This window comes from Pongo pygmaeus, chromosome 16 (genome assembly GCF_028885625.2).
Source record: "Pongo pygmaeus isolate AG05252 chromosome 16, NHGRI_mPonPyg2-v2.0_pri, whole genome shotgun sequence".
Lineage (NCBI taxonomy): Eukaryota > Metazoa > Chordata > Mammalia > Primates > Hominidae > Pongo > Pongo pygmaeus.
The window spans coordinates 36,578,147-36,649,501 of record NC_072389.2 but is presented as its reverse complement, the minus strand read 5'-3'; the positions used below and the strand labels follow the sequence as shown (position 1 = coordinate 36,649,501).

The window sequence follows — 71,355 nt, the reverse complement described above, 5'->3', positions numbered from 1 at the left end:
ACTGCAACCTCTGCCTCTTGGGTTCAAGCGATTTTCTTGCCTCAGCCTCCCCAGTAGCTGGGATTACAGGTGCGTACCAACATGCCTGGCTAATTTTTGTGTTTTTAGTAGAGACAGGATTTCACCATGTTGGCCAGGCTGGTCTCAAACTCCCGACCTGAGGTGATCCACCTGCCTCAGCCTCCCAAAGAGTTGGGATTACAGGCTGAGCCACTGCACCCGGCCTTAAGTGCATTTTCGGCTTAGATTTTCAACTGATGATGAGCTATGACTCCTTTGTGAGTTGAGGATCATCTGTCTTGAATTTGGTTTTACAGGCATAACTAAAGGTGAAAGGATAGAATCACAGTGTGTTACTGGCACAGGTGCATCGGCTAGTGAAGAAAGAAGACATTCAAAATGTAAGTTGCATTCATGTGGGAAGCACAAAGAATTAAATTCAAAACAATGAAACATTAGAGAAAAGCGTGGAGTTAAAAGACAACAGAATCAGATGTTTACTATTTCTCATTTTAACACTAGTGCTTTACTGGCTTCTAATAAAGTTGTACTCCAGGAGGCTAAGACTGAAAAGTGACACTAGTGAAAAATAGCGTTGAAATACTTCCTTAGAAAAGTTGGGTGAATGTGGGGCAAAGATGCCACTAAACTTTAATTTTCCATCGACACACAAATTCAAAGTTTTCCAGAGCTGGTAAGTGAAATGGAAGATCCACTCACAGGACACATGCAGCATCCGAGGGGAATGCTTTTCAGCACTTCTTGATGGATGCACAAATAATGCCAATGTGATAAATGTCTTTCGTAAATGTGTAATGGAATGTAGTGGTTCTGTGAAGGAAGAATTTTGTTTTCAGCTTCATTTTTGATAAACACAAGCAGCTCTGGACTGTGTGAAACCATGGAGCATTGCATAGTTAACAGAGGTGGTTTGGAGTCTTTTAGCTTTGCATAAGAGGATGTTCTGATGCAGAATCTACAGTGACAGGGAACCATTCTGGACAAGTTACAGAATTAAGGAGCTTGTGCCATGATGGAAATAAATCAATGACTTCTTTCCTTCAGAAGGTTTTTCTCTGCCCCTCTGTGATGGTTAATTTTTTTTTTTTTTTTTTTTTTTGAGATGGAGTCTTGCTCTGTGGCCCATGCTGGAGTGCAGTGGTGCCATCTCAGCTCACTGCAAGCTCTGCCTCCCGGGTTCATGCCATTCTCCTGCCTCAGCCTCCCAAGTAGCTGGGACTACAGGCACCTGCGGCTAATTTTTTGTATTTTTAGTAGAGCCGGGGTTTCACCATGTTAGCCAGGATGGTCTCGATCTCCTGACCTCGTGATCCATCCGCCTCGGCCTCCCAAAGTGCTGGGATTACAGGCATGAGCCACCGTGCCCCACCTTTTTTTTTTCTTTTCTTTTCTTTTTTTTTGTTAGTCCTTCCCTCCAGTGTCATGGAGATAATCAGAAAATGTTTTAGAGCAAAAAAATTTATTTCTCCTTCTTGTTGTTAGCAAAGAAATTTATTTTTCCTTCTTGTTATTATTTATTGGCCTTGGAGACATACACCAAATAGCTCATTCTACTTCTGAAATTTTGTTTTGATTTCCCTGGCCCCTCCCCACAAAGTATTTCAGATTAGCAGGGAGTCAAGCATCAACTATCTGTGAATAAAATATTTCAGGCTGCTTTTGCATAATATACATGCTCTTGCCTTTACGAGTCACACCTACATCTTCTGGTGTTGTAAAACACCAGGTAAAGAAGAAAACAATGTTTCTGAGTTCTGCTTTATCAGCCCAGTAGAGAACTCCTTCCTTCCCTGAACTGAAGGCCACGTCTAAGGGGTTGAAACACGGCCAGTTACATTCTATGTTCCCAACATAATTGTCCATGCACAGATCCAATCAAGTTAAATGAGAAATAGGATATTTATTCTAAAAACAAGTTATTGCTACAATAAAAACAATACTATAGTAATATTCTAATAATAAGATATTAGAATAAAAACTGGTTATTAAAGTACTAAACAGTTGAAAATCTAAATGTCTCACAAGGTCAACTGTATAGCAAGTATATAAGATTTAGTATTAGTCTCACGTTAAAAATTATATGCATAAAAGTAATGACATAGGAAAACAGTTTATTGACACAGATATAACAAATATAACTAAACTATGCTAAAATGCATTTTAAAATAAAATATGCCAAAATATTATTGATGACTTTGGATGATGGTATTAATACTAAGGTTTCAAATTTAATTTGCTTCTTACATTTTAGTACTTTTATAAATTTTTAAATAATAAAATTAGTGTCTTACAAATATCAAGTAATATCTAGAAATCAGAAAAAGGCATATTGCCAAAGGAGGACCGAGTTAGGAGATTTGGGGCTCCATTAAGTTTTGTTTATCATCAAAAAACAAACAAAAACCAGGCAAAAGTGGCAAAAAATATCTCATTCCCTTCCTGGAAAAGTAAATGAAACTATAAAGAATTTCCAAATTTAAAAACTATATGTCTCAAGTCTGTTCATAACTAGTGAAGTCACAGTTTCTAAAAACAATGATAAAGTTTTAATCGATATTTAATTCATATTTTTTGTTTAAAAAACTATCAGTATTGAAAGATAAATTTCATGGGAAAAGCATTGAATCATTAAGTTTTGCAGTCACAAAGGTAAATATAATTTGCTTAATGCTGTCCTCAGTTTACAATGAGTCTTTAGTATTTTCTAAGCTATGAGTTCACCAAAATATAGGATTGTTTTGCTACATATAATTTGCTCAGTGATAAAACACAAAGGAGTTACCTATATTAAGATGTGAATAATAAATTTATGCAAAATTTATGAAAGTGTACATTGTAAAGACAATAAAACTTTCCCTTAAATTGGTGGGAAAGGAGCTCAAAAGCTAGCCGGGTAATTCATTATTTTAATGACTTCCTGCTTTACTGCAAAACCTCTCTGTTCATTCGGTGTTGGCAGTTTGAGCCCGTGTTAAGGATTTAGGCTCACACTGAAGCTTCTATAAATTTCTGGATATCTGTCATGCTGGCATGTAGGTCATTCTCCTTTAGGAATGATGAGGAGGCTGGCAAGCGGTTGTTCCAAGGGAAGGGGTAATTTTTCAAACCTGAGCTGTCCAAGCTCAGCATGAATTGGAGTGGGCTGCTGACTCAGGCTAGCAGAGGCAGCCAGGAAACGTGCAAATCTGCAATTCGTTCTGCCAGGTCTGTCCCAGCAGGTGTCACTAAAAGGCAGCCCTGTGTGCTTCTGTCACTGTGGGGCAGCCTTGACAAGGAAGGTGGAAAGGAAAAAGAGACCCAGTGCTGAACTCCAAGCAGAGATGGGGATTTTCTCTCTGCATATTTTCCCTCCCCTCCCAGCCTGCATTTCCAATAACATATTGATTTATATTTGTATTATGAAACAAAAATGGTTGTAAGCAGATGTTCTTTCCTTTTACACACGTTAGCTCCTATTTACATTCCTAACTGAACAATGTCTAAAGAGGTACTTAAACTGATATAAAACGCAGATAATCTTATGACCAAATGCTTAGCACAAGAAAAAACTTCAATTTGCAAGAGAAGTCTCTCCAAATACAGAAAGGGCCAGTATTGTACGAGGTACCTTAACTAAAATGTGGCAATGTAAGGAGCAGAGCAGGAAGAACCTTTAAGTCCAAAACTTACAACAAGTCAATTCCATAGTCAGTTTCCCTGGCCCTTCCACAGCAACCTGGACATCTGTTTTCTCAACAATGGAGGTAACAATAGTAGCTATTTCAGAGTAGGAAATGGCTTAGAGCAGTGCTAGAATATGGTCGTGGCTATATAAACTTTAGCTATTTCTATATTGTAAGAAACCTACAATGTATTCTTTTATCGGTAGTCAGTAATGGATTTCTTGTGGGAAAGTAGCAGCCTCCTATGGGGGGAACACCGGCAGATCCCACTAAGTGAACACTGGTGTCTGCTAACCTTTGCCTCTATTTATCTCAATAATACACTGTCAAGCTGTCCCTTGAGTTAGCAATTTTATTTACATTCTTTTTCTTTTTTTTTTTTCCTTTCCCTTTTCCTTCCACAGAGTCCCTCTCTGTCACCCAGTCTGGAGGGCAGCAGTGCCATCATAGCTCACTGCCACCTAGACGCCTGAGTTGAAGCAATCCTCCCATATCAGCCTTCAGAGTAGCTGGGACTACCTGCGCAGCCCACCACCCCCGGCTAATCTTTGTGGGCTTTGTTTTGTTTTTCCATTCTGGGTTTCCGCCGGGCGCAGTGGCTCACCCCTGCAATCCCAGCACTTTGGAAGGCAGAGGCGGGCGGATCACCCGAGGTGGGAGACCAGCCTGACCAACCTGAAGAAACTCCATCTCTACTGGAAAAAAAAAAAAAATTAGCCGGACATGGTGGCTCATGCCTGTAATCCCAGCTACTAGGGAGGCCTAGGCAGGAGAATCACCTAAACCCAGGAGGCGGAGGTTGCGGTGAGCGAGATCGCACCATTGCACTCCAGCCTGGACAACAAGAGTGAAACTCCATCTCAAAACATAGACCGGTTTCACCATGTTGCCCGGGCGGTCTGGAACTCCTAGGCTGGAGCGATCTGCCACTCTCAGCCGTCCAAAGTCCTGGGATCACAAGGGGCAGGCACTACACCAGGCCAATCTATTCCTTTGTGATTAATAAATTGGACCGGGTGTGGTGGCTCACGCCTGCAATCCCAGCACCCCGGGGGGCGAGGCGGGCGGATCACCTGAGGTCCGGAGTTTGAGACCAGCCTGACTAACAGAGAGAAACTCAGTCTCTACCAAAAAAAAAAAAAAAAAGCTGGGCATGGTGGCTCACGCCTGCAATCCCAGCACCCAGGGAGGTGGAGGCAGGTGGATCACCCGAGATCAGGAGCTCGAGATCAGCCCGACCAACACGGAGAAACCCCATCTGTACCAAAAAAAATAAAACCAAAATTAGCTGGCATGGTGGCTCATGCCTGCAATCCCAGCCACTCAGGAGGCTGAGGCAGGAGAACCACCTAAACCTGGGAGGCGGAGGCCATGGTGAGCTGAGACCGAGCCACTGCCCTCCAGCCTGGAAAACAAGAGCGAAACTCCACTCAAAAAAAAAATATATATATAAAAGACCATGTTTCACCACGTTGCCCAGGCCGGTCTGGAAGTCCTAGGCTCAATCGATCTGCCGCGCTCGGCCGTCCAAAGTACTGGGATCACAAGCGTGAGCTACCACGCCAGGTTGATCTATTCCTTTCTGATTAATAAATTGGACCGGGCGTGGTGGCTCATGCCTGCAATCCCAGCACCCCGGCAGGCGAGGCGGGTGGATCACCTGAGGTCCGGAGTTTGAGACCAGCCTGACCAACAGTGAGAAACCCTGTCTCTACCAAAAAAAAAAAGCCGGGCATGGTGGCTCACGCATGCAATCCCAGCACCCAGGGAGGTGGAGGCAGGTGGATCACCCGAGGTCAGGAGCTCGAGATCAGCCCGACCAACACGGAGAAACCCCATCTGTACCAAAAAAATAAAACCAAAATTAGCTGGCATGGTGGCTCATGCCTGCAATCCCAGCCACTCAGGAGGCTGAGGCAGGAGAACCACCTAAACCTGGGAGGTGGAGGCCGCAGTGAGTCGAGACCGCGCCACTGCACTCCAGCCTGGAAAACAAGAGTGAAACTCCACTCAAAAAAAAAAAAAAAAGACTGTGTTTCACCATGTTGCCCAGGCCGGTCTAGAACTCCTAGGTTCAAGTGATCTGCTGCGCTCGGCCGTCCAAAGTCCTAGGATCACAAGGGTGAGCCACCACGCCAGGCCGATCTATTCCTTTCTGATTAATAAATTGGGCCAGGCATGGTGGCTCATGCCTGCAATCCCAGCACCCCCGGGAGGCTGAGGTGGGTGGATAACCTGAGGTTGGGAGTTTGAGACCAGCCTGACCAATATGGAGAAACCTGTCTCCACCAAAAAAAAAAAAAAAAAAAAAAAAAAAATCAGCCAGGCATGGTGGCTCACTCCTGCAATCCCAGCCACTTGGGAGGCTGAGGTGGGAAGATCACTTAAAACTGGGAGGTGGAGGTTGTGGTGAGCCGTCATTTACTCCAGCCTGGGCAACAAGAGTGAAACTCCATCTGAAAAACAAACAACAACAAAAAAACAGGTTTCACCATGTTGCCCAGGTGGGTCTGGAACTCCCAGGCTCAAGCGATCTGCCTCGCTCCTGGGATTACACTGTGAGGGTTAATTTTATGTGCCAACTTGACTGGGCCACAGGGTGCTCAGATTAAACATTGTTTCTGGGTGTGTTTGTGAGTGTTTCCAGATGACATTAGCTTTTGAGTCAGTGAATTCAGTAACATAGATGGCCCCATGGAGATGGACATCGTCCAACCTGGTGAGGGCTTGAGTAGAACAAAGGGAGGAAGGGGAAATTTGCCCCCTTTCTTTCTGCCTCTTTGCTTGTGCTGGGACATCTCATCTTCTGCCCTGGGACTGGGATGTACACCATCAGCTCTCCTGGTTCTCAGGCCTTCTGACTTGGACAGAATTAAATCACCAATTTTCCTGAGTGTTCCAGCTTCCATAATAAATCTCTTTTTAAGAAAATGTGGGACATATACAACATGGAATACTATGAAGCTATAAAAAGGAACAAAATCATGTCCTTTTCAGCAACATGGATGCAGTTGGAGGCCATAATCCTCAGGAAACTAACACAGAGACAGAAAACCAAATACTGCATGTTCTCACTTATAAGTGGGAGCTAATAATTAAGTCCTAATTCCTAGAACCTGTAAATGTTACCTCATTTGGAAAAAGCATATTTTCAGGTATGATTAAGTTAAGGATCTTGAGGAGAGATTATCCTGGATTGTCTCTGTGGGCATTAAATCCTGGCACATATATCCTTATAAGAGGGAGATAAAGGAGATTTAACTTCAGACAGAAGAGAAGGAGGCCCTGTGACCAAGGAGGCAGAGCCAGGAGTGGTGCAGCTGCAAGCCAATGAATGCCAGCAGCCACCAGAAGCTGGGAAAGTCAGAGAATGGATTTTCCCCTCAGCCTCTGAGAGCACTGGCTCTGCTGATACCTAGACTTCAGCCCAGTGATACTGACTTTGGACTTCTGATATCCAAAACTGTGAGAAGATAAATTTCTGTTGTTTTGATTCACCAACTTTTTGGTAATTTGCTCTAATAGCCACAGGAAACTAATGTACATGCCTACTGGGGTCCAGTTGTGTCCTGTGACTCCTGCTTTCCTGGGACAGGCAGGCTGCTCCGTGCCTCCTGGCCATCCTACTGGGTGCTTGACACTGCAGGCTGCTCCATGCGTGCTGACCATCCTCCTGGGTGCTGGATGCTGCAGGCTGCTCCTCCATGCCTGTTGGCCATTCCCTTTGGTGCTGGACAGCACTCACATTGTGAAATCCACTGGCCCTGTGAAAAACACCTGCAAATGTTACCAGGAGAGTGGTTAGTTCTCTTTTTGGCAATTCTTGTTATTGCTTATGGCTTAACATCTGTGCCTCCAAGATCCCTTCTCTCTGCCTTCATCGATGCCAGGAAAGCAATCACCTTTTGCCTTTCTTTGCCTCTCAGCAAGTGGCATGTCTCCATGTCACTTTAAGCGTCAAGCACACGGAGCCCAATAAGATGCTGAAAAGTGTCTGCCTACAAGGTTACAAGGTGGTGGAGACATTCTGAGCTGGTAATTCCAGGGCTCAGTAAAACAGCTACAGGAAATCTGAAGTTCAAAATGCTGAAGTGAAAAATGAGTGATCACAACGAAGGGAAACACAAGCCCCTTCTTTTAAAAACATTATGATAATAACACACAACATAAAATTTACCATATTAACCATTTGTATGTATACGGTGCAGTAGTGTTAAGTATATACATGTTGTTGAGTAACAAGTTTCTAGAACTTGCTTCTCTTGGAGAACTGAAACTATAGCCACTATACAAAAACTCCCCATTTCTCTATCCCCTGGCTTCTGGAAACAACCATTCTATTTTCTGTTTCTATGAGTTTGACTAATATCGAACCTAAGGTAAGAGAAATCATACACTATTTGTCTTTGTGTGACTGGCTGATTTCTATTAGTATAATGTTTTCAAGGTTCACCTATATTGTAGCATGTGACAGGGCTTCTTTCTTTTTTAAGGCTGATAATTTTATAATATTCTGTTGCATGGATAGACCACATTTATTTATTTATTTATTTATCTGTTTATTTATTTATTGAGACAATCTCACTGTGTTGCCCAGGCTGGAGTGCGGTGGCATGATCATGTCTCACTGCAGTCTGAATCTCACATTCTCAAGCGCTCCTGCCACCTCAGCCTCCTGAGTAGCTGGGACCACAGGCACATGACACCATGTCTGGATAGTCATCTTTCTGTGTAACTGGTGGAGAAACAGGGGAGTAACAGTAAAGAACTGTCTTAGAATAGATCTGGTGACAGCAGAAGAGAATATGAGTCCCATTGTCCTCACAGAGCCTTGAAGAGTGTGACAGTGTTTGAGGCACACTGTCGTCTTAGAGTGAAGTGAGGAGAACCTACATTGGTTTGGTAGTCATGGGGATGGAAGGAGGAAAGAAATGTGAAAGCTCATTGGCGGCAGAATCAAAATGGCTTGGTCTTTGTAGTCAACTATTAAGTGAGAAGGAGGAATTACTGGCTGACTTAGAAGAAGTAAAAAATGTGAAATATCGATAAAACACAAAGCTCGTGATTTTAGTCAGGGTAAAGACTAAGCATTGTGTAATTCTAGATAGATTATTAAGCAGTTTTGTTCCCATATTTTATATCCCATATGTTCTAGCTATGACCCTATTTCTTTGTTTCTTGACATAGACAAACATTTTTTAAACTAAGAGCTTTATTGTGATACAGTTTTTATATAATAAGCCTCACCCTTCAAGTGTACAGTTCAGTGGTTTTTAGTATATTCAGAGTTCTGCAGACATTACCACTCCCTAATTTCAGAACATTTTCATCTCCCCAAAAAGAAACCCTGTACCCACTAGCAGTCACTCCCTGTACCCGTCTTCCCCACTGTTGATCCTGGCAACCTCTGATCTAATTTCTATCTCTGTAGGTTTGCCTATCCTGGGCATTTCATATAAATAGAATCATACCAAATGTGGCATTCTGTGACTGGTTTTTCTTTACAGAGATTATAAATCAAATGCCTGAAGATGCTAAGCTTAGGAGAGTGTTTGATGTACAACTTTGACAACTGAACTTTTTTAAAGTTGAAAATATGGCTGTGTCTGTATATGTGGCATATTATCCTTAGATGACCCTAACTTCAATTATTAAGAATTTTTTCCCCTAGTAATCTTCAACTGTCTCAATATTCAGCAGGAACCCCTTGGAGACAAAGATCAGTACGAATTTGGAACACATGATGACAAAATGAATGTAATTTAATTTAGTACAGTAGTAAATTCAACCACTTTTAGGTGTTGATGCTGCTGAAAGTGTATATTAAGGAAAAGTTTACCTACCTTACTTTTTGTGGAGGTGCTAGAACTACTTCTGTCTTGTGTTTAGATTTCAACAGACCTTTGCATGGGCATTATGTGGTTGCACAAATGTACTTTGTTTTGACCCGAAAATGCAAAAACTTCCTTTCTTCCCACTTTCTGAGACTCTGCAACCTTAAAGGAAGAGTGGGGTACTTTAAAGGAAAGGTGGTGGTGGTTGGGTCATGGGTAACAATGTCTACTGTGTACTTCCTTTCCCAAAACAAGTCCCTGTCTACCGTCAGCATTTCCAAAATTTGAAGATCAGGTGTGGTGTTAACTCATTAACTAATGACTAGATTTTGAGCGGTTGTGGAAGCAAAATCTCACTGAGTGCCTGGATGTTCTAATTCTGTTAAGTCAGTGAGTGCATATTCCATACAACACTCTCTTAGCCCGGTGGCAGATTTAAGGAGTGGGAGATAGATTTCTATGTTTCAGAAATCAAATACACAAAGAATAAAAATTTTTAATCCCATGATTCTTTGCCCAAGTTTAATTTTTTGGAGAGTTTTTCTTTTAGATTTTCTTTCCCTTCCATTAAACTTCTACTTTGAAAGGTCCCAGGGTTTGGGCAAAGCAAGTGGGAAAGACACTTGCTTAGATTCTCCAGGATAAGGGATTGAAGAGGACTTCTTTCCCTCATTTTATTATTGAATAATGTCACAATAACAGTTATTAAGGTGAGTAGTCTACAGTAGAAGTTTTTAGATGCCTTCTCTGCAAAATAATTTGGTTTAGTCAACCCGAGGATGCCTTTGGTTAGCTGGAATGGAAGATGTGCAGGCTAGAGTGGTCTTGGTAAGTCTTCCAGGGGGAAATACAGCATTTGGAAGGGTAGGAAGCAGAAGGAATCTCAGGCAAGGGAAAGGTGTGGGCAGAGCCCCGGAGGACAGAACAGGTTGTGGTGGACTTGGTGTCCACATAGACCTAATTAGTGGTCTTAGCTTTTGTGTTTTCAAAATTACCACAGTTTGTGTTCTACAACTGTCATTCCCTTGATTTTATTTTAGACATACTATCTGTGTATTTTGAAATTTAAAATAACAGTAAAGGAGAAATGAAATTATTTTGTTTGAGAAAGAGTTAAAAAGTTAAAACGTATGGATCTAAATAATTTTCTAATGGGAGATTTGGTACACCCCCAGAAGTTGTTTTTGGTTCAGAGAATAGTCTTTCAGATCTAGAAAGGACTTGAGGAGTCCCAGAGAGGTGCTGCCTGGTCTGAACCATTTGATGCTCACGACAGAATGGATAAAAACAATTTGAACCAGGAAACCATGCAGATGTTCATATTTTGGATAGGGTAAGGTCAGTGCCATTGTCAGAGGAAAAACTCTTGGCCATCACAGGATGGGAGAGAAAGTTTGAGTTGTAAAGAATACTCAAATGCCATTTAAGGAAACGGGTTCTTCTGCCCCTATTCTTTGGAATATTTAGAGCTAAGTTCTTAGTTTTTGACATCATAAAAATGTCAAAGTATTCTGTTCTAAGAGCCATTTCAAACAACTGACTAGAATTTCAGAGCAATTACATGAGAGTAATACCATGAAAATTTTTAAATTACCCATAGTCCTATATCCCTAACAAGTATGTTCATGTTTGCATGTTCTCTTCTCATCTTTACTGTGTGTCTACTTTCTTAGTAATGGCACATAGAAATTGTTTAAGCAGGAATAATTCTCGAGATAATTTTGTATGTTTCCTTTTTTCTTTTTAAGGTATGTATTGGGTGGAGGAGCATTATGTATTGAACTTCTCACAGAACAGGTGATTATTTTCTTATAATACTCAATTTTCAACCTCCATAGAGTGTTTTGATTATGTAAGTTAGATAGAAAGTAGAAGGTTCTCTTGGAGAAATTTTAGTGTTTTTTTTTTCATAGCTCCTACTTTCAAGAATGAAAAAGGTAAACCAGTAAAATGACGCTGTTCTTGGTACTGAATCTATGCTGGGATAGGCATTAAGAGTGACCTTTATTTAAGGTTCTAATTTGCTCACGTTGGGCACTTAGAACGTCAGTTTGTTGCTTTTTGTGCGATTCTGGAAATGGTCCAATTTTACTTTTTCCCCTTGACTCCAGACTTTTTAGCACTGATGTGCTGCTGTTGAGGCATATGCCATTTTGTTAGGCCTTCTCAAGTGGGAATCAGGAATGCTGCTGTGTTCCAGAGATGTTTTGTTCTTCCTGTAGGGCTGAAGCAGTGCCTACTCGACAGAACCAGTCATCATGCAAAGAAAAGCCACCTGACTCAAAGGCAAAGCCAGAGTGCAGGTTGGAGGAAAGAAGGTATTTTATTAAGAATTTTACATAAACCATAAGATATATTTTATATTACTTTGTCAGCCTTCTTCGTGTCTTGACTTAATTCTTTTTGAGAGAATTCATTTCATTTTCATTTGGTTTGTTTTCTTCTTGTTACAAAGATGATCTATAGAAAATATAGAAGTATAAGAAAATTAAAGATACTAACTCATAACTGCTTAATGATTTAGTATCTGCTTGTTTAGTCTTTGTTGTATTTCCAGTAGGCAAACATGTCTACCGTTGTAAATTTATTATTGGTATGTATACCCTAGTAAGTTAAAAGTTATATGTACTTTGAAGTTTTGCAAAATTGAGTTCATATTATAGAATTAATTCGTGATGAACTTTTATGTGCTAGGCACTGGTCTTTTTATTTAATTATTTATTTTTACTTTTTTTTTCCTCTGTGCCTATGCTTACCAAGTCTTTTTATTTTTTACTTTTTATTAACTCTTTTAATCCTCTGAATAAATTAAAAAGAGGGTATTATTAATATCTGCATCTTGTAGATGAGGTAACTGAAGGTAGGTAACTTGTCCAAGGTCATAGGTGGCAGAGCAAGGATTAAAACCAGACAGTCTGGCTGCCCAAGGCCCAACCAAGAGGAGCTGAGAGCAAGCCACTTGGCAGAAGGATGTTGGTCAGGCTGGTTTCCTGTTCAGTTACCATGAAACGTAGGCTTAACCTTAATTCTAGGACATTACCGAGAAAGCCTTCCAAAGCCATAGGTTTTTTTACCATGACCATGACTTTTTTTTTTTTTTTGAGACAGAGTCTCACTGTGTAACCCAGGCTGGAGTGCAGTGGTGCGATCTCAGTTCACTGCAGCCTACCTCTCTTGACAGTCCACTGGTTAAAGCAATTCTCCTGCCTCAGCCTCCTAAGTAGCTGAAATTACAGGTGCCCACCACCACACCTGGCTAACTTTTGTGTTTTTAGTAGAGACGGGGTTTCACCGTGTTGGCCAGACTAGTCTTGAACTCCTGACCTCAAATGACCCACCTCTGCCTCCCAAAGTGCTGGGATTCCAGGCATGAGCCACCGCACCAGGACCCAAGGCCCTTAAGTTTTAATGTCTCATTCTTCAGTCAGATTTTCCTTGTTCCCGTGTGTTCAGCCAATTGTTTTTATGTTTGTGTTGAAGGAGAAACTAACAATGAAAATGGACTTGTTGACAGAAGAAAAGTAGGAATGCAGCCTCTGGTGCTGTTTGAGTGATCCCTCTGCCCCAGGCCTGGCTGTGTGCTGCTGTGTTCTGGTAAGGTGCATTGTAACCTTTCTGCGGCAGGTAAGAGTCCTGTACAGGTGCTCTGCCCACTTTACCTTTCAGGCTTCTGTATCAGCTGTTTTTCCCTTGTAGAATGTGCCTCTGACCTGTGCCCCTGACTTCCACCCCTTAACCCTACCCAAAACATCTTTACATGTCTGACCATCAAGCCTCTTCTGGGTCATATTCAGTTCATGCTGATATTTTCCCTTCCTCCCTTCTTTAGTCCTTACTGTTTTTGCTTTGGTCATGTTATGCTATATTCCGTAAGCCTTTAAAAATTTTGTTGTATCGTGGCAAGGGAGAATATTTTATAATTATGCTTTGTGCATTTTATCTTCCACTCAATGAATGCTTGGTAAATATTTGTTTTATTGAGTATATGACCCTGTTCTAGCTATACTGTGTTTGAACAAAAATGTTAACTGCCTTGTAAATTAACTGCTAAGAATTTGTCAAAAGTGCAGAGATAACATCCAGAACTTGTCATGAACATTACAAAAAGCTATCTAAGTGCTTGATGGAAGTCTGCAAATTGACTTCATGTGAAAGAGTGTAAGAAGTGAAAATATGAAGCATGACTGGAGCGCCGGAGTGATAAAGCAAGGGTCCCTTTCTCCAGATCCTTTGTAACAGTGTCATGTGACCTCTTCTAGATCATTCTGAAAGACAATGCCAGCTCGGAACCTAGGAAAGCATCCAGTTGGTTTCCGCAGGTTAGGTGGTTCAAACCCTCATTAGCACCTTTGTTTTCTCTGCCTCAGTTTGCTTACAATGATGTTCTCAGTAGCTGTAATTGCTGTCTGTCTTTGAAAACTTAAGCATTTTTTTTTTAGGTCACAGGGTATATGTGCATTTTTATTTTACCAAGTGTTAGAATTTTTACTCTGCCTTTGTGGGCTCTGGGTTAGCTACTTGGTTGTTTCATTGTAAAGTGATTAGCAGGAAGAACTGTGTGTGTGTGTGTGTGTGTGTGTGTGTGTGGTGTGTGTACTTTAAGTTTCTTAATTGGGTTGGTACATGTAAACCATTTAGAACAGTGCCTGCTGCATACCACATCCCCATCAGTATTCACGTCTCTCATATTCTATCCTCACACTTGATTGATAGTTTGCTTGATTATGTATTTCTAGGTTGAGGATAATTTTACCTTAGAATTTCAAAGTCTGTGCTTTTGTCTTCTAACCAGTCGTGGTGGTGAAACCTCATGCCATCCTGAGTTTCACTTGTTTATGCATGACTTTCTCCCTGGAAGCTTTTAGGAATTTGTCCTTTCCTTGGTGAGCTGAAATAGCACAACAATGTACTTAGTGTGGGTCTTTTTTCATTCATTGTGCTGGGTACACCAAATGAACAGGCCTATGGATAGGCTCTTTCAAAGTTGGAGTCTTGAATCTTGTCATATTTTTGGTGTTAACTTTCTCTTTTCCATTTTATTTGTTCATTTTGAAGTGTCTATTAATTGGATTTTGGACCTCATGTCTTGAGTCTTGTATTTCAAGTTATTTCTAATTTTTTTTTAAATTTAAAGTTCTGGAATATTTTCTTATCTTTTGACTTTCAGGAAATTTTATTTGGACTGTAATAACTTTAAGTTTTGTTTTGGTTATTTATTGTTGCTTAACCAATTTTCTCAAAACTTAATGGCATAAAACTACACATCTGTCTATCTGTCACTACTGTATGGATTAACTGGGGTTAGCTGGACAGTTTTTCTTCTGGTCTCATTTGGCAGCTCTCACTGTGCAGTTAGACAGTGTCAGGGACTGGTCATCTGGATGCTCAGCTGTAGTCGAATGTCTGAGATGGCTTCTTCACCCACAGGTCTGCTGCCTTGGTGTTTCTTGATGTGGCCTTTCTCTCTGCATAACATCTCATCGTCTCGGGTCTCTTCATGTGGCTTTTCTTTCTCCAAGAGGGTAGTCAATTCTTATGTTTGGCTTCCAGAAGCACAGAAATGAAGCTGCCAGAGGTTCTTAAGGCTTAGACCTGGAACAGCTCCAGTGTCATTTCTACGACATGCTATAGGTTAAAGTGAGTGTTGGGGCCAACCCAGATTGACTATGGATGGGCCTGTCTAAGGACATGATGACAGGAGGTATGGCTCATTGGCGACCAACTCCCAAGATGAAGCATGAGTTCTAAGAACTTTTTCTTCTCTGATTATTTCTTATTCATATTCTGTTTTGTTTTATACATGTAATATATTCACAAGTGTCCTTATGAAGTGATTTTGATACTCTGTCTTCTCCCTGGCATCTCTTTGTTCTTTAATAATTTTTTTCTTAGTTTATTCTGGTCTTATTTTTCTTTTTAAAGCCTTTCCTTAAATATCTATTCTATGTTGCTTATCATTTGCAGTCTTTTTTTTTTTTTTTGAGACCCAGTTTTGTTCTTGTTGCGTAGGCTGGAGTACAATGATGTGATCTCGGCTCACCACAACCTCTGCCTCCCAGGTTCAAGCAGTTCTCCTGCCTCAGCCTCCCAAGTAGCTGAGATTACAGGCATGTGCTACCATGCCCAGCTAATTTGTGTATTTTTAGTAGAGATGGGATTTCTCCATGTTGGTCAGTCTGGTCTGGAACTCCCAACCTCAGGTGATCCACCCACCTCAGCCTCCCAAAGTGCTGGGATTACAGACATGAGCCACCGTGCCTGACCTGTAGTCTTTTTTTCATTCTTTATTTGTTCATTCATATTTGAGAGAGCTACTAAAAGACTGGGAGGTGGGGTGTGGTGACTCACACCTATAATCTCAGTGCTTTGGGAGACCGAAGTGGGAGGATCTCTTGAGCCCAGGAGCTCAATACTAGTTTGGGCAACATAGTGAGACCCCATCTTTACCAAAAAAAAAAATAGCTAAGTGTGGTGACACCCATCTGCAGTCTCAGCTACTTGGGAGGCTGAGGCAGGAGGATTGCTTGAGCCCAGGAGATTGAGGCTGCAGTGAGCTGTGATCATGCCACTGCATTCCTGCATTCCAGCCTGGGTGAAAGAGCAAGACCCTGTCTCAAAAAAATAAATAAATAAAAATAAAAGTAAAAATAAATAAAAATTGATTGGGAGTTCTTTGTGGCAAAGACTTGTCAACTGATAGCTTTTAGGAGGAATGTATGCTGATTCCTAATTGTTATCCTCCATCCCTCTATCTTATCTCCTGGTGCAATCATAAATGATGGCTGGAACTACTCCATTCCTCTGGATGTAAAATCTACATTCTCTTGCCTGAGGTAGATATGTTTGCTTGGGTTCTGTTTAAGGAGATGGGGCCAGCAGTGTGTTTCAGGGCCTGGAAAACGTGTTCTCTGTCCGGGCTTTTGGTTAATCTCTGTTTTCAGTCTTGCCTATCAGTCCCACTCTCGGGGGTACCTCGTGTCTGAGTCTAGATCATTTCCAGGTTGCTGTGGGACAAATTAGCCTCGTTGTTCTCAGTATCCTCCTGACCTCCACCTTTGTTTGCTTTGCTCCATTAATTAACCATTTTCCATTTACTGTCATTGTCTAATGAAGATGAATTCTCTTCTGTTGGTAACCCCATTCCTTTTTTGTAATTGTGTGCTCATACAATGTTTATTCTTCACTGTATTTCTATTGGAGCCTCAGGACAAAGAGTAAATGGTGAAAATATGTGTTCAGTGTTAAGTTTTCCTTCTGTAAGACATCTGCAACTTGTGTTTTTCACTGAATAGATCATGGACCTAATGCATATAGAGCTACTTTGTTTGTCATGATTGTGCCTTCAATTATATGTAGAAATATAATTTGTGAATTGCCTGATGAAGTTTTCCTAATTTTGAATTATCTTTGCATTCCTATAGTAAACACTGTTAGAATGGCTATGGTAATATTTTATTTTTACATTTTTACTTCTGTATTAAATAAGATTATAGTTTTGTTTGCTTCCTTTAAGGCTGTTATTTCATTTCAGTATCAAGGGTATGCAGGGCTGAGTTGGGAAGCTTTACATCTTTTTTCTAAGATCTAGGATGTAGATCTGGTTTACACAGTAATTTTCAATGGCAGGAGTATTTTGCCTCCTATGGGACGTTTGGAAATATCTGGAGACATTTTTGTGGTCACAACTGGTCATGGTCGGGAGGTCTTATTGGCATTCTGTGGGTAGAGGGAATGTTACTAAATGTCCGACAACACACCAGGGGAACCCTCCACAAAGAATTATCTGGCCCAATATATCAATATTGCTGAGGCTGACAAATTCTGGTTTAAATAAGTATCCAATATGGAGGATGAGTCTTTGTCTTTTTCCTTCTTCTGCGTATTGGTCCCCAGATTTTCCACTACTTCAGTTAGTTTTCATAACTGCAGATTCTTAAAAAAAAAAAAATGAACACTTTGGCCGGGTGCGATGGCTCATGCCTGTAATCCCAGCACTTTGGGAGGCCGAGGCTGGTGGATCACGAGGGCAGGAGATCGAGACCATCCTGGCTAACATGGTGATGCCCCATCTCTACTAAGCCAAAATACAAAAAATTAGCCAGGCATGGTGGCGGGCACCTGTAGCCCCAGCTACTTGGGAGGTTGAGGCAGGAGAATGGCGTGAACCCGGGAGGTGGAGCTTGTCGTGCCACTGCACTCCAGCGTGGGTGACAGAGCGAGACTCTGTCTGAGAAAAAAAAAAAAATGAACATGTCATCCATACTTCTAAGGTGTTGTAAAGATGTGCAAAGTTTTCACTTTTTGCATCATATTCACATGTGGCTATATGCCTTTTTCTCTTCAAAGTTTTCTTTATCTTGATTACTTATCAGAGGCTTGACTGTTTTAATCTCAGTCTTTTGAAAGAATTCTCCTTTAGTTTTATTTTTTAAATCTAGTGGTTTTTCTTTTTTACTTTTTCCTTATGTCTTAATTATTTCCCCCTTTTTGTTTGTTTTGCTTTTCCTAGTTTAGTGGATCAATGTAATTTAAATTGCTTTTTAAACAAACATGTAAGGGTATACGTTTTCGTTGGGTGCTGTTTGACTTCATTGCACAAGTTTTAAAATCTACTTTTTAATAGTTTGTACTTTCTAAATTATTTCATTGCATCTTTTGTTCACATTGCTCTTACTATTAATTTTTTATTTTAATTAATTAATGAATTTATTTATTTATTTATTGAGATAGAGTCTTGCTCTGTAGCCCAGGCTGGAGTGCAGTGGCATGATCTTGGCTCACTGCAAGCTCCACCTCGGGGGTTCATGTCATTCTCCTGCCTTAGCCTCCCAAGTAGCTGAGACTACAGGTGTCTGCCACCATGTCCGGACATTTTTGTATTTTTAGTACAGATGGGGTTTCACTGCGTTAGCCAGGATGGTCTCGATCTCCTGACCTCATGATCCACCCACCTTGGGCTCTCAAAGTCCCAGAATTACAGGCATGAGCCACTGCGCCCAGCCCAAAAGCTTTGTGTTTTTACAGATATTAGACATGTTTAAGAAAAAAAATCTTAACAAAAACATAGGAGAATAAGAGAAACATTTTTCCAAAAAAGAGAAATCATTGTGATTATTTTATCTTATTAGAATGTTGGATAATATAGTCTGCCTCATTAATCATCAAGCATGCTATGGGTTTTCCATTTTTATAGGATCTGTATCTCAGTTAAGGTAATACTGGTAATTTTTGTACTGTAATCAAAGATGAAAACTGTAGGCCAAAATCATAGACCTTGCATAGAAGCTGGATAATGAAGACAGCTATGGAGAAAAACATAGATACACACACACGGACACACATATATATAAAGTATACACACATATATTTTTTAAAGTTTGAAAGCTTTTAAAGCAAAAGCCGGCCCCTCTTCTCTTCCAGAGTGGGAGGCCTCTCCCCTCTCTTAGAGTGGGTGGGGACAGCGGTTGCATGGGCAGCTTTCCTTGTGAGCCACAGTTCCCTCTGGACACACTGCTGTCTGGCCACACCCCCTTTCCCTTTCATCTTTCTCATTGACCAATGGGCTTGGAGCATTAAGGCCACACCCCTATTCCACATTCTACTGGGGCCCTGGTTACGCCTCCTCTGGCTCAGTCACACAGCTGCCTGGTAGGTGACTGGAGGTGTTGATTAGTGCTCACTGGGATTTCGCTGACGTGGCCCCAACCCTGCCTCCCTACCCACCCTGCGATGGCAGAAGAAACTCAACAGAACAAATTGGCGGCAGCCAAGAAAAAGGTAAAAACGCACTAGGTCATAGCCCCTCAAACCAGCCACAGATCCCCTCTGATGACAAGACCCCTGCCAGAGTCCATACAACTCCTGAAGCACACTGGACTGGGCCCCCCAACCCCGGTGCCTCTGGGCTACCCCCACCAAAGTTTTATCAGTCAGCCCCACCCCTTCGGCCAACAGCCCAGTCCTTGCCCTCACCGATCACCCCAGGGTGAATTGGGTGGGTGACTCTTGGGGCTTCCCACTCCATTACTGGGCCTTCATCTCCTGCTGCCCCAAGCTTGATCTCCCTGGGCTCTTTGGACTCTCATCTCCAAGGATCCAGGCCCCACCCCCTTTGGTCTGGTGACTGCTGGGACTCCCTGCTGCAGACTCTGCCCTCCCCTCCTGTTGCCTCAAGGTCGACCTCCCTGGGTTCTTTGTGCTGGCATCTCCAAGGAGCTGGGTCCCAACCCTGTACTTCCCTCCCCCATCATGGAGCGGCGACTTGGACATGGTGCTGACATGGTCCCTCCCCCCACCAGGAGGAGTGGAATGTAGTGATGTCACAGTCCACCTGTAACTGTCATTACTGCAAGACTGGCCTTTGATCTTATGACCCAGTCCCCTAAGCATTCTCACCCCATTTCTGGTTCCTCTGGTCACAGCACAAATTTCCAGCTGGAAGGGGAATGGAGACTGGGACCTAGGAGCAAGCGGTTTCAGGCTGCCTCACTCCCTTACAGATGTTGATGGTGGGAAAATCCTACACTTCCCCCGTGAACTCAAAACGTTGACAGTATCTCTGGGTGGCAATGAGAGAATGGGTTTGGTTTGGTTTTCTCCCAGGCTTCTACTTTCCAGAGAGATTTTAACATTTTTTTCTGAGTTCTCCACCTCATATTCTCATTCTCCATGGTTCTGGGACCAGACTGCCCTTCAGTCAGTGGTCTCTGAAGTGAGATTCGCTCATCTTCTGTGGAATAGATCTTGGGAAACTGAACTTGACACCTTGAATCTTCCTCATATTATCTCAACCTTGGGTACTTTGAGTGCCACAGGATAAATGTGGGACATCTTTCTGAAGCATCAGTTTCCCTTGATTCTCTTGAGATCAAGAGAAAAAACATGAATGTACTTAGGGATGACAGTCACTTAGGTTTCTAAGAGCATACCAGACTTCTCTCTGAAATGAGGCTTGGGTTGTCCTCTTTCTGATAAATTCTGATTTAAGAGAAAGGCTGCCTTCTGCCATGAGGACACATTGATATAAAAGTTTGAGGGGTACTGGTGCACTTCTTCACACTAACAGATGTGTGAGGATGTATGACTCTAAACCACATGGCATACAGTTCCTGCCTACTTAACGTTTACTTTTCTACCTCTGCCTCTGGGTTTGGTCCCTGGCAGCTGCTGATTCTTGGCAAAACCTCAGAGCTTGGAGTCAGAAGACTGAGTTTCAAAGTTCCAGTATTGCCTTTTTCTTTTTTTTTTCTAGCCATGATATCAATCCCTCTCAGTCACTAAGTGAGTGTGACAACACCTTGTACTGTTGTTGGCGTCATTAAATCAGATGGTGTGTAAGTGTATTTTGTAAAAACTGTAAAGGAGGATGTGGCTGTAGGGGCTGACAGTTCTCATGAGTATTACTGCTCTTCTTTCCAACAGTTAAAAGAATATTGGCAGAAAAACAGCCCTAGAGTTCCAGCAGGAGTGAACAGGAACAGGAAAACAAATGGCAGTATCCCTGAGACAGCCACTTCTGGTGGTTGCCAGTCACCTGGGGATGTGAGTCTTGGCTGGCCAGGCTTCTGGGGACAGGGGGGCCAAGGGGCAATAGAGGGTAATTGTTAAGATTGTAGATGGACTGCTGGGTACTGGTTAAGAATTCTGGCTTTAGCTGGGTGTGGTGGCCCATGCCTGTAATCCTAGAAATTTGGGAGGCCAAGGCAGGCAGATCATGAGGTCAGGAGATCCAGACCATCCTGGTTAACACGGTGAAACCCTGTCTCTACTAAAAATACAAAAAAATTAGCCAAGCATGGTGGCATGTGCCTGTAGTCCCAGCTACTCAGAAGGCTGAGGCAAGAGAATGGTGTGAACCTGGGAGGTGGAGCTTCCAGTAGCCAAGATTGTGCCACTGCACTCCAGCCTGGTGACAGAGCAAGACTCTGTCTCAAAAAAAAGAAAAAAAGGAATTCTGGGTTTGAATCCTGCCTCTCCATCTGCTCTGCTAGGGCTATGATTTAGGGCAAGATGCTTGACCTAATTGGGCCTCTCTTTTCACATCTGTATAACAGAGGTGATACTGTTTGACTTCCACTTGTGAAGTTTAAATGAGATTTGTTATTGTTGTTTTTATGTTAATCCCTAGTACATGGCCTGCTGTAAACACTCAGGACACCCAGGATATGGTCATTGCTGTTTGAGTTTCCTCATCCCCAGTCTCAAGGGGAAGCCAGGACAATGAGAACAGTCACTTGCCATCAGGAATCACTGAAAGGGCCCCAGGATGGGATGGTGGGGAGATAAGAACCATGAGAGAAGTTAGCATAAAGGAGTTATGGGACAAAGGATCCAAGACAGGCAGAAAAGAAAATGTTGCCAGTTGATGGGGAAGAAAGGAAGTCAGAGGACTCAGACACTGTGGGGGACAGAACATCTCCATATGCGCTCTCATCTCTTGTAGTCAGCAAGAGATTTCCACAGGGAAGGCCCTACATCATCTGCTACCCTGAAGGATCTGGAGGTAAGAGGCTCTGGGCACAGGTGCTGTGACCCTTCAGGTCAACCCTCCAACCTCCTCCTCCAGGTGGGACTGGGTGCCCCTCTGCCAGCTGAGACAGCCCACACACACCCCAGCCCTAATGATTATTCTCTCTACCTCTCCCCCAACTCCTCCTCCACTTCTTCCTCTCTGCATGTGCCTCAGAGCCCATGCCAAGAACTAGCAGTAGTCCTGGATTCAAGGTCCGTAAAAATCAGTCAACTGAAGAACACCATCAAATCTTTGGTAAGAGTCCAGTGGGGTCCCCTGATTCCACACTGCCAATCCTGGGCTCCAGTTTCCCCTTGGGGCCCTGAAGAAAGGGGCTGGGGGCCCCTGGTGCCCAGGACAAATAGGGAGCTGGGGCGCCCAGGCCTCACCTGGAGGGACCCCAGAGCATGCAGCATGGCTCTTCTTTTGCTGCCCTCTTTGCCAACTCTCTCCTCTCCAGACACCCGTGCTCGAGTCCTTGCTACACAAGCCCTGGGGTTGTTGCCTCTCGGGGAATTGGTAGCCTGACTGGTTATCAGGGGCCCTGTATTTCTGCCGTGACTCAGTCCCTAATTTGCTCTTTGATTCTCAACAAGCCACCTCTCCTTTTTAGGCTCGTGTTTCCGAGGAGGTAGTGAGTATCAAAGGTCTCTGTTAGCTCTTGAGTCTGAGATTTAAAGGCCCACTAGAAAGGAAACCTCAGGGCCAAGGGCTCCTGTCTGTCCTTTTCCATCCTATATCTGCTGTGAAGAACCATACCTGGCCTGTACGTGCTCAGTACATGTTTATTGAATGAACCCACTTTTCTAAATCACAAGCTGCCAGAAGGAGGGGCCTTTCTGAAACTCCGTCTCTAGAGGTTTATGTTGCTGTCCTCTCAAGAGATTCCAGATTCAGACTTTGAGTTCTGTGGCTGTGGGCAAAAGCCAACAAAGACCCAAATCCTCTGTCCTTGGGAGCTTGAGGAGAGTTTACCAGTTCGTGTTCCCATTATGTCTGAGAACTTTGCCTTGAAAATCCATTCCTGGCCCCTGCCTACCGCTTCCTGGTCTGGGGAATAGAGTTGAGGGGGCCACCCTCCATCACCTTAATTTGACTTTCCCCACAGAAACAACAGAAGAAACAAGTGGAACATCAGCTGGAAGAAGTAACGTGATTTCTTTGTTTGCTCACGAGATGACTGCAGGGTTTGGGGGGCACTCAGACATAGAGGCCCCAGTCTCGTCTCACCTACTCCCAGCCTGGGGAAGAAGGCTCACTCCTCAGATTCCACCCCATCCCCACAGGGCCCCTGATAACCTGGTCCAATGGGTGGGCCTGTCCTGGGGCATTGGTGGCATTCTGGGTGCATGTCTCTTGCTGTGCCATCTCTGCCTCTCCCTGGTGAGAGCTCTGTCTTCCTCTTCCTACAGGAAAAGAAAGCAAACAACAAGAAACAGAAAGCCGAAAGGGAGCTAGAGGTGAGTGGAGGGTGTGAAGTTTCCTCCTGTCCTCCGGAGAATGTTTCTTTCCTTCTCTTTCAGCACTTGCTTGGCTTTTCTCCCAAAGGTTCAAATCCAGACATTGAACATACAGAAAGGGAAGCTAAATACACACCTGTACCACATGAAACGTTCTCTCAGATACTTTGAAGGTGAGAATCTGGGCACCCTGTCATCCTTCAACCTGGCACTTTGACAGGTCTTCAGGGGGAGTCCTTTGGGACCCATCTCAACTCTCTCATTACAGAAGAGTCAAAGGATCTGGCTATCCACCTGCAACATTCATTGCAGCGTAAAAGAGAGTTAGAGCAGGCTCTCTCTGCTGTCACCGCCACACAGAAGAAGAAGGCAAACCAGGTGAGTCCAACCACCTGCCCCATCCCCTGGGAGCCTGGCTTCACAGATGGAGGAGTGAGCCTAAAGGTCCCTTCTGCAGGATGGAGTGTCCTGCCCAGAAGGCAGCATGGCCATTTCTTGCTGCTTTTTTAAAAGGTTTTTAGTGGCAGCTTGGGGCTGAGTCAGCTGCTGTGGGTGAGTTGAGGGGCACTGTGTGGAGTGAGCACTGGACGCAGAGCTTGGAGGCCAAGTGCCTGCCCCTCCCTTACCTGGCTGTGGTCTTGGGCAAGTCCTAGGTGGGGTATTGGGTACTTGTACTGTGAAGGTACAGAAGAGTACTTCTAGTATGTTACCATTTCTATAGAAAGAGGAAATGTGTGCATGTGTGTGTTTGTGTACATACTATGATAATATACATAAAACATGTCTGCAAGCATTCATAAAAAATTCAGGAGAGAGCAACAAGTTGGCTGGGAGATACTTCCCTTCTGTACCTTCTGAGTTTTGGACTATGCGAATGTATCATCCTTTCAAAAAGTGAACAAAAGATTAATTTTCCCCTTCCTATCTGTGCCCCCATCCCCAGCAAGAAAAATGGGCTTAGAGAATTGGATAGACCTGGGCGTTTATATCCCAGCTCTGCCTAAGTGAACTCAGGCAAGCACTTAACCTCAAATACTCCATGTTTTTTCATCTATACAAAAGAGGTAATCATAGTAACTGTCTCCTATGGTGGTTGTGAGGATTAAACGGGATTGTTAGCATTGTACCTGGTGAAGCATTCCACAAAGGTTCAAACAGTGGTAATAATAACAGTAATAACAATAGCAATATTATCTGATCTCTCTGGGCCTCTGTTAGCCAGCTATAAATTCAATCTCATTCCCTGTCCCTTCCAACTTTACTGAGTTCTTTTAAAAACTAGACCACGGGCTTGGAAATGCCTTGATCTTTACTGAGCAAGTTGTATATTGGGCCTAGCCCTAGCCCTTTTAAGGGGCACTGTGTGGAATGGCCCGGGCTCACCAGATTGAAACTGGTCACTCTTCACCATCCAGTTTTCCAGCCACAGTAAAGCACGTATGGAGTGGAAGTTAGAGCACTCCATCCAGGAGCAGGCACTGCTGAAAGCGCAGGTGACACAGGTGAGGTTTTCTGAGGGATGGATGTGGAAGGAAGATGACCCCAGGTGGCCAGGAGCAGGAGAGGACCAGTGACAGCCCTTCCTAACTTCTGTGCCCATTCTTGCAGTTGAAGGAGTCATTTAAACAAGCCCAATTAGAAAGAGACGAGTGTGTGCAACATCTAAAAGGAGAGAGGGCCCGGTGGCAGCAGAGGATGAGAAAAATGTCGCAGGAGGTGAGATCTGACCCTTCAGCACCCCCACCTTAGATAGGTCACTGGATCTTTCTGGGCATCTTTAAAATGGCAATAGTACAGCCAGAGGTGGTCATGGGTCTGGGCTTTGTGGAGGTGGGGTCAGAGAGGGAGATGGCAGCCTGTCCAGCCACCAGCCCCTCTCTCCAGGGCCCTTTCCCCTTGTGCTTTCGGCAGGTTTGCACATTAAAGAATGAAAAGAAGAATGATATGCGTCGGATAGAGAAGCTGGAGAGGAGCTTGTCCAAACTGAAAAACCAGATGGGTAAGATGGGGCTGGCATGACCTGGGAGCAGGATTGGCATCAGAGGGCTGTGAGGGTGGCTTAGAATGCCCCAGGGAGGTAGGTGGATGCAAGGGCTTTGAGGCAGAGGGAAAGAGGTCTGTGCCAGGAGATGGCAAGTCTTGTCATCTCAATAAGTCTCAGTGTCTCAGTGTCCCCATCAGCAAGGAGGGCCCACTGTCAGTCACCCGCAGTGCTCTTTTTTTGAAACTGGTTTGGAAGACTGGCTACCATCCCGGTGCGTGGAATCATAAGCAGTGAGGCCAAGTTTGGGGAGTCTGAGAGGAGCTGTGCACCAAGAGGAGGGTTTTTGTTTTGTTTTGTTTTTTTGAGAATCCAGAGGCCCTTATTATCTGCTTCCTTTCTCAGCTGAACCCCTGCCCCCAGAGCCCCCAGAGCCCCCAGCAATGTCCTCCAAGGTGGAGCTGCAGCACCTGAGGAAGGAACTAGAGAGAGTGGCAGGAGAGCTCCAGGCCCAAGTCAAAAACAATCAGCGCATAAGCCTCCTGAACCGGGGACAAGAAGAGAGGATTCAGGTGCAGGAAGAGAGGCTTCGGAAGCAGGAGGAGAGGCTTGAGGAGCAGCAGGAGAGGCTTCAGCAGCTGGCCAAGCCACAGAGCATCTTTGAGGAGCTGGTGCGTTGCCCCACCGGGGGAGCCTGCCCTCCTCCCTAGCCCTCTGGGCCTTTGTTCCCCACCTCTAAAATGGGGCAGTGTAGCCCTCATGTGAAATGTTACTTCTAAGGGCACCTGTGAGCCAGGTGGCTGTGGGAAAGAGGGGATGATTTTTCTAACCTGCCTCCACCCTTCCTGGTGCCATGGGAGGCAGACACCAAGTTCTGGGGTTTCCAGCTGCAGTGGGTGGCTGCTGATTGCTTCTCTATGTCCAGAACAATGAGCACAAGAGTGCACTGCAGTTGAAGCAGCAAGTAAAGGAGCTACAGGAGAAGCTTGGTGAGGTGAAGGAGACAGAAACCTCCACCCCATCCAAGAAGGGCTGTGAGGCGGGCAGCAGCCTCTGGGGAGGGGAGGTGCCAAGCCAGGGGCAGCTCCAGCCTGGGGGCAGGTGACCCCAGCACTCTCCAGAGCAGTACTGTGACTGTTTCTTGCTTCCTGCCCTCTGACTTTTAGAGGTGGGTAGCCCTGGGCTCCTCTCAGGTCTGGACATCATCATCCCAGCTAGAGGCATGGAGCCCCCAATCACAGGGGAAGAGACGGTGGTATAACAGGCTCCTTATGCCAGGTGCAGTGGCTCATGCCTATAATCCCAGCACTTTGGGAGACTGAGGCAGGAGAATCACTTGAGGTCGGGAGTTTGAGATCAGCCTGGCCAACATGGTAAAACCTCATGTCTACTAAAATTACAAAAAAATAAAATAAATATTAGCAGGGCATTGTGGCACATGCCTGTAATTCCACCTACTCAGGAGGCTGAGGCATGAGAATCGCTTGAGCTCAGGGGGTGGAGGTTGCAGTGAGCTGAGATTGCACCACTGCACTCCAGCCTGGGCCACAGAGTGACACTCTTGTCTCAAAACAAAACAAAAAGACTCCTTAGATTAAAACTGGATTCCAGCCTGGTTCCACTGGTCACCATTCAAGTACTTTTCATCTCAAAGTCTGTTTCTTTAACTTCAAAGGGAAGTTAGCATTTTCCTTACAGAGGTGCTGAGGATTAAATGAGAAGAGGGTATGAGATTTGAGGCTGGGGAAGGAGGCATGGGGTTCTAGGAAAGGGAGGCAGTCACTTAGGCCTGGAGCAAGGGGCCAGGGGCCTGGGCAGGTGACAGAGCCCCACAGTGCCCTCGCTACCCCACTAATGGGCCCAGAATCTGGAAACCAGCCACCACGTGCTCTCACGCCCAGGATCTTCCTGCAGGTGGAGCTGAAGAGCCAAGAGGCTCAGAGTCTGCAGCAGCAGCCAGACCATTACCTGGGTCACCTGCAGCAGTACGTGGCCACCTATCAGCAGCAGGTGGCCGCCTATCAGCAGCTGACCTCTGAGAAGGAGGCGCTGCCCAGGCAGTGACTGCAGCAGACCCAGCTCATGAACCAGCTGCAGCAGCAGGAAGCTTGGGGCAAAGCGGTGGCCGAGATGGCCTGCCAAAAGTTGCAGGAGACCCAGGGGAGGGAGCTGTGGAGGACGGGGCCGTGAAGGGGATGACCTGGCAAACTCCATCCCTTCTCACTCTTTCCTGTCCCCTTAGGAGCACCTGGAAGCTACCAGCCAGCAGAACCAGCAGCTAACAACCCAGCTGAGCCTCATGGCTCTCCCTGGGGAAGGTACGGGAGACCGCTCAGAGGAAGAGGAGAGAGCCCCAGGAGGAAGGGGGGACTGTTAGCAGCATAGGATTGAGGAGTTGGAAGAGACCTTTAGAACAGCTGGTCATTATGCCGACCGGGTGCCTGCACTAAGTTCGGCATCAGTGTGTTGACCTCCTGTGAGCAGGGGGCCACCAAGTTGCCTAAGGATGGCTGAACTGGCCCAGGTCAGAAAGAGAGCAGGTCAGAACTCCCACATCGACCAGTAGTGGGAGTGTGCCTGGGTGGAATAGCAAGATTTTGATTCTTAAAAGTACAAATAAAGAAGAGCAGCTCATTCCTCTCTGGGGAGGGGCTGGCTCAGGGTTACACAGTGAGGGTGGAGGCAGAGGTGGGCCCACAGTACCTCCCTTGTTGGGTTGTCTGAAGACCCCTCTGGCCACCCCCCACAGGAGATGGAGGAGGACATCTGGACAGTGAGGAGGAGGAGGCACCTCGGCCCATGCCAAGCATCTCAGAGGACCTGGAGGGCAGGGAGGCCATGGTGAGCCTGACTCCCCCTGCACCCATTTTGCCACCTTCCTCTGTGGTCCCTCCAAGACCCCTTTATGCTCTTAGTTTCCCTGCGTTCTGGTTTCTCTGGACCCTCACCCCTTCTGGGAGCCAGTGGTCAGACACCATTTCACCCGTAACAAATGTGTACTCTCTGAGGCCCCAAGGGAAGGGGCTGCACTCCACCTCTCTGCCCCATTTGCTGTGTGTATGCCCCTACAAGAATGCTCATGTCTTGCCCTCAGGTGGCGATTTTCAAGTCCACTGGAGCCAGTGTCCAGGAGGAGGAAGCACGGTTACAAGAGCAGGTGAAAAAGCAGAGGGTGTGCTGCCAGTGCCTGGCTCACCCGGTGGCCCCTGCCCTGAAGAAGCCAGAGGCAGTGGTCCCAGCCCCAGGGACTGGGGGCAGGTCTGTGAGTGGGGAGACCCACTGGGCCCTGCAGGAAGTCATGGAGAAGCTGGCTCATGCCAGGACTCACCTCCACCTTCTCCATGACTTGAAAATGCCACCTGAGGGCAGGTCGCTGCCGAGATGTGACCGCAATATTTTGGCTCCAGAGTGGCTTTATGGACCACCTGGAGGAGAAGGCAGACCTGAGTGAGCTGGTGAACAAACAAGAACTTCGCTTCATCCACTACTGGTGAGAGAGATGCCATCAGTGAGTGGGAGGCCAGGGCACCACAGGGGGAGCTGCAGGGCCGTCAGAGGGACCCCAGCATCTGAGCCCTGTCTTCTTGCAGGAAAATCCATCACGTTTTAACAGAGCCAGGGGGCAGTGCCAAAGATGCGGCACTGGGAGGAGGACATCATCAGGCTGGCCCAGGACAGGGAGGAGATGAAGGTAGGGTGTGCAACATCTCTGTGGGGGTGGGGGTGGGGGTGGGTGTGAGGGTGGGTGCAGGCAGCGGCATGACAGCTGAGCACCCCTCCCTCCAGGTGAAGCTGCTGGAGCTGCAGCAGATGGTATTGCGGCTTATAGCAACTACAACAATGGTCACAGAAAATTCCTGGCTGCTGCCCAGAACCCTGCTGATGAGCCCGGTCCAGGAGCCCCAGCCCCCCAGGAACTTGGGGCTGCAGACAAGCAGGGTGGTGAGTAGAGCCCTCAGGTGGGGTGGGCAGGCAGGAAGAGGGGTTCTCCCACTGTGCTCAGATCCCCGCCTCCCTCTCTCCAAAGATCTTTGTGAAGTGAGCCTCACCTCCTCTGCTCAAGGAGAGGCCAGGGAGGGTCCTCTCTATGACAACCCTACCACACAGCCAATCGTGCAGGACCACCAGGAGCACCCAGGCTTGGGCAGCAACTGCTGTGTGCCATTCTTTTGCTGGGCTTGGCTGCTGAGAAGAAGGAGATAAACATCACTGTCATCAAAGAGCTGCTCAAGAAATTTTTAAATAAGAAACCGAGTTATGGGGTTAATCTCCTACACAATTCATTTACTTCATTTGAATGTTAGAGTCACTCATGATTATTTGTGTTTCTAATTTATAGTTTAAGTTTATTTGTAAAAAGTTAAAAGAGAGTGGGTCTCTGTGGCTCTCACTGATGTTCACTCTGGCATCCTTTAGCATTTTTCTTTTTTAATTTCATAATTGTAGGTCATTAGCATGCATATCGAGTTTGCCCTTATGTGGTGGGAGTTCAAACACACAAAGACCCACTCTTTGCAGAAAATTGTTCTCGTTGGTTTGGAATAGGCTGCCATGCTTCTTTAATGTTATTGCAGCATGTATATTCACTACAGAATTGAGACAGAATTTGCCTATGTTCTACTGTTGTTTGATCTAATCTTAATCACAGTGAGCTCTTCATTAGCTCAATATGTAGTTTGCCCCCAAGTGTGCACTGTTTATTACTTTGTAATATGCCACTATGAGTACTGACATTTAGAGTTGTTTAAAGGCCGAGAACTGGAAACAGCCTTTCCTCCATTTTCTGTGTGTTGGTGATGGGAGTAATAACCTTTTGGGGGAGCTTTTTAAATCTCACAGAAGAGGAAAGTGGCCTCCTCTGGCAGGTATGTGCAGGATAAAGTGTGTTTCATCTGTTCCAGTGCCAAGAATTAGCGCTGTATTATGGTGGTTCCCTTAGGATTTGTATGTGCTCTGGGCTCATGAAGATATTGCATCAGGAGCTGCAGCAGTTGTACTCTTTTTTGATGACCTAAAAAGGGCTTATTTCTGAGGAATGAAAGGTTCCCATCGTTGACTGTGGATGTGGAAAACCTTTCCTAGCTTAGAGCATTTGTGTCTACAATACATTTTAAAGTCAGAGTTCATGTTACCTGTTTTAATCACATGACTACATGCCTCAGTTCACAAAAGGGCGCTGGTGGGCGTTCTTCTTAATGTATTTAGTGACGATCATAAGAAATCCTTTATGAGTTCAAATGTCCCTGGAACAGGCATACAGGCTCTAGTCAAGAATGAATTAGAGTGAAGGAAAGCTGTGTGGTGCCTGGCATTCCTCTCTGTTCATGGAGCTTCTTTGAGGCTTGAAGATTGATTTTACCATCTAGACGTCTCTGGCTAATACCTATTCTTCAACCACCTTGGTTACTCTGACATAGGAATTTACTTCTTTTCCTTAAGTGGAAAACACTTTAAAAAATAATAGAAACATTATTATAAACTAATATATGTGAGAGTGCTTAGTTGAAACAAAAAGGAATTTTAGTACACAGTATTATACTATGTTTGAAAATCAAGGAGAAGTTTATGAAACTTAAAATGTTTCCAAACTGCAGTGCAATCTACTGTTTGTGAATGTCAATGTATTATCAGGAAACGTGTCTATACCGTCACACAGTTATATTTTCTCACAGACTTCTTTACAAAGAGTGAAATATGTTTTTGTACCTCTCTGTTTCAGTCAGGGACATATTTAGTGCAATATTCATGTGATTGTGCCTACGCATGATGAATGAATGCATTTCAGTCATATATTGCCTAAATCATAACTTGATGCTTGGGAAAACTTCATGAAGTTTTAATGTCTGTGTTCCAGAACACATCACATTATTAGGATGTAGGGAGATATGTATGTGTGCTCCCTGGTGTGGGGATTTCTAGTTACTAGACCATCTCCATATTTAGCATTTGGCATCCTCATGATACTTCTATGACATTAACAGGAGAGCAGCAATACGATTTTACCGATGGAATAACAGATTTGCCGGCATTCACTGAAAGAGGGCAAATATTCGGTCCTTGTGACTTCAACTGACTCTTCCAAATTTTATGAATGTATCAATGTATTAGATAAACCCAGTTTCAGAATGATAAAGAAAAAATGTTAGACCAAATAATGTGGCTAATTAACAGTGGTACGATTTCTAGCCCGTGGGTTTAAAATGCACTTAAAGTCCTGTTCTTGCCTTTTATTTTCTGAACTTGCTGCTTTTGCATTCTTTGTGTTCAGTTTAAAGACAGTTACTTTAAGAGCATTTTAAACCCATGTGCTAGAAATCGGACCCCTGTTAATTAGCCACATTATTTGGTCTAACATTTTTTCTTTTATCATTCTGAAACTGGGTTTATCTAATACATTGATAAATTATTTCAAAGATACTTTTATCATTGAAATCACTTCACTTTACCCTGATAAACATCAGTGACTACGAATGACCTTCAGATAGCATTTAGCGTCTGTAACCAATCTGACAATAATGTGTTCATCAGGTGCCTATGGATTAAATCACACACTGGCATATTTAAGCTGAAGGTCAGTCTGGAAAATAAATTTACTATATTGACTGAAATACCACTCTTTGTGTAGGTATTTGTCATATATTTAAGAAAAAGCTAAAAAGAATGGAAACTGTATGACAATAACTTAAGTCTTTCTTCAAAGTTCATGCCGTCTTTTGCGATACCCCATTCAGCCAAGTATTTGTGCTCTTCCTCATTCAGTATAAGGCAGCTTTCAGTTTGCTTAGAAGGCAACATTGGAATGTTAGAGTTCATCAGAAACATAGAATTTTAAAATGTGAGTCCCGCTGAATACATTTGAGTTTCTGTAGGAAGAACCAGAACACCTGAAGATTGCAGTATATAATAATCATTTTAAAAGTATTTGATTAAACCTGATAGATTTTCCAGAAATGAAAAAATATCAGCTCTAAAACCAAAGCTGATTTTTAGAAAATTTGAAAATGTAAATCAGCCCCATCCATAATATATTTTCTGTAAAACTTTATCTTGAAGAGTCATTTTAAAATAATATAACTATTTAAAAATGTAACTGCTATCTTAATGTTCTGAAATAAGTTAAAACATTTTAAAATATGAATACTGTAGTGTAAAAGAAAGAAACGGTGGGAAGGAAAAGCAGAGAATGAAATGGCAATTCCAGTCCAAAGCTTTATTTGCCAAGTTTTCTTAGAATGAATTTTACCAATTTATGAATTCTTGTGAACAGAATGTGTCATGGAAATACTGAAAGATTTTTCCCTAGAGAGGCATTATTGACTGCTGGTGTGATGCTACTGTAATGTAATAAATCATTAAATTGTTTCAAAGTATTGTTTTTGCCTTAAAATTTTATTTTGCGTTTCTTGAAAACTATAGTATTAAAGGTATTGATACGTGCAACTGCTGGGCATGCTTCACATGAGATAATATGTTTCATTTTTTCACAAAATTGTAACATAACTATGCAAGTGTTTATTGAAAGAACACAAAATAAAAAAGTTATGGGATTAGAAAAAATTATGAGGTTAAAAAGTTATGGGATAAAAAATGTACAAAAGTTGTGGGAAAAAAAGTAGAAAAAATTTTTATGAAAAGTTACAAAAAAAGTTATGAAAAAGAAGTTATGGGATTTTTTTTTAAAAGTCATGGAAAAAAAATAAAAATTATAAGCAGGCCCCTGTTAGCAAAGCCTGGAGAAGTGGGGCTGGAGTCTCCACCGCCACCATGTCCCTACCACCCCTTCCCAGGCACCCCTTTACAATTACGGTAGCAGGACAAGACCTCTGTCTAATGGGGAAAGACAAACAGACCCTTTGCCACCTTGACCAAGGCTGAGTCCCTAAATTTCTGGGTGATGATGATTGTTATTTAAGAGCCAGAGGCTGGTGGAGTTGGTTTGTTTGGAGGAGGCCTGATGGCCCCCTTACTCTCACCATAGCAACTTTTCCCTCAGGGGGGCTCCCTTCTTATTCAGAGAGGCAGGACAGTGGGGCTAACTGTGGACCAGGCGAGGGCACGGGCTGCTGGGGTGGCCCCCCTTCCCCAGTGTACATATTGTGTCTGTGTAAGGTTTTGTATATTCCAGAGGGTAGGGCCGCCCCGTATCATACCTAGCTGAGGTTGGAGCTGGCACATGGGGAGGAGGTTCTAATAATTATTTGTGGCTGGGAAACTTATTTATTGCTAGTATAGGACAGAGGAAGGGGGCGGGGATGGGGTCATGGCTCCCTGGTCATGCGACTCCTGTTTATTTTGCTTTTTATTTTGGACAAAACGGATTTAGCCATACTGCTCGGCCTGGTGTGTTCCCGTTTCCCTCACTGGGTCCTGGAGTTTGTGCCACCAAACAAGGAGCCCCAGTGTCTTGAACATGTCCAGCTAGGCTGTTGGGGACCTTCCAGGCGTGTTACCTGTATGCTGCCTGGTGGCGCCTGGGGGATTCCATGGGGACTGCCATGGAGCCTATGGGGTGCAGTCCAGCCCTGACAGCCAACAGGCCTAGAAGCCTGATGCAGCGGTGGCCGGGAAGACAGGTACCAGCACCTAAGGGCACTGACTTCCACCCACCCCAGGCATCTTCCGTTCTGTCCCCTTGCCTCCCTCTCCAGTCTGCACCTGGTGGCCTCTTCTGCAATGAGCCGAGATCGTGCCACTGCACTCTAGCCTGGGCGGACCCTGTCAAAAAAAAAAAAAAAAAGGAACTGCTGCCTCCTGCTGCTGAGAGCATACACTGGTATGACCAGCTTAGAAAACAGTTTGGCTCCATCTCATAAGGTTGAATATTCACACTCCTCCCAGCCCGGCAACTCTACTCTACATCCAAGACAAATTCTTGCCTATATAAAACAGGGGATGTGGGCAAGGCATGCAGCTCTGTTCAAAATAGCAAACACTTATTGCCCATCAACTGGAGGGTAGCTGACTAAATTGTGCTTTTTCTTCCCTTTGATTTCCTGTAGTCTTATGATGCAAGTGGCTTTCCCATGGCTAGCTTGGGGAGGGGGATACTCTTGGCAATCGAGTCTGGGTTGGCAGTCCTGCTTAGCCCTAGGGCAATCGGTGCCGCCCAAAACAAGAATAAACAGAACAAGTTACCGGGTGGAGCCAATGCCTTGGGTCCCTGGAGGTACAGACTTGTACCTGTAGGGAATAGCCATCATATACATCAGTCTTTTCAAATGCTTTTGTCACTGGGCTGAGTCCAAAGGACATCCTCTCCCAAAACATTACAAAGTTTATTTGGGCTACCATTTATCCAGCATTTATCATGTGCCTGAGCATGTACTAGTGTACTAATTGCATGCATTATTTTATTTATTTATTTATTTACTTACTTACTTATTCATTTATTTGAGATAGGGTCCCTTTCTGTTGCCTGGACTGGAGTGCAGTGGTGTGATCACGGCTCACTGCAGCCTCAAACTCCTGGGCTCAATTGGTCTCACCTCAGCCCCCCGAGTAGCTGGGACTACAGGCATAAGTCACCAAGTGCAGCTAATTTTTAAATAAACATCTTTAAATAAACATTTTAAATAAATGAGGTTTGACTTTGTTGCCCAGGCTAGTCTTGAACTCCCGGCTTCAAGCCAGCCTCCTCCTTCTTCCTTTTTGTTGCATTTAATCTTCACCATCACCCGATAAGAGTGCCTGGGTGTAGGTGCTCCACACGGTAACAATGGAGCAACCTCCTCTCATAGGTGACAACGAGATTCAGTTTAGTCAAACAACTTCTCAAAGGTCACACAGTTGGAGGGTGGCTGAGCCAAGATGAAGACCTAGGACTCTAAAGCTGTTGTGCCAGTAAATGACAAAAATCTCTGGGGGTTCAGGATAGCTTCCTCCCAAGAAATCTTTCTCCAAAGATTCTAAAAACAATCGTAGATCCATCTTTCATAAAGCAAACAAAACTAGCAGCCCCTTCATTTTGGGGTGGGGAGTGGGGGGAGGATAAAGGTTAGCTAAGCTCCAGGGCATCCCATTTTAATCCTACGTATTTATAAGGCAACTGCCAGCACAGCACCCCGAACCTAAAGAACCCTGCACAGCTGTCTCTGTGGGGCATGGCGTGTCCATGGATGTAAAGATTTTCCAATGTGTGCTTACAGGCCAGTGGCACCATCCTCAGTCACAGGTTAAAGGGCAGCTAGGCCTGGCCTGCTAGGCACCACCATGAGAATCTGCCGAGCTTTCCAACTAGTTTACCTGTTGGTTGCAGTGACAGACGCCCTGAAAAGAAGGGGTGTGGGTGGGAAGAGTTCTGATTTGAGGTCCCCTGATCCGGGCACGATCTCTTTTCCCAGTCGCAGGAATCAGGGGACTCCATCTGTAAACACGGGCTGAAGCTATGTCCCCCAGCCCCCTCTTTCAACCAGGCGTCACCCTCTGCTTCTCTTCCATAGACAGCCTAGAGCAGCCAGCATTCCCTTAGGATCTGTGCCCTCAGGCCTGGCTTAATTTTTTCCTCTCCAAAGAGCCATCTGTAGGGCCAGAGCCCGGCAAAGCCTAACTCATTACTGGATGCCAGTTCCTTTGCCTGACTTTCAGTGATTCCTACCTTACTCTGGGGTTTTATGTTTCTCGTCTCAACGCTAACATTTCTCATTCCTCCACAAGTTGAATTGCTCACTCCAGCCAACTGAAGCATGCTTTTCTTGACAGTTAGCTTGAGGCACACGGTTGGTGCTTAAAAAAAAAAAAGCATTATGTCAATTTCATTCATCAACAAAAGTGATGGCTCCACTGCAAAGTTGATAGTGCTTGCACCTCTGAGTTCAAGAGCCTTCTAGACAAAGGGCTCTGAGCTGAAACATGAGCATGCACACATATGCCTCTCTCTCGGTCTGATGAGATAATTTGGATACGTGGTTGTTATCCTTGAGCATTTTCCTGCCTCATTAATGCACGTGTAGCCAACACAATAATAATCATAGCTAATAACGGCTAAGGCTGAGGACTTTCCTTAGCCAGGTAGTGGCTTTACAACTTTAAAGTTTTCACTAGACTCTCATTGAATCATTTCTCTTTTTCAGATCAAGAAACTGAGACTTACTATCACATTTGGGATTAAGTTAAAACAAAAAAAGAAACTGGGGCTTAAAGTTGTCAAGTATTTCACAGCCAGCAAGTGCCTAAGTTGGAACTTGAACCCAGGCAGTCTAGCCCTGGGATCCTGTGTCCTTACCCACTCTCCAGTGTTGGCTACGCAAAACTAAAGTGTACACATTTTCAACTATAGTTTAAATGCGTGACATATTTTTCACTATATTTTATGTAGGTGACTTTCAGTTTGGGGGTATTCTACTTACACAATCTATTAAGCTGGATATTAACTGAGAACAAAAAGAAACTAATGCACTCCGAAAAGCATAAAACATGCGCAACATGATGTCACTGCAAAAGACAAATCAACACATAGCCTTTTTGTGACTGTATTTTGCTGACCGTCCACGAGTTAATCATCTGCCTGAACTCAGCAGTGCTCTGTTCCCTTGGGACACACACACACACACACACACACACACACACACACACACACACACGAACACACACACACAGAGTTAGTGGCTGTGCCGCCCTGAGCCTCCAGTTGGCGAGTGTGAGGAAGGGACCAGATGGGTCGGGCAGAAAGGTGCTGGGTCAAGGGAGGAGGGGGCAGCCGGGAGCGCGCGCACGCTCTGGACTCGTGCACCCGCCGAAACTGGTGCGCGCAGGGCCCGCCTGGTTGAGGCGTGAGGGGTGACGGTGACGGGGGCGGGGTAGGGGCAGCCCTTTCCCAGGCGGTAGTGGGGGCAGTGGTTATGTTGCCCTTTGAAGCTGCGGCTTGACAGGAGCCGCGCCTCCTGTGGGTGGAGTCCCTTACAAAAGGAGCAGCCCCGCAGGCCACCACACAGCTCCCGCCAAGGCTTCCGGGCACCTTGCCATTTTCCAGCCACGCTCCCACAAGGGTCCAGGCGGCAGGCAGAGGCAGAGTCGCGAAAGCTCGGCTGGGCGGCCCCGCAGGGTACTCGCCGCCGTGACAGCGGCTCCGGACAGGCTCCCCTTCGCGCCCCTGCCGCCGTAGATGAGTGGAAGATGTCCGTGTCAGGGTTCAAGGCCAAAGTGAAGTTTCTGGGTCTATCTTCCACAAGAACCAGGAGCCGCAGCCCCCGCTCACGCTCCACTGCAACATGACTGTGAGGCGCCCGGCGGCGGCCTCGCGGGGCAGGGCGAGGGCAGAGAGGGGGCCCCGGGAGTCCCAGGACAAAGGGGAGCCTTCCCCAGAGAGGCCCCACTTCCCCGCCCCTTTCTTCCGCGACTGGCCCGGCCCCGGCCGGGACTGCGGGAGGCTCGGGTGGGAGGAGACGGAGGGCGCGTCTCTCCGACTCCTCGCGTGGGGTAGGCTTGGGGGCTGTTGGCCCCTCTAGGCCCCCGTCGCCGCGCCCCGAGGTGGGAGCCCGCGACTGCCGGAGCCTTCTTGGGACCCATGGTCGCCCTCAGTCGGCCAGCCTGCTCCGGAGACCGCGACAGGGCGGTGCAGGGCGGCTCCGGCGTTTTTTGAGCCCAGGCGGAGAAGGGGAAAGACCTTTAAGATTTTCGGTGTTTTGGCTGGGCGCAGTGGCTCACCCCTGTAATCCCCTCACTTTGGGAGGCAGAGGCGCGCGGATCACCTGAGGTCAGGAGTTAAGAGACCAGCCTGGCCAACATGGTGAAACCCCGTCTCTACTAAAATGTACAAAAATTACCCGGGCGTGTTGGCAGGCGACTTAATCCCCGCTACTTGAGAGGCAGAGGCAAGAGAATCGTTTGAACCCGAGAGGCGGAGGTTGCAGTGAGCCGAGATCCAGCCGTTGCACTCAAACTTGGGGGATAAGAGGGAGACCTTCTCTCAAAAAAAAAATTATTTTTTCTTTTGAGGGAGTCTCACTCTGTCACCCAGGCTGGAGTGCAGTGGCGCGATCTGGGCTCATTGCAGCCTATGTCTCTTGACAGTCCACTGGTTAAAGCGATTCTGCTGTCTCAGCCTCCCGAGTAGCTGGGATTACAGGCGCCCGCCACCACGCCTGGCTAACGTGTTTTTAGTAGAGACGGGGTTTCACCGTGTTGGCCAGGCTGCTGTCAAACTCCTGACCTCAAATGACCTACCTCTGCCTCCCAAAGTGCTGGGATTCCAGGCGTGAGCCACCGTGCCAGGACCCAAGGCCCTTAAGTTTTAAGGCCTCATTCTTCAGTCAGGTTTTCCTTGCTCCCGCGTGTTCAGCCAATTAGTTTTAAGTTTCTGTTGAAGGAGAAACTAACAATGAGAACGGACTCGTTGATGGAAGAAAAGTTGGAATGCAGCCTCTGGTGCTGTTTGAGTGATCACTCTCCCCCGGGTCTGGCTGCGCACTGCTGTGTTCTGGAAAGGCGCATTGTATGGTAGATGCTGCAGGTAAGAGTCCTGTACAGGTGCTGTGCCCGCTTTTCCTTTCAGGCTTCTGTATCAGCTGTTTTTCCCTTGTAGAATGTGCCTGTGACCTGTGCCCCTGACCTCCACCCCTTAACCCTACCCAACTTGTCTTTACATGTCTCACCATCAAGGCTCTTCTGGGTCGTATTGAGTTCATGCTGATATTTTCCCTTCCTCCCCCCAATTTTTGCTTTGGTCACGTTATGCTATATTCTGTAAGCCTTTAAAAAAATTCTTTTATGGTGGCAGGGGAGAATATTTTGTAATTATGCTTTGTGCTTTTTATCTTCCACTCAATAAATGCTTGGTAAATATTTGTTTTATTGAGTATATGACCCTATTCTAGCTATATTGTGCTTGAACCAAAATCTTAACTGCCCTGTAAGTTAACTGCTAAGAAGTTGTCAAAAGTGCAGAGATAACATCCAGAACTTGTCAGGGATAGTACAAAAAGGTCTCTAAGGGCTTGATGGAAGTCTGTAAATTGACTTCATGTGAAAGAGTGGAAGAAGCGAAAATGTGAAGCATGACTGGAGAGCTGGAGTGATAAAGCAAGGGTCTCTTTCTCCAGATCCTTTGTAACAGTGTTATGTGTCCTCTTCTAGAAGATCATTCTGAAAGATGATGCCAACTTGGAACCTAGGAAATCACCCAGTGGGTTTCTGCATGTTAGGTGGTTCAAATCCTCATCAGCACCTTTGTTTTCTCTGCCTCAGTTTGCTTACAGCGATGTTCTCAGTACCTGTAATTGCTGTCTTTGAATACTTAAGCATTTTTTTTTTAGATCACAGGGGTGTATGTGCGTTTTTATTTTACCAAGTGTTAGAATTTTTACGCTGATTTTGTGGGCTCTGCTTTAGTCACTTGGTTGTTTAGTTGTAAAATGATCAGCAGGAAAAACTCTGTGTGTGTCTGTGTGTGTGTGTTTGTGTGTGTGTGTATTTTAAGGTTGTTTTGTTGTCAGAACACTTAGAATTTTATTTTATATGGTAATTCTGTCAGTTTACTTTATTCTCCAGCCCACATTTATTGAACAGCAAAGTATGAAAGTAGTGTGTCCCATAACCAGCCTTCAGAAGAATTACAACTGCTGTATGTCTGAACTTTATTTTCTTTTCCTTTTTTTTTTTGTTTGTTTTGTTTTTGCTTTTGTTTTTGTTTTTTGAGATGGAGTCTCACTCTGTCACCCAGGCTGGAGTGCAGTGATGCAATCTCATCACACTGCAAACTCCGCCACTCAGGTTCAAGAGATTCTCCTGCCTCAGCCTCCTGAGTAGCTGGGATTACAGGCACCTGCCACCCCACCCGGCTAATTTTTGCAGTTTTAGTAGAAACAGCCATCTTGGCCAGGCTGGTCTTGAACTCCTGACCTCGTGATCCACCTGCCTCGGCCTCCTAAAGTGCTGGGATTACAGGCGTGAGCCACCATGCCTGGCTGAACTTTCAAGAAGAAGTTTGTGCATCAATTTTTTAAAAATTGTGATGTCAAAAGATAGCTGTGTCCTACATTTGGAAAGATACAAAAACTGAACATTCTGGCAGGCAGTTTTGCTTACTGGTGCTTGAGATAGAGCCATACATTGGTCTCAGTGGATTTATGGAGAAAAATAGATAGAGAAAGTTATTTCTAAATAAGACCAAAAAATCCTTTTCTTAAGCAGTGACAAGTAAAGAGGTTGTCTTGGTTAACCTTGAAATGTGTTGCCCTTGATTAAGATAGTTTTATGGTGGGGATGGTAGTGGTGATAAACTTGTTTGAAATTTGTCCACTTATAATAACCTTTGTGGTAGCTGTCCCAGACAACTTCATCCTCACAGGCCTTAAAATTACTATAAAATTAATAGAATAGAGGAGAAGCAAAGGACCTGAATAATTAGATGCTTAGATAATTGTAATGTGTTTTCATAACCGGTGAGAAAGAGCAGGGTTAGAAGCACTTAAACATTCTATGTAAGGAACACTGCCTGAATTTATATTGCGATTTTTGAGCACCATTCGTTGTTTAAAAACTGGTATATTGTAGGTCATATTTTAAAGACAAATAGAAAACTTTTTTCAAGATGGATATAAAGCTTAAACTTATCAAAATTACAAAATTTAAAGCATATGATTGAAAAACATTAATGCATAGGTTTACATATTGGTCATCATTTTAGATGTCTTTCAAAATTGATTGTCTCTTAAACTGAACAAACTTTGAACATGTTGTAGCATTTGTGCTGAAGGTTAGGTTTCCTGGGGTGGTGGATATTTTATAATATGGATAACAAAACCTTCTTATTTTAAGACATTTAGAAAATTTTAGGCAAAACTAGAAAATGTTGCCGAGAATTCTCCCACTCAGAAGGTACTATTATCAGAATTTTGTATTTTTCCAGTCATCTGCTCATCTTATTTCTCCTGTGCTTGTATATGTTCCCTCTCCCTTGAAAAATCAGATTTTTTTTTTGTAATCTGCTTTTTCACTCAACGATATTGTAGATCCATGTCATAACTTATTCCTTTACAGTAGCTTCAGTTATTGTGTGCTTTCTGTTGGATGACTATACCATCTAGTCAGTCATGTTTCCTGGTACTAAATACGTAGGGGTGTGTGTGTGTGTGTGTGTGTGTGTGTGTGTTGTATTTTTTCTACCTTAACTAATGCTTTAGACATCATTAGGTAGAGCTAAATCCTTGAAACCTTCCAAGTGGTGGCTTTCAGTTCTCATTGCTGAATTGGTTTCTAGAGATGGAACAAATTATATTTTATGGAAACTTTTTTTTTTTTTGAGATGAAGTCTCGCTCTTGTCGCTCAGGCTGGAGTGCAATGGCATGATCTCGGCTCACTGCAACCTCCACCTCCTGGGTTCAAGCAATTCTCCTGCCTCAGCCTCCCAAGTAGCTGGGATCACAGGTGCCTGCCACCACACCTGGCTAATTTTTGTATTTTTAGTAGAGACGGGATTTCACCATGTTGGCCAGGCTGATCTCAAACTCCGGACCTCAGGTGATCCACCCACCTCGGCCTCCTAAAGTGCTGGGATTACAGGCATGAGCCACCGCACCTGGCCTTTTTTTCTTCTAGGTACCAGCTTTTATTTATCAGTTTGGTAAAAATGTTAGAAAGTGTGCAATAAAATGGGCATTCTCACAGTTGTGGCACAAAGTATAATTATCTTTGACTTTCTAGGAAGCAGTTTGGCTTTGTAGAAACTTGCCTAACCTCTCCCCATTGAGGCAAGATGAATTCTGACTACGCCAAGGTGGCCAACCTTGTCCCTGTGATTGCAGATCTCCCAGAAAAAGAGGTCTAGTCTCAGAGAAAACCCAGATTTTCTTGGCTTAGCCCACCTTGACAGCTAATCACTGGAAATGGGGTGGGCTGGTAGAGTCCTTTGGTCAGATTTTGTGTCAAGAGAGGGAAGTGGAAAGATGGGAGGGAGGTAGTAGCAAAACTGGCCTGAATGGAACTCTGTAAGTTAAAATGGCAAAGGGATGTTTCTTCCAAGGAAGAAATTCTAGGGAAGGAAGGAAAGTGGAGGGGAAGGCAGCAGTTCTCAAAGTTTTGGAATCAGGACTCCTTTACATTCTTAAAAATATATTGAGGGCCCAAGGAGCTTTGGTTTATGTAGGTTATATCTATTGGTATTTATCATTAGAAATTAAATCAGAAATATTAAAATTATTCTTTAAAAGTTCACCACATATTGTTATAAATGTTCTTATGAAAAAATTTCTAAACCCAAAGTAGCACAATCTTATATTTTTTGCAAATTTCCTTGATGTCTGCCATGTCATTTTCATCTGCATTTAATTTATTGTGTGATATTTGCTTGAAAAAATGTGAACAATGTCCAATCTCATACAGATAGCCATTTTAGATCACTGTGGATATATATATTTATACATTTATGTATATATAAATTTTTTTTTGAGATGGGGTCTTGCTCTGTCACCCAGACTGGAATGCAGTGGTGTGATCACAGCTTACTGCAGCCTCAGTCTCTGGGGACTTAGGTGATCCTCCCACCTCAGCCTCCAGATTAGTTGGGACTACAGGTGTGTATCACCACACCTGGATAATTTTTTGTATTTTTTTTTTTGTAGGGACAGGGTTTTGCCGTGTTGCCTAGGCTTCTTTTTTGATACTCCATCAAAACTTGGTTTTTCTTGAACTTTGGATCTTTTACCCTTGCGTGATATTATAACATCATGCATTGGTCATTTAGAAAATAATCGTTCACCGAGATCTTCTACATGTTGATACGTTTGATGATACAGTATCAAAATACATTCATCAATATCACCAACAATCTCATTAGAATACATTTGGAAAGCAATGGTAGATATAAGTTTTCTAAAATTCTAATTTTCTGTTCAGAAGCTTGAATCTTATTATTAGCAGTTTTATTATTGAATTTTATTATGGCCTGTCTGTTGTTTTTCTTGAAATGACAGAATCTCATTTTTTGAGAAAGTGTCTCCCAAAAACCCCAGTTGAAATAACATTGTTTGTCAGTACTCTTTTCAAGTAAAAATGATATTCCATTAAAGTGGTTAATTCACTTCATGACAGTCACACAAGGGTTTTTTCTCAGGCAGTCTGTAGGAATGCTTATGTGTGCTTCCAATTTCATCACTTGAAATATTAAAAAGAGATATTCAAGGATTAAGATATAGTAAAATTTTCACTGCTTCATCACAGACATTCTTTTTATTTTTGAGGCAGGGACTTGTTCTGTCACCCAGGCCGGAGTGCAGTAGCATGATCACAGCTCACTGTAGCCTCAACCTTCTGGGCTCAATCCTCCTGCCTCAGCCTTCCAAGTAGCTGGGACTACAGGCATGCAACCACCATGTCCAGCTAAATTTTGTATTTTTTGTGGAGATGGGGTTTCACCATGTTGGCCAGGCTGGTCTCAAACTCCTGACCTCTGGTGATCCTCCCCCCTTGGCCTCTGAAATTGCTGGGCTTACAGGCATGAGACATCATGCCCGGCCTGCCCTTCCATTTCAAACCTTTCCTGTGCATAGTGAAGAATACCATGACTACTAGTAGTTTGGTGTTACTGCCTTTATTTGTGCTAAAGTGCCAGCATTTTTACCCACTATTGTATTTGCACCTTTACAGCAAATGTCACTATGTTAGTATTCCTGTTAAAATAGTTTGAACCTGGATGTCTGAGGGCCCCACTTTGGGAACCATTGAAATAGGTACTTAAACCTACTATATATCATATCTTTTCATCTACAAGATTTTTAAAAACATAATTTCATTTAATTTTTTCTGTAATTTTAAAAATATGTTTTTGAGGAGTTTCAGTTCAGAGCAACACATATTTTATTTTGCTTAAGCTGAAGTTTATTAGACAAATACTGACCTAATAGAATGAGGTCCTAAATCTAGTTGCAGTTTCTTTAGCAAAAAAAAAAACAAACAAACAAACAAAAAAACCCAAAACTGAAAACATAAAAATGGTCCCGTATGGTGTAGTCCCAATGTATGCTGAAGAATTTGAAGAAGAAAATGCAATACTCAGTAAGTGCTGTTCTTTATGAATAGGATTAATTCTGAACAGTTTCTTTTAGCCTGTAAAGAGATTTGGGACACAGTAAGAGAGGCATGAGAATATAGTAAAATAAACCATTATTGAAGAGATATACTGTTAATGATGTCCTCTTTCAATAAAACTTGCTTTTTTCTTTTTTCTTTTCTTTTTTTTTTTTTTGAGACAGAGTCTTGCTCTGTCCCAGGCTGGAGTGCAGTGGCACAATCTCAGCTCACTGCAACCTCCGCCTCCCTGGTTCAAGCGATTCCCCTGTATCACCCTCCTGAGTAGCTGGGACTACAGGCATGTGCCACCATGCCCAGCTAATTTTTTCTTATTTTAGTAGAAACAGTGTTTCACCATGTTTGCCAGGATGGTCTCAATCTCCTGACCTCGTGATCCACCCACCTCGGCCTCCCAAAGTGCTGGGATTACAGGCATGAGCCACCATTCCTGGCTAACTTGTTTTTCTTAAAAGAACCTTCAGTAAATATTTTGTTTCTGTGGCCTCGGCTATAATTCAGATTACAGTTTTCAAAGCAGTGTTTCCTAAAGTTGTTTGTGCAAAATTGTTTTCCATGACTTGAACCTAGTTGTTCTGAAGCTAATATATAATAATAATGGCTTCTCCCCAATTTATAATAGAAAACAGTACAAAGTAACAGACTATTATATGGGGGATGGAAGAAAAAGGACAAGGGTTGAAAAAGTAACTATTGCATACTATGCTCACCATCTGATTAATGGATACATGTGTACTCCAAACCTGCGTATCAAGTAGTATCCCATGTAAAAAATCTGCATATGTACCCACTAAATCTAAAATAGATGTTGAAAGAAAAGTTTTTCTATGTCAGCAATAATTGAATTGAAGGTGTAAAACTGTAATAAAAATTGAGACACTACAAAGTATCTTGTAGTTAAGCTACAAAAAAAAAATTCTAAAGCCATCTATATAGAAAATTTTAGGAACTGATCTTAAAGGAAATCCAAATAAGTGGAGAATTATCATGTCAATCGATGTGATAAATTAATATTAAATTACATTATTTTTTCAATAAATCTAATATGGTCATTGATTTTAAAATGTGCATAGAATATTAATTTTTAATAAATAATGATTAATTTTTAAAAATGCAGAGGGTTGGACTTGCCTTATCAGACATCGGAATGTATTACAAATATATGGGGAAAAATGCAGTAACTGGTGAATTTTTCGTTTCCATTAAGAAATAATGGATCTGGCCAGGCACAGTGGCTCATGCCTGTAATCCCAGCACTTTGGGAGGCTGAGGAGGGCAGATCACCTGAGGTCAGGAGTTCAAGACTAGCCCTATCAACATGGTGAAAACCCCCTCTACTAAAAAAAAAAAAAAAAAAAAAAAAAAAAATTAGCCAGGCGTGGTGGTGGGTGCCTGTAATCCTAGCTGCTTGGGAGGCTGAGGCAGGGAGAATCCCTTGAACCTGGGAGGTGGAGGTTGCAGTAAGATTGCACTACTGCCCTCCAGCATGGGCGACAGAGTGAGACTATGTCTCAAAAAAAAAAAAATGCTGGATCTCACTGGCAATGGAAAGGGAAAGGAAAGTTACTGATGGCAACATATTACTAATGGTAAATAAGCAATGAAAAGATACTCAGTATCATATGTCATTAGAAAATTGCAAACCAAAACAATGAGATGCTACTACATAGCTCTTATAATGGCCAAAATCCAAAATAGTAACACTACTGAGTGCTGGTAAGAACAATGAGCAGAAATAACTCTTATTCATTGCTAGTTGGGATGCAAAATGGTACATCCACTTTGGAAGATGGTTTAGCAGTTTTTTATGGCACTAAGCACACTCTTAGCCTATGATTCCATAATTGTGCTTCTTGGTATTTGCCAAATGAGTTGAAAACTTATGCCCACACAAAACATACACACAAATGTTTATACCAGTATTATTCATAATTACCAAGACAGAAACAACCAAAGTACCTTTCAATAGGCAAATAGACTAACACTCTATGGTGTAGCCATACAATGGAATATTAATCAGTTCTATATAAAAAAAAGAGCTATCAAGCCACAAAAAGGAATGGAAGAACTTCAAATGCATATTACTGAGTGAAAGAAGCCAATATGAAAGCCTACACACTATGTGGTTTCAAGTATATGACATTTTGAAAAAGGCAAAACTGTGGAGACAGTAAAAAGATCAGTCATTTCCAGGGGTTCCTGGGGAGGAAAGAAAGGAGGAATAACTAGGTAGCACACAGGGGATTTTTAGGGCAGTGAAACTATTATTTTGTGTAACATTGTCATGGTGGGTACATCTCTGTTAAAATCCATAAAATGGACACCACAAAGAGTGAACCCTAATATAATTATGAACTTTAGATAAAAATAATTTATCAACATTTTCTCATCACCTGTAACAAATGTAAGATACTAATGTTAAAAATACCACAAGATGTTAAAAATTGGAGAAATGGGGGTGGAGTGAGAGAGTCTACAGACAGGCATTTTAACTTTCACTAATTTTTGCCTGTAAACATAAAATAGCTCAAAAAGTAATATCTATTAATTTATATATATATATAAATATATATGTGGTTACTACAATGTCTTATTGAGATTAATACACAGTGAGAGATTGTGTCTAAGAACTGACATGGTCTTTAATTTGAATAACAACATTGAAATACAATATAAGTGTATTTAACTATAAATTAAGAAAATAAATTTTTCATATATGAATTGTTTATAACACTTTATTGAAATAACACCCACATCAATCCTCATCAGTTCTGAGGCCCACATAATAATTAAAGGCCTCCAGCCAGTCCAATTTCATTCATTCCTAGAACCAGTGAGTTTCACTCTTGCAGGCCATGAGTAGCAGTTCTTCAACGGACAATGAGATCTCGAAAGAGAAAGGTGTGTTCTATTTCTTTGTGACTAGTGTCCTAAGTCATGGAGACAGAATCATGGGCTTGGAAGTAGCATCATCTTCCAGGTTGCTGTGTAACTCACATTCCCAAGGAACAGACTGTTGGCAAACCCTTTGGTCTCCATCCTTGGGATTTCTTCTTCTCCTCTACATTTTGTTTCTCTTTCTCATTTTTTCTAAATCATTTTTTCTTTTTCCAACCAATGATGTTTGTCCTTTTGTCCTAGGACTGGATCTCATTTATCTTTCTGGGAATAGCACCATCTCTAAAGACTCCAGGTCAACCCACTTCATATTTAATCATTCCAGTCTAGATACTAAATATTGCAGTGTCAGTCAACATTCCCAGGGCCAGATCTTACCTCACACCTCAGGGTCATAACTCTCTTGACTACGTTGGGTTTTGTCCTACTTTCCTCATTCTTGGCCGTGTGTATTTTGTCCTATCCTGGGAACAAGGAGAGGCGTGAAGAGCTTTCTCTTGCATTTCAATATTAACCCTACTCCCGCATTCTTCCAAGAAAGCCAGGAAATACAATGCCAATGTTTTCCATTCAGTTTATATTTCATGTATAATTAACTTTTGTATTGAACATGAATAAACTGAAAATTTCTTGAAATAGAAACAATTTGATAGAATTTTGTGGGTACAGTGTATACAATCCATGTCCAATAAATTACTGACATCTAAACTTGTTATAGATTTTTTGTTCCATCATGTACTAATTCAGTAATTCGATTGGAATAAAACTAACATTTGTTTGTTAGTTATAATTCATTCTTGGTAAGCCTTTTTCTGTGTTTTGCTTATGCTTCCATTATCTTCTAGATGAGCACTTTTGTATATCTAATTTAGAAGCATTACATTAAGAACAGTAAGAGAGAATAATAAGCAAGTGTGAATATTTTTTCATAACCACTTATGAAGAAACAGAAGGACTCCTATTACATTCACTGTAACAAATTATAAAGTCATAAACACATACTCTTCAAAGTAGCGATAGGCAAATCAGGGAGAGAGAGAGAGGAGAGAGAGAGAGCAGAAAGTTGCTCCCAGAAGACAATGAATTTATTGCTACCACTGAAAAAATTTTTGGAAGGGATGAAGCTTTTTGCTAACATATACAATAGCAACTGCAAAAGGAATAGGACCTGGAATCTTCAGCTGAATCAGTCTATTTGTAGTCTCATGTAAGACTGGTAGAGACAAAACATAGGTCATTGCTTTCTCATCATTCATTAATTCACTCACTCATTCAAAACACAAATAGATGCACGCTATGCTACACACTGGGGATACAAATGGTTACAACAATCCCTCAAGTTTCTCAAAGCCAGTGGGAGAAATAGGCATATAAACAACTAATATCAGGCACTGTCATATTGGACACTTGAAGACTGCCTAATGGACTGTGGGACTACAATATAAGATACTGTCAGTTTGTCCTAAGAAGGTCACTCACGGGGAAGTGAAGACTGAATTGCGTCACAAAGGAATAGTCAAATTTTCCAGGCCCACAGGGAAAATGCTATTCCAGATGGGAGGACCATTGTGAGCAAAGTTAAGGATCAAGGAAAAAATATAAGTCTGAAGAGAAGAAAGTAGAGCCACGTTGTTCAGTAAAAAGGGTGGAGTATTTGGTGAGAGAAATGAGAATCAGGAGGGAGAGACGGACAGGGTCGGATCACAAATGGTCATGGTCAACCTAAAACTAAGAAGCTGAGAATTTATCAGGAGACAAGTAGGTGTCAAAGATGTTATAAGGTGCAACATGATGAGATTTGCATTTCAGAACCGCAGCGCTGATAGTGGTGCAGAGGCTGGATTACAAGCGGGAATGGAGGAGCTGGAGGCCGGGGTAGGAGAGAAAGGAGTGTGAGGAGTGGTGGGGTGAGTGGGGTGGGGATGGATTTCCTAAAAAGATGATCAAGGAAGAGAGATTGGGTTGGGGCATTCAGAGGCAAAAACAGAAGGAAAAAGAAATCTAAAAGGAAGGAGAAGGGACAGGCCTGTGTACCAATTTGAATAATACTGCAATTGTTTATTGAGAGCTCATGATGTCCCAAACATGATATTTTAATCCTCACTACAATGAATTTTGGACTTTTTTTAAATTTTATCAATTGATATTCAGAGGAGTTAAATCGCTTACTGAAGGCCATGCCAATTTTAAGTTAAGGGATGAGGTTAAAACTAAATGCTACTAGATACAAGGCTGGTGTCCTCTCAACTATATTCTTTGGCCCTCTTAACTGGATCAGCAACAGGGGAGAAGGCAGAGACTAGAATAGCTCCTCACAGTTCTCTGGATCTGCTTGGATGCTGACCAGTTTGGAGGAAGAAGATGAATTAAATGGAGGTAGCTGAGGGATATCCAGGTGCAAAAGATAAATAAGCAGTTGGATACACGGGTCTGAAGAAGGTTCCTGGTGACACTGGTTGGTAGATAGACCGAGAGTTGAAATTCACCTGCAGTAATTGTTACTCTGTGTCTTCCTGTTGCATTTATGGGCCAGCTCAGTATATCTTTTCCTCTATCTTTTAAAGTTAGAATTTAAAATACCTACCTAATAATTACTTCCTGAAGAGTAAAAATCTTTTGTTATAGTTTTTCATTGGTCATGTTATTTATTAATGCTATCCTCAACAAATATGTATTCATTAACCATTGGGTACATTGTGCAAATTACACCGCACTATTTGATAGAAAGAATGAGGTCTCTTCTTGCTAAATAGTTCTAGTCATCTCCCTTTTATAGTTTCCTTTACTTTGTCTTAAAAGCAATTTATTTTTCTATTCATTATTCATCTTATTACATGTTCTTTTTGCTTCACTTTAATCCTTTTTTGCAGAAGAAAGATTATAAATAAAAATATCTATATATAACTATAAAGCTTACACTCTCATAGCCGGCATAGAGTTTGTGCAAAAGCAAAAAGATGAAAACTTTAGCTCTTTTGTAGGTATGATTTTTGAGTTGTGATGGCAAGAAAATTAAGTGGGATTTTGATATAAGAGTAACAAAAAGGAGCCTGTAGGGAGAAAACAGATAATACATTGAGAATGAATAGAAATTATTTATCAGGCTGGCTCTGCCACAGCAATTCTTGTCCCTTCCCTAAAATTAATTATTTTCTGGTTTAACTGAGAAAATATGAGACAATCTCAAATTTCCTCAGAGCTAGAATACAATATTCCATTTTATTAGCCCTAGAACAACATGAACGGAAGCTTTAGTGGTAGCGTTATAGTCTATGCTGAGGTTTGTTAGCAGTGCATTATTACCTAAGAGATCGCTGCTTAGTTCAGCCAGTTAACTGGAGGTCACTAAAATGTTCTGCTCTTGAAAGGGAAAGAGGGGGAGAAAGGGCAGGGGTGGGTAGAGAGAGAGAGAGAGTGAGTCCTCCTTCTTCACAGAGCAATTTGTGTAAATGCATGGTCCAGTGGCCCTGAGATCCATTAATTAAATTTCTAGACTTCATAGCATTCGCTGATGAATCATGATGAAAAAAGTTGGAAGGGAATAGGAAACACATACACTGCGGCATCTTGTTTCGCCAGAGTTGGGCCCTTGAGAATTAAGTGATACTTTGACATAATTCAGAATTAACAAAATCTGTCTGCTCTCTAAAAGTGTGTATTTTCATAATTTAAGTAAGTCATGCAAATTAGCTTAGATCAAAATGTGAGCTCCATTGTTGCCTGCAAGTCAGCATGATTTCATGATTGGTGATATAATAGTATCATCACCCCAGGGAAGGATATTTCTGTGAAATTAAGTGATATAGTTCTATCTGAGTAGGAATATTGTACCTGAAAAATCCTGCTAATAAATATAGGTCTCATTTTGATATTTTGGAATTTTATAGGGAATTAAATATAATAAAATCATGCATCCTACTGAGGTCAGACATCTGAGAAAAACAGGTCAGTCAAATCCTCATTCCTGTGAAATTTACCAAGGGGCTTTTAAAATGGCCAAACGTTAAAGTATCTAGCATGATGCTTGAAATATAATCTGTGGAAATACACTAAACTAAAATGACATTGTCCAGTCTCATGGCTTCAAATTCCAGCCCCATGCTAATGATCAAATTTTCTATGCATTCAAAGCTCCTGAACTGAGATTTAGATATGTAACATCTCTACTGGTTTCTTCACCTTACTGTTTCCCATACCAAACTTCTATTCTTTCTTTTCCTGATCCATTTCCCTCCACCTTTTCTATTATATTCAATGTAATTAAATAGGGATGTTTGGCTCCAGCTATGAAATTTGACTCACATCCCATGTCAAATTCATCACCAAATCCTGTCAACTCTACTTCAGAAATATTTTCAAAATATGACCACCTCTTACCAGTACCACTCTAGTTCAAATCATCCTGTCTCTTTCCTAGGTGATTGCAATAACATCTCACTACCTAGATCTACCCTTTGTCCTATAGTCAATTCTTATCTCAGCAGACAGCAGACTATTAAAGCTGTGAACCATACCAGCCTCCATTTCAAGTGCCTTCAGTGGCTTCCATTTCACCTCCAGTAAAATAGAAATCTCCACAATGACATCTAAGACTCTCCATGGTTGGTCCCCTTCTTGCCTTACAACTAAAAACTCTTCTACCATTACCACTGTATTTACTCTGCTGTAGCAGGGAGACCTGTTTGCTGTCCCTTAAACAAAGCAGATGTCTTTCTCCTCTGGTCTTTGCATTTGCTGGTCCTATTACTGGGAGTGTTCTTTTTCCCATCCTCTTGATGACTTCCCTCATCTCCTTCAAGTCCTTGATGGAATGTTCTTACACAGTGAGGATTTCCCTGGCAACCATATTTAAAACAGAATCTTCAGTCCCATGTCCAGCACTCTTTATGCACCTTTCCTGTTTTAGAATAGTTTGAGAAAATGAGTAAGTGTTTTGGGGACACAGCACTTACTATCATCTGACATAATTAGGCATAACACTGTATTTCTTAATTATTTTCTTATGTATTTGTTTGCCTCCCATCATAACTAAGCATTTAGTAGAGACTGTCTATTTTATTCACAATGGTATTCCTAATTCCTTAAAAGTGTTTGGTATAAAACAAACATACATTGAGCATTTGTTGAATAAAAGAATTATATGTAAAATTATAATCAGACATTATTCCAGGGGAAAACTCTTAGTCTCTAAACAAATTTATTTGGATACCTGGTAAATTATACCATAACTAATTTGGGAAATAAATTTGCTCCTCTTATGTCAATTGAGGGAAGCTCTGGCAAGAGCATTCTGCTTCATCTCCAAGTCTTTTTCTTCAAAGCCTATTGTTATTTTTTTCAAATCTGACAACCCTATGAGACCTACCCAGCTGAAGATTAGCTGGGATGCCCAGTTCCTGTTCTCACTGTGGGGCACCAGATTTTCTGGGCAAGCAGAGTGAGTAGATAAAGCAATGGGATTGGGTGAGGTTACAGGCATCAGCCCATTCTAGGCTTTGCTCTTCAACACATACTGTCCTCCTGAGCCAGGACGCAGACCATGGCTACTTTTGCCCCTGCATGTCTGTTCTGATTTCTTTCTTTATATGGGATGTCTCACTAGTCTCCTGCTTTTAATATGGAGTTGCAGTCTCTAAGCTAAAAGGCCAAGTACAGATTCACCTGCCAATGAAGCTCTTTAAATTCTCTCTTCTTTCTCAGGACTCACTGGCTGTAAGTCCATGGAACAAAAACAGAATTTGCTACTTTTCAATGACATTGTTTTCGTTGAGTTGTGTTTAACCAACTTGTTGAATGAACTGACACTGTACATTCTCCCTGTAAAATAACAGTGTGTTTTCTATTATGCCTATGTAAGTCTGTTGCCTCAACTTGGCGTTATGTTAACTTACCTACCAGACAGTTTATTTAGGTTGTATTCAAGTTGGGCTTTTGTGACATAAATAAAATCAGTGATGTGATTATAATATAGTGGTACTATTTATGTAAAAATATTTGGGTCTTGAAAAGATTAGAAAAAGCTAAGTTGATTCATAGGAGGGCTAAGCAATGTAAAAATTTTAAGAAAAAATTATAAAATTAGAATAATCAGAATAGCAAAATTTTAACAAGCTAAAAGGTTTTTGCACCTCAATTACTTTTTTTTGTTCTACTTTAAACAGGTAAAAATTTAGAATTATGACTGACTTGTTATGATCATAATTTATACAAAGAAGACAATGTATAGAAACTCCAGTTAATAGAGTAATAATCAAAGGGTCCTGGACTTATATCAAAATATTGGCCAAATAATTTGCATTTCTGGTTTTTTTTTTAACCCCATGATCCTCCTCCTTAACTCACGTTTTAGATTAACTATCAAAAAACTGGTCTCAATTATATTTGAATAGAAGGTTTCTACTCTATTGTTCTCTAACTTGACCATGTTCGGTACCCTTAATTAAAATATATAATTCTTTAGTAAATAGTTTTCATAGATGTTTTCTTTCTAACTGGTTATATGAAAGCTACCCAATAATGGGCAGGTTGAATAGTCGTGGGGTAGGCTCAGTGTTGGTCTGTGGAATGCTACTGTAGGTCTCCACAAACCTAAGACACAGAAACGCACCTTTAGAATTATCTACTTCACAGTAGAACTGTGACAGAACCTGAGGCTTGCCTGACTCCATACTTCTTGGTGTTATTCACAACACCACAGCCTAATTTTGCTTATTTCTTTATTTGAAGAAATCTTGAAAAAGAATTGCATTCTTTGATTTTTCTACTTAATTAAAAATTTCATCGGAATCAGCAATATCTTTCTGTGATGGCAATTGTATCTCCTAAAAAATCACAGTGGAGATATATTTGGAATAAATATATCCAAATATTGAAGTAGTACATTCTCAAATATCTGAGTAGTATATTCCATAAATTATGTCTGCAGGCTTAGAAATAACCTTCATATAATATTAATAAAAATCAAACTAGCTATTCAAAATATACTCATGGCATTGGACATTTGGAGGTAATTTTCACCGACCGTCAATGTCTGTATTCATATATTTATGTGATGGTATTGTTATTTCTGTAGTCTTGGTCAACAAAATTTACTCATGTTTGATATAATTTCCACATACCCATAGCATGCCTTTGGAAGTAATGCAGTGCTTGAAATTTAAGGAAAAAAATATTTGGTTAGGATTCCAAAATGTAAATCATTGAATAAAACAGTGCCATTTACTTTAAGATGAGGACAGTATTTTGATGGGAGGACATAGGTGATTTTGTGAACAACAAAATAATCTTGAAGCCACATACATATGGTAAATATTCACACTTAGGACTATGTGGGAATGGCAGCAGTCATTTCCAATAAATAACGTGTGAAAATCAATAGGACAGTTCCAAAAACACCTCCTGCTTGTTCATGGCATAAAGCCAAAGCTCTGCTATATGAATATTACATATGTTTTTGACAAAACATCTAGTCTTGCACCAGACACAATATTCTAGTTTCCTGAAGAGGAAACTTTATTAAAGCATGTGCTAAGTAAACTATAAGATTCATATTAGAAACTTCAGTCCTATAGCTGTTTCTATTTATTTGGGGTTGGAAAAAAAATGGCATTATTGTACATGTACTTGCTTTATAGTTAAAAAAAAATGGAGGGGGGCAAAATAAATCACACTCTCAAAGCATCAAGGAAATTTATAGTGGAATTATGAATCATATCATCGTAGGGTCATTTTCCTTTGTATCATGATATCATATGAGATCAATGTCAAATGGAATAGGTAAAAAATGGACAAAAAGTTTTTTTTGGGGGGGGAAGGCTGCAGACTGAGTTATTTTATTTCACTATTTCTAGCTTGAAGCTACTATCATGGGCGTTTAGAGTTATACAAATAACACTTACAAAAAATAAAAGACCAAGACACCCAGAGTGAGATGCATGTCGGGGACAAGGGAGGCTGGCAGCAGGGGGACCCTGGCGGCTCACCCCAGGGCTCCCCAAGGGGGTGACGCCTGGCTTCATCCACCCAGGAGGCCCAGGGAGCACCAATCACAGTGGGGGCTCTGGCCTAGGCGTCCCGCAGCCCAGGCCCAGGGCTGGGGCTGGATGGGAAGGACGGAAAGAGAGGGCTGAGATGCACCCGCTGGGGAGGGTGCTGAGACGCCCCACCCAGATCACTCACTACTACAGCCAGGCTTGCCTGGGACGCCTCCAGCAACAATATTTCATCTAAAAAAATACTGATTTGCTCATTTTCTGTTTCCAGTCAGGCTAGGGTGAAAGGAAAGAGACAGGAGGAAGATGGCCCCCACACCCCTACCCCCCGCCACCACCACCCTGGCAGAACATGCAGCGGGCAGACCCTGTGGCTGTCACGCCCTGCCGCTCCACGGAAGGGAGCCAGGCAGAGCTTCTGCCACGTGAGAGAGGGGCTGTTTCCAGCCACCACCCAAAAAAACACCGAGGGTCAGTCCTAGCCCACCCGACGGCTTCCCTTCCCAAGCAGGGGTTTCCGGACAGTGCACCAGGGAGGGCCACTGACAGGCTTGGGACACGTGCCCAGCTCCTGGGGGGCTGGGAGGAGGTGGCCAGGAGGGGCAAGAGATTCCAGTTACACTACACGCCCAGGGCTCCCAGCCCCCAACCGTCCCTTAGCCGCTTCCAGAGAAGTAAGGCTCAGAGCCGTCTGAGGTCAAAAGAAAGAGGTGCCAGACTCGCCCCATGGCAGACAAGAGGGCAGGGGCATCTGAAATCCCTCCCAGGGCCAGGCCGCAGCCGCTGACCCGAGGGGAGTAGGGAACCCGGGCGGAGGGGAGAGTGGGGAGTCCATAGGGGCGACAGGCGGGGGCACCGTTTTCTCTGGGGTTTCCAGTTTGAAAGGCAAGGGGCTTGCCTCCCGCCCCGGGGAGCCCACCTGGAGGAGAAGGGGTTAGCAGGGAGGGTTGGAAGGAGCCGCCACGTGGGCAGGGGCGGGGAAGGGCGGGGCGGGCGGGCCCTAGTACTGCCAGAGCGAGGCGCGGTCCACGGTCTCCGCGGAGGCCTTCAGGACCCCTGCGTGGTCGCCCTTCAGGTAGCGCCCGCCCACCTTGACGGCCACCTTGTTGTCGCAGAACTCGAAGAAGAAGTCCACAGGAGGGTCGCCGCTGCTGGTGACCGCGGAGTCACTGCCCACCGTCCAGTATTTGCCTGTGGAGTCTTTGATGTTGTAGGCGCCATCCTTGAACTCCAGCTGGAAGGCGTCATAGCTGGAGCGGTTGGCGTCCAGGGTGCCCCTGACCTTGCGGCAGCCGATGAAGCCGTGCTCCCCGCGGAACACGATGATGGGGCGGTTGATGAGCTTCATGAAGAAGAGCTCTGAGTCCCCTGCTGTCTCCACCGAGGCGGCCAGCTGCCCATTCTTCTTAGATGTCACAAACTTGCCATTGGACGCCCTCAGTGTGATGCGCCGGTCACGCCGCTCAATGTCGAAGTAGCAGCTGGCATTCTGGGTGGAGGCGGTGGACTGCACGCCCCCAGTGGCCGTCAGCGTCCAGTACTTGCCCGTGTGGGTACGGAAGGCACACTTTTTGGTGTCGCGGTCGATCTCCAGCTGGAAGGTCTCCTGGTCGGTCTCCTCGTCCTGATTGGCAGACAGGTCCATACCCTGGCGCGTGGACACATTCCTCTCGTTGGCCGCCTGCAGCACGACCTGGGCGCAGCTCTGCTCCAGGGCAAAGAGCTCGTCCTTGCCCACCTTGGTGGCCTTGCCGGCCTTGAGCGTGCTGCTGGGCTCCCACGGCGCCAGGTAAGGACCCTCGCAGCCGCGGAAGGCCACCTTGCCGAAGCGGAACTCCAGCGTGTAGCCAGTGGCCGGCTCCGGGCTCGCCACCATGCGCCCGTCATGGCGCAGGAAGCGGTGGTCGGCGGTCTGCACGCTGTAGCGCTGGTCCTGGAAGGCGAGGATGATGAGCGAGTCGATGCCCCAGGGCACGTCGCGGTCCACGGCGATCTCGTCGGCCGGCCGCGCGCTCAGGTGCGCCTAGCGCCTACGGGTGACGCTGTAGATGTTGACCTGAGGGTGCATGGCGATGTGCACGCTCCGCTTCTCGGCGGGGGACACCGTCTGCGCGAAGCACGACAGGCGGTCCTCGGTGCCTCCGAAGTAGCGCCGGTGCTCCTCCGACTGCAGCGACCAGCGGCCGTCGTCGTGCGCCGCGATGAGGAAGCGGCAGTCGGGACCGGGCACCTCGCGCTCGCAGGTCACGTTGCCGTCCTTGTCCGCCGCCAGGTAGCGGCCCAGGTGGCTGCGCAGGCACACGGCCGCGCTGCCCGCCTCGTCAGGGGGCTGCTCCAGCGTCCAGATCTGCTGCTTCTTCAGGCTGCTGGCCAACGCGTTAACCTTGAACCCGAATGCCTCGGCCGTCAGGTACTTGTTGCCGCAGTTGATGAGGCCGAACTGGATCTGCACTGCCTCGGCTGTGCCGTTGGCGGTCATGGTGGCGGTGGACGGGAGGCCGCGGTGAGGCCCCGGGAGGTGGGTGGCGGGTCCCCGCGGCGGCGCCCCTGCTCCTTTGTTCGGCCGCGGCGGCCCGCACGCGCCCTCCGCAGCGCTCCACCAAAAAGTTTTTTAAATCATTTCAGTTAACAGATTTAAACAGAGTTTAGCTATGAAGCAATGAGTAATGCAATACAAACTAGTGAAAAAGATGAACAACTAGGGATTAAATGTTGAGGAAAATTGTTTTCTAGTGAATTAATTTTGAATTGATAAGAGACAAAGAATAGGGACTTTTAAATATACAACTTTGGTGACAAAGTATTTGTCTACACAAGTTTCTTATGTCTAGTGCCTTCCTTACCTCCCAAATATTATTTTATAACTCTGATAATTTCTAAAAGATACATATGAGATATTCATATCTAAAAAAGTCACCAATATTTTGAACTAGTATCAAAAATAAAGAAGTATTTGACATAGGTTTATATACTGGGTTTATACATAAATAAAATACAAATACAAATCACAACAGCAAAGATAATAATTAAAAACTGCGTACTCACCTTAGGGTTTTTAAATAAGCTAATTGTTTTTCTTCTACACAAATAGCTAAAAATGTACAGTGAATGCAAATGTACTCAATTTCTCTTTCTTTTTCTATATTTGGATTGGTTAGTGAAGTGTCACAAAAGTGATGATGCTGAATTTTTGCTATTTTCTCTCTAAAGTGATGTTCTGAAAGAAATATATATATAATTTGCGGTTGTGAAGAAGCCCTTTTTTTAGTGCTAATTTATTTCCTTTGTGTACTTTGCAGTAGACATACATGTTAAAAGTTCAACAGAAAGAAGAGGATAAAATAATCATGACATTAAGCCCCTTTAGAAATTAGCAATGTTCTCTATTAATAATGGCGTGATGATATGCCACTCCATGAGCTCTTGAACCAAGTTATTCATTATTTCTCTGCCACATGGAAGCAGGATATTTGGTCTTTGTCCTATCTCAATGCAGTGCCTATGGTTTTGTTACAGAAACCTTAATTTTGCCTGCTTTTAAGTAAAGCAGGTTTTATGCAAACTTCTCAGAGGGCAGCCAGATAACTTTCAAGCACATTTGAAACACCAGAGGTGACTCTGCCAAGTGCCTCAGAGAAAAATACAAACTATGACAAAGACACTTCTTCAACCCATCTTTCTAAAGTTGCTGACTCTACAGGTTTATTATAAGCATTAGACGAAACCAGCGAGAGGCATGTGTCAAAGCTTGAATGTGCAGCTCCAGGTTAGAATGTCAGCTTTTCCTTTGGGTTACTGAAGAAGGAGAAAAGCCATTATCCATGCATGAAACAAAAAGGTATATGGCCAATCAAATGGAAGGCATACTTTTGGTAATCCAATCCCAATATATGCTATTTGCTTTAGTGGGGCTTAAGTAGGTCACTTAAGTGGTTTAGTGGGGCTTAAATAGGTCACCTTCTAGAAGTGAGCAGAAAAATATTTTAAATTAATGGTTATTTTACTATCAACATTTTTTTAAAATTGAAAATGGAACACCGGTTTTATAAGCAGTTTCTTCATTTTATTATTTAATGAGGTGGCTAGCCTTGATTTGAAAGGTTTTTTTTAACATGACTAGCTTTCTGACACTCTAATGCCCATTTTCTAAGACTTCTGTGCTGTAAGCTATTTTAACAAAGGGTAAGTGGTATGTCTTTAAATTCTGATTTTAGAGGAATTCCTAAATTCTCATTACTTTCACATATTATTTTATCTACTGTGAAATGATAACTTTGTTAACATGAAGCTTTTGAAGCTGTCACTATATTGCATCGGGTATTTCTGTTGGTTCATCAAAGTGAAATGAAATGAAAATGCAGGAAAAACAAATGAATAGAACACAAGAGTAATTCATTTTGGCTGGGTACGGTGGCTCATGCATGTACTACCAGCAGTTTGGGAGCTCAGGAGTTAGAGACCAGCCTGGCCAACCTGGTGAAACCCTGTCTCTACTAAAAATACAAAATGTAGCTAGGCGTCATGGTGCATGCCTTCTGGTACTGGAAGGCTGAGGCAGGAGAATCACTTGAACCTGGGAGGTGGAGGTTGCAGTGAGCCGAGATCATGCCACTGCACTCCAGCCTGGGCAACAGAGCGAGATCCCCTCTCAGAAAAAAAAAGAGTAATTCATTAAAACACCAGTTTGTAAAACATCAGGATGCTTTTCTCTTGTTAACTATAACATTGTTGTTGAAAACTCTGCTAAAATTTCGCATTCTTTTTTTAAAAAAGGTAAATGAATTTTCATAACGTATTGTGCATAAAAATTATTTAAAGTTGACATTAATATAAAACTTATTGAGCTACTTTAAAGTTTTTTTTTTTTTGCTTCCTTTTTGAACTTTTATTTTAGGTTCAGGGGTACAAGTGCAGGTTTGTTACATAGGTAAACTTTTGTCATGGGGGTTTGTGGTACAGATTCTTTCATCATCCAGGTATTAAGCCTAGCACCCATTAGTTATTTTCCCTGATGATCTCCCATCTTTCTGCCTCCTCTCTCTGAAAGTCCCCAGTGTGTGTTGTTCCCCTCTGTGTGTCCATGTGAGTTCTCATCATTTAGCTCCCACTTACAAGTGAGAACATGCGGTGTTTTTCTGTTCCTATGTTAGTTTGCTAAGGATAATAGCCTCCAGCTCCATCCATTTCCCTGCAAAAGACATGATCTCTGTTCTTTTTTATGGCTGCGTAGTATTCCATGGTGTATATGTACCACATTTTCTTGATCCAGTGTGTCACTGATTGCCATTTTGGTTGATTCCATGTCTTTGCTATTGTGAACAGTGCTGCAGTGTACATATGCATGCATGTGTCTTTATAATAGAATGATTTCTATTCCTTTAAGTATATACCCAGTAATGGGATTGCAGGGTCAAATGCTATTTCTGTCTTTAGGCTTTTGAGGAATTGCCACACTGTTTTCCACAATGGATGAACTAATTTACACTCCCACCAACAGTGTATAAGCATCCCTTTTTCTTCACAACTTCACCAGCATCTGTTATTTTTTGACTTTTTAGTAATAGCCATTCTGGTTGGTGTAAGATGGTATCTCATTGTGGTCTTGATTTGTATTTCTCTAATTATCATGAACAGACAGTTTTGAAATTTTTACAATCTTATGAAGACAAATGAATACAGAATTTTCTGAGCTGGGGCTTTTCTGGGGCAAGATTATAGAGATTAACAAAATGAGATTGGGAGAAATTGAGCTACATTATTGTCAAATTTAGCTTGCTGGGAGTAAAAAACAAAAAACCAACAAAACTGAAGTCTTGCACCTAATAATAACTATTTCTGGCTTCCTTCCCTCTGCTAAGCATGGATTGTCAGATTTCTCTCTGTGAGTTGTCCTCATCCACCACTAGAGTCAGTCAATGGCCCTACATTGTATTCCCTGGCAATGATTTTGCAATGAGTTTCGTTCAGGTTCTTAACACTTTAAGATAATGTCAACATTCTTCCTTAACTTCTCTCTGCTTCCAATGTCTTCCATTTCTAATCCGCCCTGCACACAGAACAGTTTATTTATCCTTCTTAAATACAGCAAACTACTCTCAATTGTCTACAGGATAAAGTACAACCCTTTTAAACTTTACCAAACTAACTTAAAATAGTTAAAATAGTTAGTTAGTTAGTTTGGTAAAGTTTAAAATAGTTAAAATAGTTTGGTAAAGTTTAAAATAGTTAAAATAGTTAGTTAGTTAGTTTGGTAAAGTTTAAAAGGGTTGTACTTTATCCTGTAGACAATTGAGAGTAGTTTGCTGTATTTAAGAAGGATAAATAAACTGTTCTGTGTGCAGGGCGGATTAGAAATGGAAGACATGTATACATATGTAACTTACTGCACATTGGGCACATGTACCATAAAACCTAAAGTATAATAATAATAATAATAATAATAATTACAATAAAAGAAAAAAAAAAAAAAAAACCCTTCCCTCCTCCCTGGAGTTACCTCTATGCTGAATTTTATGAAATCCAATTTCTGCAGTATTTATTACATAGCTTTACTACCTAATTGTACACTACTAAAATATAGTAGAATATTGCCTGTTTTTTGAACTTTATATAAATAGAACAATAAAATATTCATTATACTATAAAAAAAATAAAAAATAAAAAAAAATAAAGGCTAGAACCAGTTAAATGTGTATGAAAAAAAAAAAAAAAAAAAAAAAGAACTATAGCCAAATTTGAAGGTAGGGCTGGTGGAGTTTCAAAACCCCAGGAAGAGCTGAGGTTCAGGTCTGGGAGAGTGACTCAGAGTCAGAAACTGGCTTAATGAACAATGAAACTGTGTTTACTGCTCTCCTGAGTCGTGGATTAACATCATACTTGTATTACTTTCCTATTGCTGCTGTTCCAAATAACAATAAAGACCTTGAAATGTTAAAAAAAAAAAAAAAAAAAAAAAAAAAAAAAAAGAAAAATAATTTCCCGGGAGAAGCGGCGTCGGCGGCTGGAGCAGAGGCAGCAACTGGAAGAGCAGCAGAGGCGGTCCGGAGCGACGGTGAAGATGGCGGTGGCGGGCGGCGGAGACGGCAGTGGCCGATACCAGGGCGGCATCAGTGAGGGCGGCGGGACCACTAAGCGGCTCAAGACTGGCAACGCCGGCGACCAGCACGGAGGCGGTGGCGGTGGCGGTGGAGGAGGCGGGGCGGCGAGCGGCGGCGGGAAGAACTACGATGACCCGCACAAAACCCCTGCCTCCCCAGTTGTCCACATCAGGGGCCTGATTGAGGGTGTGGTGGAAGCTGACCTTGTGGAGGCCTTGCAGGAGTTTGGACCCATCAGCTCTGTGGTGGTAATGCCTAAAAAGAGACAAGCACTGGTGGAGTTTGAAGATGTGTTGGGGGCTTGCAACGCAGTGAGCTACGCAGCCGACAACCAAATATGCATTGCCGGCCACCCAGCTTTTGTCAACTACTCTACCATCCAGAAGATCTCCCGCCCCGGGGACTCGGATGACTCCCGGAGCGTGAACAGTGTGCTTCTCTTTACCATCCTGAACCCCATTTATTCGATCACCACGGATGTTCTTTACACTATCTGTAATCCTTGTGGCCCTGTCCAGAGAATTGTCATTTTCAGGAAGAATGGAGTTCAGGCGATGGTGGAATTCGACTCTGTTCAAAGTGCCCAGCGGGCCAAGGCCTCTCTCAATGGGGCTGATATCTATTCTGGCTGTTGTGCTCTGAAGATGGAATACGCAAAGCCTACACGCTTGAATGTGTTCAAGAGTGATCAGGATACTTGGGACTACACAAACCCCAATCTCAGTGGACAAGGTGATCCTGGCAGCAACCCCAACAAACGCCAGAGGCAGCCCCCTCTCCTGGGAGATCACCCAGCAGAATATGGAGGGCCCCACGGTGGATACCACAGCCATTACCATGATGAGGGCTACGGCCCCCCACCCCTCACTACGAAGGGAGAAGGATGGGTCCACCAGTGGGGGGTCACCGTCGGGGCCCAAGTCGCTACGGCCCCAGTATGGGCACCCCCTCACCCCCTCCCCCACCACCCGAGGATGGCCCTCACGCCCACAGCCCTGTGCTGGTGGTCTATGGCTTGGATCAATCTAAGATGAACTGTGACCGAGTCTTCAATGTCTTCTGCTTGTATGGCAATGTGGAGAAGGTGAAATTCATGAAAAGCAAGCCAGGGGCCGCCATGGTGGAGATGGCTGATGGCTACGCTGTGGACCGGGCCATTACCCACCTCAACAACAACTTCATGTTTGGGCAGAAGCTGAATGTCTGTGTCTCCAAGCAGCCAGCCATCATGCCCGGTCAGTCATATGGGTTGGAAGACGGGTCTTGCAGTTACAAAGACTTCAGTGAATCCCAGAATAATCGGTTCTCCACCCCAGAGCAGTCAGCCAAGAACCGCATCCAGCACCCCAGCAACGTGCTGCATTTCTTCAACACCCCGCTGGAGGTGACTGAGGAGAACTTCTTTGAGATCTGCGATGAGCTTGGAGTGAAACGGCCATCTTCTGTGAAAGTATTCTCAGCAAAAGTGAGCGCAGCTCCTCTGGACTGCTGGAGTGGGAATCCAAGAGCGATGCCCTGGAGACTCTGGGCTTCCTGAACCATTACCAGATGAAAAACCCAATGGTCCATACCCTTACACTCTGAAGTTGTGTTTCTCCACCGCTCAGCACGCCTCCTAATTAGGTGCCTAGGAAGAGTGCCATCTAAGCAGGAAGACATTTCTCTGTCCTTTATGCCATTTTTTGTTTTTTGTTTTTGTTATTTGCAAAAGATCTTGTATTCCTTTTTTTTTTTTTTTTTTTTTAATGCTAGGTTCGTAGAGGCTTAACCTTAATGGAAACGCTGGAAGTCTGCAGGGGGAGGGAGAGGGGAACTGATATCTCCCAAAATTAACCTTCACTTTTAAAAAATTGTTGTACATGTGATTTTTTTTTTCCTGTTCATACATTTGTGCTACCCATGTACTCTTGGCACATTTCAATAAAATTGTTTGGAAAATAAACACAGCGCTTGCTGGGAAAAAAAAAGAAAAGAAAAATAATTTCCCATATTTGTTGTCTCAAAGATACTAGAATATACTGATTTATAGCTACTTATTTTTCCCAAACAAATTAGCCCACTATGAATAACCTCCACAGTCTCTTTTTGTTGTTGTTGTTATCTATCTGAATTCTGCCCATTTAAGGTAAACTGATGTCTATAATTACTCCTGCTCAAGAACTTCTAGAGCTTTCTAACATCTGGTAACCAATTCTGTCTTTAAAGTACTTACTACCATGATTTCAGTTTTCTTGACTGTATCCTAACAGAAAAAATAGTACAAAGGTGTCACAAATGCAGAATAAAAGCTAGAAGGATAGAATGATTAATATTCACAAATTTTAGAGCAATAGATGGTTTTATTGTAATTGGAAGTGCGGAGGATTTCTGTGAATTAGTATACTTTTTTTATATACTTTAAGTTCTACGGTACATGTGCACAACGTGCAGGTTTGTTACATATGTATACATGTGCCATGTGCTGTGCTGCATCCATTAACTCGTCATTTACATTAGGTATATCTCCTAATGCTACCTCTCCCCCCTCCCCCCACCCCACAACAGGCCCCGGTGTTTGATGTTCCCCTTCCTGTGTCCAAGTGTCCTCATTGTTCAATTCCCACCTAAGAGTGAGAACATGCAGTGTTTGGTTTTTTATCCTTGCGATAGTTTGCTGAGAATGATGGTTTCCAGCTTCATCCATGTCCCTACAAAGGACATGAACTCATCATTTTTTATGGCTGCATAGTATTCCATGGTGTATATGTGCCACATTTTCTTAATCCAGTCTATCATTGATGGACATTTGGGTTGGTTCCAAGTCTTTGCTATTGTGAATAGTGCCGCAATAAACATATGTGTGCATGTGTCTTTATAGCAGCATGATTTATAATCCTTTGGGTATATACCCAGTAATGGGATGGCTGGGTCAAATGGTATTTCTAGTTCTAGATCCTTGAGGAATAGCCACACTGTCTTCCACAAGGGTTGAACTAGTTTACAGTCCCACCAACAGTGTAAAAGTGTTCCTATTTCTCCACATCCTCTCTAGCACCTGTTGTTTCCTGATTTTTTAATGATCGCCATTCTAACTGGTGTGAGATGGTGTCTCATTTGTGGTTCTGATTTGCATTTCTCTGATGGCCAGTGATGATGAGCATTTTTTCATGCATCTGTTGACTGCATAAATGTCTTCTTTTGAGAAGTGTCTGTTCATATCCTCCATCCATTTTTTGATGGGGTTGTTTGTTTTTTTCTTCTAAGTTTGTTTGAGTTCTTTGTAAATTCTGGATATTAGCCCTTTGTCAGATGAGCAGATTGCAAAAATTTCCTTCCATTCTGTAGGTTGCCTGTTCACTCTGTACGTTGCCTGTTTACTCAGATGGTAGTTTCTTTTGCTGTGCAAAAGCTCTTTAGTTTAATTAGATCCCATTTGCCAATTTTGGCTTGTGTTGCCATTGCTTTTGGTGTTTTAGACATGAAGTCCTTGCCCATGCCTATGTCCTGAATGGTATTGCCTAGGTTTTCTTTTAGGGTTTTTGTGGTTTTAGGTCTAACATTTAAGTCTTTAATCCATCTTGAATTAATTTTTGTATAAGGTCCAAGGAACGGATCCAGTTTCAGCTTTCTCCATATGGCTAGCCAGTTTTCCCAGCATCATTTATTAAATAGGGAATCCTTTCCCCATTGCTTGTTTTTGTCAGGCTTGTCAAAGATCACATGGTTGTAGATGTGTGGTATTATTTCTGAGGGCTCTGTTCTGTTCCATTGGTCTATATCTCTGTTTTGGTACCAGTACCATGCTGTTTTGGTTACTGTAGCCTTGTAGTATAGTTTGAAGTCAGGTACCATGATGCCTCCAGCTTTGTTCTTTTTGCTTAGGATTGTCTTGGCAATGCGGGCTCTTTTTTGGTTCCATATGAACTTTAAAGTAGTTTTTTCCAATTCTGTGAAGGAAGTCTTTGGTAGCTTGATGGTGATGGCACTGGATCTATAAATTATCTTGGACAGTATGGTCATTTTCACGATATTGATTCTTCCTATCCATGAGCATGGAATGTCCTTCCATTTGTTTGTATCCTCTTTTATTTCATTGAGCAGTGGTTTGTAGTTCTCCTTGAAGAGGTCCTTCACATCCCTTGTAAGTTGTATTCCTAGGTATTTTATTCTCTTTGAAGCAATTGTGAATGGGAGTCCACTCATGATTTGGCCCTCTGTTTGTCTGTTATTGGTGTATAAGAATGCTTGTGATTTCTACACATTGATTTTGTATCCTGAGACTTTGCTGAAGTTGCTTATCAGCTTAAGGAGATTTCGGACAGAGATGATGGGGTTTTCTAAATATGCAATCATGTCATCTGCAAACAGGGAAAATTTGACTTTCTCTTTTCCTAATTGAATACCTTTTATTTCTTTCTCCTGCCTGATTGCCCTGGCCAGAACTTCCAACACTATGTTGAATAGGAGCGGTGAAAGAGGGCATCCCTGTCTTGTGCCAGTTTTCAAAGGGAATGCTTCCAGTTTTTGCTCATTCAGTGTAATATTGGCTTTGGGTTTGTCATAAATAGCTCTTATTATTTTGAGATACATCCCATCAATACCTAATTTATAGAGAGTTTTTAGCATGAAGGGCTGTTGAATTTTGTCAAAGGCCTTTTCTGCATCTATTGAAATAATCATGTGGTTTTTGTCTTTGGTTCTGTTTATATGTTGGATTACGTTTATTGATTTGCATATGTTGAACCAGCCTTGCATCCCAGGGATGAAGCCCACTTGATCATGGTGGAAAAGCTTTTTGATGTGCTGCTGGATTTGGTTTGCCAGTATTTTATCGAGGATTTTTGCATCAATGTTCATCAATGATATTGGTCTAAAATTCTCTTTTTTTGTTGTGTCTCTGCCAGGCTTTGGTGTCAGGATGATGCTGGCCTCATAGAATGAGTTAGGGAGGATTCCCTCTTTTCTATTGACTGGAATAGTTTCAGAAGGAATAGTACCAGCTCCTCCTTGTACCTCTGGTAGAATTTGGCTGTGAATCCATCTGTTCCTGGACTTTTTTTGGTTGGTAGGCTATTAACTATTGCCTCAATTTCAGAGCCTGTTATTGGTCTATTCAGGGATTCAACTTCTTCTTGGTTTAGTCTTGGGAGGGTGTATGTGTTCAGGAATTTATCCATTTCTACTAGATTTTCTAGTTTATTTGCATAGAGGTGTTTATAGTACTCTCTGACGGTAGTTTGTATTTCTGTGGGATTGGTGGTGATATCCCCTTTATCATTTTTTATTGCATCTATTTGATTCTTCTCTCTTTTCTTCTTTATTAGTATATTTTTAAAGCATTATTTCAGTGAATCCACGGCTGAGCACCTACTCTAATCTAGGTGCTGCCATCGGCCATAACAAGAAAAGGAGAATAAACTGTGGATTACAAGGCCTTCCTTTCACGGCTGGTGTTGTTTCTTTCTGAATGTCTTTACAGAGAACTCAGTTCTGATTTTGCAGAGTTTTATGTTACATACATAGGACAGAAAATAGGGACTAGGGAAGCTCTGAGATTTCTAGCATGTCTGTTGAATAAATAATACTATTCTTTCAACTTTCTTACTGCTTTCATCTTAGGATCTACAGCACTCTGAAATACTAGTCAAACCTCAGAATACCCCTGTACTATGCTTATGGGTGATCTTTTTTTGAGATTTACTAAGGGGAAAATTTGATGGATCATAGACCACCAAGCAAGTTCCCTGGAAGATGCAGATCAGACCAAGGAGCAGCCTTCTTATCACAATAGGTAGTCATGTTACTGCTTCAGGACTGCAAGATGGAATACATGAAAATGTGTTCATGTATGTGGCCTTAAAAATGTCACACAGAATTTGAAAAGTGAGAGCTTATCCGTAGAAAAAGAAAAAGGCTAAAAGCTAGTAGACACGAGATAGGACTGGACACTTGGAGAACAGGTGGATATCTTCTTAAATGCTGGGCATACTTTAAAAAAATTCTATCGTCTGTTTTTGCTAACTAGACCCTATATAGTCTTCTTAGTAACATCCCCACATGGAAATAACCATCAGTCTCAGATGGAAAGAATGAGAATTCATCTAAATAGAGATGCAGTAATGATTTAGCAGGATGAAAAGAACTGAACAGCACAGAGAGATGGGTGATACATAGTTCTGGAATTATACATTCAAAACATAAGCTGGTGAGACATTTAGAAAAAGCACTTTTGCACGCATTTGTCTTCAGCCCTCTGCCAAGAAAGTCCTCTAGCCCATGAAGAAAAGCAATGTTTCAGGACAACCAAGGTTTCTTTGAATCATCTCCTGTATTCCTGTGGGAATTCCCTAGCCTTTGGATCCCTCACATTGCTCACTCCTCTGTGTCTCAAGCCTCATCTCCTCGACATCCATATGGATTAGCTTTCTGGCTCCCAATTTAGCTCCATTTCCTTGATTCTGACAACTTTACACATAGGTGTGCTGCCGTTTACATTCCACATGGCTCCTCACACATGTGTGCAACATCCATTTAATTCATTTCTTTATAATGCTGAAATTCAGTGAGTTCCAACCATATGCTAAGGGCTGTGCTGGGTGCTGGAAACCAGTAGTGAGCAACACACTGATTTTTAGAAGGGTATATGTTGAGGAGAGGGACTAAAATATTAAAAATTATTTAAACAAAAATTATTGCTATAAATGTCATGTAGAAAAACATAGAATATGTGATGGCAAATAACAAAGCTCCTTGTCTAGGGCTTCAGGTACATTGTCCCAGAGGTGTCACCTCTAGACTAAAGCCTATGGCTATTGAATATGAGGAGACATGGGATGGAATAGAGTGGCGAGGACTCCTGGGTACGTGCCTTGTGTGAAATTCCGAGTTAGGAAGGATCTGTTCTCTTTGAGGAGTGAGTGTAGGCTAATGCCACTGGAGCAGATTAAGCATGAGGTAGGAAGGCCTCGTCTTGCTTTCCAAGAGGACAAATGCCTGGATAGCAGAAAGGAAAATGAAGGAAAGGAAATGGATTCAACTGCTGGTTAGGACCTGGGGTCAATTAGGTTGAGGGTGTGAGGAAAGTGAGGTGGCCACCATGGCTCCATGTTTCTAGATGAAGAAAGACCATCTGGGCAGCATCTGCCTGATGTTGGCCAAGCCTATGATATACAGCAAACAGGTGACCAGTTTCATTTGTCAAGAATAATATAAATGTAGCAACACTGTCCCCATTATCACATATTTGTGAAAGTAAGAGAGTGTGTGTGTGTGTGTGTGTGTGTGTGTAAGGCGTGGAAGTCAAGAAAAGGCCACTATCATGCTCTCTGGGTAGTTTTTGAGAGGGGAGGAAAGACCCAGGAAATAAAATGTAAATGAGATGCATAATCATGGTGAAATTTAAAAACGGAGTAGGAAGTAACCATGAATTAGATCCTTAAGGCAGAATGTACTGGAAGAACATGGAGAGGATAAACAGCTTAGCTGAGTTCTTGATTGCGTACAGAAGTGAAACCCTTGCATATATACAAAATTATATTAGTATAAGAAGTCTTTGGTATGATTAAAGTCAAGACATTAAACTTCCTGAGCATATATGGAGTCATTATTTGAAATTTTTGTATATTCAGATTATAGTTTTATTATTTTTCTGGATACAGTTTTATTAAAATGAAGACAAACTTAAAATATGGGAATACTGCCTGGACAGTAGAATCAAATATGTGATAAATTTCTAGAAATTAACAAATGTTTTCATTTACACTATAAGCAATTATTGATGTATAACCATGAATCTTTTCATTTGTTTTCTGATCTGATAAACACTTCAAATAATATTTATTTTAAAACTTTTTAATTGATTCAAAATTAATCTGAATAATTATAACAATTTTTGGATAAAGTTTATGTAATCATTATTATTATCAAAAATGTAAAAAATCCAACTACATAAGGTTAAACCTTTACAGAAGACCACAAACTTATTCAAGCATATTTTTGCTTTGTCAAAAATATTTATCCCTTAATGTCAAACAAAAGATTATAGAGCTAAGTAGTACTTTTCTATGAAAAGAAAAATAACAATGACAACAATGAAAATAAAAATCAGGACTTAAGCTAAGAAACAATGGAAAACCTTAAGGAATATAATAGTGACAGGCAATTTTAGCATTAATTGTGTAATCTCTTATTTAAAGTTAAACATAGCTATGAAAAAACTGAAACATTTTCTCGCTGAATGTGATCTGCCAGCTGACTAGTGAGAAGGTTTGGCTTCTAAATAGCTGAAACTTAGCCTGGAAATGCAGATTGTCGGTATTTTCTCTGCCCTCCAAAATTGTGATAATGAAATCTTTTAGTCTTCCCATTTCTGTTATACATAAATATGATAAAACAAGAACATGAAAATATGTTTGCATTGCCTTAGGATGATGCATTTGAACTCAGAGTGTTCGTATAATCATCATATTGTCAGAACTTCTACAATGACAGCAGTCAATGCTGAGAGCAAAAGGAATCCCCAAATTCTTCCATAACGAACTGTATTATTAGCAAAGATTTATCTAAGAGTTTCAAAGTATTTTATAGTCTAAAAATCACATACATTCACACATATGTATTATTTGAAGAAATGCCTAAGAAAATGAAACCAAAGTTTAAAGAAAACACATTTTTAAATTTTAAAGCAAAGATCATTTCTAGCTCTAACTAAAATGTTAAATGCCTCTTAAGTGTGTCTACGATTCATAGGCCAAGCAGACATTATTCCTGACGGCTTTTATTTCTTGACAATTTTTGCTCACTTGAAATCCCTAGAAAATATGCCCACCAGGTTAACAACAATTTTAGAAGAACTTATGAATTGGCTTTTAGGTAAAGTTTCTGAACATTCATTGTTGAGC

The 71,355-nt window shown here is 42.7% G+C and overlaps 2 protein-coding genes, 1 long non-coding RNA gene and 2 pseudogenes across 3 annotated transcripts; 4 read left to right on the top strand and 1 right to left on the bottom strand.

The window, feature by feature from the left end:
• Positions 1-10,603: 10,603 nt before the first annotated feature.
• On the top strand, positions 10,604-13,241 carry LOC134738268 (uncharacterized). The gene is made up of 3 exons (XR_010123929.1): positions 10,604-11,314; positions 11,740-11,835; positions 12,998-13,241. It is a non-coding gene; the product is annotated as an uncharacterized LOC134738268 (long non-coding RNA).
• A 5,799-nt stretch (positions 13,242-19,040) lies between these two features.
• On the top strand, positions 19,041-32,840 carry LOC129014722 (golgin subfamily A member 8H). Its single transcript, XM_054452399.2, has 19 exons — positions 19,041-19,294; positions 20,939-21,058; positions 21,960-22,019; positions 22,203-22,283; positions 23,137-23,175; positions 23,441-23,488; positions 23,577-23,661; positions 23,757-23,866; positions 24,904-24,990; positions 25,097-25,204; positions 25,400-25,487; positions 25,875-26,140; positions 27,712-27,787; positions 28,219-28,310; positions 28,564-28,626; positions 28,877-28,959; positions 29,060-29,160; positions 29,256-29,411; positions 29,497-32,840. Exons 1-19 carry the CDS (start codon positions 19,247-19,249, stop codon positions 29,670-29,672), a joined length of 1,887 nt encoding a protein of 628 aa, XP_054308374.1. The 5' UTR covers positions 19,041-19,246; the 3' UTR covers positions 29,673-32,840.
• Positions 32,841-37,120: 4,280 nt separating this feature from the next.
• Positions 37,121-49,284, top strand: LOC134738217 (uncharacterized; annotated as a pseudogene).
• A 5,914-nt stretch (positions 49,285-55,198) lies between these two features.
• On the bottom strand, positions 55,199-57,867 carry LOC129014723 (fascin-like). Its single transcript, XM_054452402.2, is given in 1 exon segment — positions 55,199-57,867. A coding segment is annotated over 1 exon segment (1,479 nt). The 5' UTR covers positions 57,859-57,867; the 3' UTR covers positions 55,199-56,379.
• LOC129013832 (heterogeneous nuclear ribonucleoprotein L-like) lies at positions 57,857-64,355 on the top strand (annotated as a pseudogene).
• The last annotated feature ends 7,000 nt before the right edge of the window (positions 64,356-71,355 follow it).

Excerpts from the sequence above, each read along its gene's own strand:
- LOC129014722 (XM_054452399.2), top strand. The coding sequence starts at position 19,247 with ATGGCAGAAGAAACTCAACAGAACAAATTGGCGGCAGCCAAGAAAAAG. Across the intron at positions 23,662-23,756 it reads TTCTCTCAGATACTTTGAAG|AAGAGTCAAAGGATCTGGCT; the intron begins GTGAGAATCTGG and ends CTCTCATTACAG. Across the intron at positions 29,161-29,255 it reads AGGACAGGGAGGAGATGAAG|GTGAAGCTGCTGGAGCTGCA; the intron begins GTAGGGTGTGCA and ends CCCTCCCTCCAG.